The sequence below is a fragment of the Brassica napus genome, chromosome C4 (assembly GCF_020379485.1).
Source record: "Brassica napus cultivar Da-Ae chromosome C4, Da-Ae, whole genome shotgun sequence".
Lineage (NCBI taxonomy): Eukaryota > Viridiplantae > Streptophyta > Magnoliopsida > Brassicales > Brassicaceae > Brassica > Brassica napus.
The window spans coordinates 60,759,795-60,823,990 of record NC_063447.1 but is presented as its reverse complement, the minus strand read 5'-3'; the positions used below and the strand labels follow the sequence as shown (position 1 = coordinate 60,823,990).

The window sequence follows — 64,196 nt, the reverse complement described above, 5'->3', positions numbered from 1 at the left end:
GTTATAGTAGATTTTTTATAATTTTGATTTTTGCAGGTTTTTATATAATAATAACACTAATTTTTTTAACTAAACCGAAATAGAATTACTCTGTTTTAAAGCTAAATCATATAAATAAAATTAAAACCAGCGTAAACACATTAAATATATAATTTAATTACTTATAAATATATTATGTATACAAATTTAAATATAAAGTACATGCAATATTATAAATAAATAAATTATGTTCAGCGCTTATAATTTTTGGTAAATTATAGTTTTGTGAAACAACAAATAATTTTGCGATTGCAAATCATGGGTTAAACGCTAGTTATTCATAAGCGTATAATGTGTACAAGATAGAGTTTACATACAAGTGAAACTTAAACAAGCTAATAAGTAACTAAACCAACATATGAACAAAGCTGATAAGTTTTTTCAAAAAAAAAAAGCTAATAAGGAACTAAACCAACATATATATTATACAGAATTTATAACGGTCCATCACTTAGAGCACTTCTAATGAGAGATTCTATCCATTAGAGTTCTAAACATATGTGTATATATATATGTATATGTATGTATTATATATGCATATGTAATTGTGGAGTCCGTAATTTTATGAAAATCTCCACCAAAATTTTTTTAAAACAAATATTTAAAAAAATTTAGTTTAGGGTTTCCATAAAATTATGGATTTCACAATTGCATATACATATAATATATATATATATGTTTAGAATTTTAATGGATAGAATCCCTATGGAATTATCATCCTTTTAGCCTCGTGTCTAAAAAAATACTCTGCAAAACCCCCTTTTCGTAGATCCGAGAATTGCGTAACGCCGTGACGAGCAGAGGGATCCAGCTTCTGGTGACGCCTCGCTCGCCTGAGATTGGATTTGAAAACGGAGAATCTGTAGTCGTGCTCCTCGCGGGAAGCGTAGACCTTGCCGAACCTTTTCTTGAACAGAGAGAAGTGATCCTCGGAGGATAGGACATTGGGCTCGGCTCCTCCGTCAACCACTTGCTTGATCACAAGATCATCGCCTTCGTTTCCGTCAGAGGAAGCGGAGACGACGTTGAAAAGGAGAGCGAAGACGGAGAGAGAAAGCTTGAGACGATCCATTTGAGATTGAAGAAAAGAGAGAGGGAAGGAGATGGATTAATATAGATGAAAGATGATTAGGTGAGTGCCTTGTCGGAGCTCTGGATTGGAGCCATCATCCAAGGTGGTTTCCTCGCTTGGAGGGACGACGCGCTCGCGTGGAGGCCGTGGCGTGAGAAGATCGGATTGCATGTTCGAGTTGTGGTTCCGGGAGATGGAGGCTACCACAGATCCGTCGTCGCCGGCTTTTCTCCGGGGGGTGGAGGCTCCTTCAGCTCCGCCGACGCCGGTTCAAGTTCTCGGGAAGGGAGTCTTCCATAGATTTACCTTCGCCGGTTTGGTGACGGAGTGCGGATGCTTTCATAGATCCGCGCTTCCGATGAGAAACCCGAAGCTTTTGGGTCAAGGTTACTATTGTTCGTTTAGTGCGAAGCTAGAAGTGGTTACTGTCTAGGTGGTTCTGGGTCAGGGCGGAGGAGTTCTCGTTTTGATGATGAAGCTCTCCGCCGAGGTGAAGTCGGTCAAGTCAACAACTAGGTGGTTCTCGATGCGCGCGTCTAGGGTTTTAAGCGGTTCAAAGGCGGAGGTGATCTCGTGTTTCGATTGATCTCTTCCGCGTGTTGACAGTGCGGGTAGAACGATGATTTCTCTAGTGGTTGGAAGTTTGGTTGTGTCGGGGGAGATCTCGATGGTTTGAGAAAGACCTCCGACATGATGTAAAAGCAAGGAAAATAGGTGGTTTCAGCGGAGGCTCTGCGGGTATCTAAGCTCCGGCGAAATGAGCGGTCCAGCGATCTCTTCCAGTTTCTTCCGGAGTCGATGAAGGGCAAGTTGAGGCGGAGAAACGCATGCCGGTCTGAATGGTGTAGATCATCCCACGTGTCTCTTCCTCTGCTTCCTTGTTTCTCTCATGGGCCTTGATCGTCTGGTTTTGTAAGGTTGAGCCGAGGGGGCGTCTAAGTTGTTTGGGACTTCGGCCGTATGTTGTAGCCCGTTTATGCATGGGCCTTTGGTGTTTCTGTTGTATCTGGGTGTGGCCCATTTGCTTTTAATAATATAAATATGATGGAAAAAAAAAGAATCCTTTTTTTTTTTTTTTTGTCAACCTATTTATATATATATATTAAAACCAAATGATTACATAGTTTTGGTTGTTACATCTAGCTTTTTTGGCTAATTCATCTACCAACATCACACTACTTCTAGGTACATAAGTAAAGGTAAATCCATTTGTTTTTGAAGTATCTACAATGTCCTGTACCATAGAGATACTCTCTGTGTTACGGACCTTTACGATGGTTGCTGCAGTCGTGTACTGAGCCAACTCATCCATAAGTGATTTACAATCACTTCTAAACTGAACATTTGTGAAGGCTAGTGCTCGCATTTGTCGTACAGCCATGCGTAACGCTTCCGTTTCTGCTTCTCTCGGAGTATTTGTCGGGTTTGTAGATGAGGAGCGTTGTATTAGTTGATTGCCTTGTATACCGTGTAAGGACCAACCAACTCCTGCAACCTCCTTATCATCCTTCCAAGAGGCATCAACGCAACAAAAATATTGGGTACATGGTGGTACGGTCTCTTGATCTTGGGGATTTTGTCCTTTTCTTCTCATCTTCTCACCTTCTTCCTGATTGAATTTAATGTTCGCTTCTTCCCATTGTTCAAAGTATCTCACCGCATCGTAGATCACTTTAACAATGTGCTCCCGCTTCCGTTGAAATACTAGGTTGTTTCGCATCTTCCACAATCTCCATCCTATATAAAAGCTAAGGAGCTCTCTTTTATCTCTTTTAGCCAACGAAATAAGCACCCTTACATTTTGATGAGATTGGGGCTGCACTTCTTCTTCGTTGCCAAATCTTGTAGGAGCCAACGCCCATATTTCCTTTGCCACCCTGCACTAAAAAAGCATGTGATCTTGAGTTTCAGGATGCTCTCCACAAGTTTGACAAGCATGGTCTATTTTTATGTTTCTTTTTCTCAAATTCTCAGCCACAGGAAGCCCATCATGCATTATTCTCCACCAGAAGGTTTTAATCTTTGGCGGTATGGACAATGACCATATACTGGAACAACATTTTTTTAAGTCAACCGTTAGTTCCCTGTTCTCCTTCTGCCCTGGTCTTTGAATAGTGGATAACTGATTGCATAGATGGTAACCTGACTTAACACTATACTCGCCTGTACTTGTATAGTTCCAAACTGGAGTATCCTGACTCATTGTTGAACTTAATCATATGTTCAGAATATATCTTGCATCTTTCTGCCCCATTATGCTATTAACCAACTGCACATTCCATTCTCTTGCTCCTTGAAGCATCAAGTCTTGAACTTTAATATGCCGGAAGGAACTTTGACCATCTCCTTGAGCTGGAGTGGCTGGCTGAGAGTGGAGCCATCTATCTTCCCACACTCTTATTTTCTTTCCATCTCCCACTATCCATTTGATTCCTTCCTGGAGGATTACTCTTGATTGCAGTATGCTCCGCCATGCATAACTTGACGTGTTATAGATAGGAGCCTGCAAAAATTCAGTGTGCCTAAAATATTTAGCTTTCAACACTCTCGTCAATAAAGAGGATGGATTCCTTAGGATTCTCCAGCCTTGCTTGGCTAGCGGAGCTAAATTAAATATTTCCAAATCTCTGATCCCTAAGCCCCCCTCCTGTTTTGATGCAGTAATCTTCTTCCAACTAACCCAAGGTATTTTTTGCCTATCTTTCTGTCCCGACCACCAAAAGTTCCTCATACAAGCCGTAATTTCTTTTATTAACCCTTTTGGAAGAAGAAAACAGGTCATTGTGTAAGTTGGTAAAGCCGTTATTACTGCCTTCAGTAAGACTTCCCTCCCTGCCGGAGTGAGGAACCTATTATACCAACTATCAAGCTTATTTCTAATTCTTTGCTTAATGTACTCCAAGGCATCTTTTCTCTTACGACCTATTTTCTCAGGGAGGCCTAAGTATTTCCCAAAACCTCCTATCCTTGTTATACCTGTCATCTTAATGAGATTATCTTGAATATTTTGAGAAATACCTTTGGCAAAAGTTATAGCAGATTTGTTAAAATTGACAGCTTGTCCTGAGGCTCTCTGATACTCTCTAAGCGTGTTCATTAGGGTCTGGCATTCTTCCTCTGTTGCTCTACAAAATACTAAAGAGTCATCAGCAAAGAATAAGTGGGAGATTGATGGACCTCCTCTTGATGCTTTATATCCATGTAAAAGGTGCAATCTAATATTGTTCTTGATTAACGCAGATAATCCCCCAGTACATATAATGTAAAGATAAGGTGAAATAGGGTCACCTTGTCTTATTCCTCTAGTTGGCGTGATGGGCTTTGAGGGCTCTCCGTTCACAAGAACTGAAAATGTAACAGTTGACACGCATGTGTGGATCCATTTGCACCAAGTTTCGCAGAAGCCCATCTGCTTCATTACTGCAATAATAAATCCCCATTCAACTTTATCAAATGCTTTTGAGATGTCAAGCTTAAGGGCCATATATTTTGTTTTCAGATTTTTTGTATGCAGGGAATGCATCAGCTCATGTGCTATGAGCACGTTATCAGTGATCAATCTACCAGGGATAAAAGCCGATTGATTCTCCGTAATAACACTGTTTAACCAAGGTTTTAACCTCTCTGCCAAGATCTTTGATACGATTTTATATGCCACATTAGAAAGACTTATTGGCCTGTAGTCTTTCACAGTATTAGGAGAATCAATCTTTGGTATAAGGCATATATGAGTGTGGTTTATCCTCGGATCTAATTGACCTTGAGAAAAGAAATACTTAACATGAGAGATCACACCTTGTTTAATGGTTTCCCAATGATGTCTGAAGAATCCTGCATTCATTCCATCCGGCCCTGGTGATTTGTCGGGATTGATAGCGTGAGCAGCATCCTCTATCTCCTTGTCTGTAACTTCTTGGGTTAACTTGTCGTTGATCTCAGCTGTAATGGTGGTTGGAATTCCATTTAGCAGGTGTTGACTGATACTGATTCCTTCACTTCTATATAGGTCCTGAAAATATTTCTGAATTTGAGAATGAACATCCTTAATCTCTGTGTATATTTTACCTTCTTCATCAGAGATGTGAATGATCCTGTTGTAACTTCTTCTTTGCTTGGTTTTTGAGTGAAAGAACCTGGTATTGCGGTCACCTGCTTGAAGCCACTGGATTCTGCTCTTCGTTCTCCAGTATTCCTCTTCTAAACGGTACTGCAAGCTTAGCTCAGCCTTCAACATGTTAATGTAAGCATAATCAATATTTAAAGACTGATAAGCTTGTTCAATCTCATTCTTTAGCTGATTAATTTTCTTTTATGTGTTTCTTGGATTTTGGCTTCTCCATCTAGATAGAGCTTTTCTACAATTAACTAACACTTTGTAAAAAAGCTGAGGAGGCAAACTAACACATTCACTTTGCCACACTTCCTGAATTATCTTCTTAACCCCAGGTTCAAATCTCCACCTATTATCATATCTGAATTGTTTTTTCCTATTGCTTTTTATACTCTCAGTGTCAACAAGCAAAGGCTTGTGATCTGAACCTATCCAAGGAAGCAACTTAACATGGGCAGTAGGATATAAGTCTAACCATTCACAATTCGCCATAGCCCTATCTATCCTCGTCCTAATGTTGTATTTTGATCTATTCCTATGGAAGAAATCGGGTGTCCTACTCTATTTTATCTAAAGCTCACCGACATAATTGATTTTAGGTATAGTCCGATGAAACATTAATTTATAGTCGTCAAGTGAATATGTTAAATGGATAGGATATTCCATCAAATCATCAATTGCCTCGTACCACTTGGTAGGACAGCACACATTACATTTTGTCCGAAAAGATATATTCAACCATTATCCCACGTGGTAGGACATCATACATTAAACTTTAGAAACACGTTCAATATTTGAGAATGGATTTTTATTACTAAAACTCCCCAAATAAAACCGATAGCAAAACAACTGCTCAACTAAAAATTCGACAATTTTTATAATTTCCGTGACGAAGGAGAACAGACGCTAACAATTTGTAAGTTAAAGGTTTATAATATTAAAAACTAAATTAAATAATTTTTTTGTGATTCAAAAATAATTGAAAGATTTTATTACTGAAAATAATTAAATATTTTAAAACATTTATTATCACTTATGCATTTTTTTAAATTCTTATAATCAATTTATAAGTTTTAAACTACTTATACATAACTTTATCAGACTAATTTATAAAACTAAATTAATTTGATAAAAAAATATAAAATTAATTTATAAATATACATTAATTATCTTTAACACTACTTCAAACGTAATATAATTTAGAAATATTAAATTATTTAATATTTGACAATAGTAATATAAGAAAACTTGTGTATTATATCACTATTGCTAAATATCAAATCATTTAAGATTTTTAAGTTACATTAAGTTTTAAATAGTGTTTATGGCAATTAATTTATGAAATAAATCTTTCTATTAGAGTAGGACACCTGATTTCTTCTTGCATGTGCATTTATTCAGACCCGAAAACCCGACCCGAACTGACCTGAAAACCCGAATTGTAACTGACCTGAAAATTTGGTTCGGATCAGGTAAGGGTAATGCCATTTTACCTTATTAGGTCTTGTTGAGGAGGACCCACGGGTCTTAGACCCGAAATACCCGAAACTTATATATAATGGGTGTTTCACTATATTTTTGGTATTAAATATATTTTTTTAAGTTTTGAGTTTGGTTTGGGTTTACGGGTATAGTTTTGGGTTTCAAGTAAAATTTTAGATTTTTAAAAATATAATTCGGATAATCGGATACAATTTTGGGTATTTTCGTGCTTTTGGTCAGATTTTAGGGTGAAATTTTGGATATTTTGGATATTTTAAATATTTTCAGGTTTTTTTAATGTTTTTGGGTATTTTTCGGGCCGGATCCGACAACCCGAACTGAACCAGACCCGGATCCAAACAGAACCCGAGTTGACAAATTCTAATTATCCTATTGAATCCAACTATCTAAAATTTGAACCGACTTAGACCCGACGGGACTCAAACCGAACCCGAACTGGCAAATTCTACTTACCCTATTGGATCTAAATATCTAACCAATACGTTGTACTTCTACTATGTTGATCAATAAAACAATATCATGCTTAATAAAATAAATATCTTACAAAAATAATTCATTTTCCATATGACGTACAATGTAATCAATGTTCAAGATTTCGTTGATGATAGTTTGGCGTTTTATATGGAATTAATGAATAGTCCCTACCATTTTTTTTGAAAAGTTATTTGAAAAATCATTTAGGTTAGGTATGATTTGACTACTAAGGTGTTGACTGGTTTATTATTTATTATTTAACCGCTACGGTATTCGGTAGTTAACCAGTTATAAGTATCCCGCAAATGCACCAATTTCTAACTGCAGAACCAGTCGTACAAATCTCTTAAAACTGCTAGAAACCGCAACTACCCGTATCCGTAAACTCCCGCAACCGCAATCGCTGCCGCTGCGTTTGAACCAGTCAGATCCTAAATAGTGATTAGGCAGACGCTTAGGCACCACTTAAACTAATTTTTAGAATACTGAACATATATATTATACATGGTGCTGAACCAAAATATGATATACAAACTAAAATTATGGGATTATTATTTAAAATTCAATTATGAAAAATCAAAAACTCTTTAACTAATTTAGTTTCTATATAATTTAATTTAACTGATATAACTAAAAAATATTATCTTAAAATAATCCTAAAATCTTGAATATTTTAATAATATACCACAATTTTGATTTTAGTAACTAAAATGTTAACTATGTATTTTTCTTCATGTCATACTATTAATTAAAGATTAGTAAACAATGATGTAACATATTATATGAATATCAAAAATAAATGAAATAGTTATATATAAAGAATAGTCTACAACACTAATATGCATAAAACTATTTAGTAACATTAGTTACATTATATATAAGAAGAAATGGTAAACTACACAAAATGTGTTCAAAATATAAGATAAATGAAAATAAAACCCGGGCTGACACATGGGTTGGAGTCTAGCTGTAAAATTAAATTTAAGTAATTATACATAAAATAATAATTATACATTTATTTTTAAATATACTTCTAATTATTTAAATTGTAAAACTAAATATTTAAACTAACAATAACTAACTTTAATTTATCAATCAAAAATTTAAATTTAAAATAATAAAAATCAGATCAGTATATATTTTTATTTAATTTATTTAATATTTATTATTTGATTATATGATGGATCTGATTATAGTAGATACTTTTTGATTTGTGGTTATTTTATAATAATAACATTAAAACAAATTTAACTAAAACAACTGAATTATATAAAATAAAACTAAAGTCAATGTAAACACATTAAATAAATAAATAAAATAATTATAAGTATATTATGTACATAAAATATTAAAATAATTAATTATGTACAAAAATATAATTTTTGGTAAATGATTTTGTTTTTAAAATAAAAAATAATTCCGCTATTACAAATTACATGATAAATTTTAATTATTCATTAAATGTATAATTTGTAAGAGATAGAGTTTAAATACAAGTGAAACTTCAACAAAGCTAATAAGTAACTAAACCAACATTTGAACAAAGGTAATACAGTAAGTAACTAGACAAACATACAGTTAAAATTCTATAAATTAATAATGTTGAGACTATAGTATTTTATCAATTTATAAAGTTATTAATTTGTAATAAATTTCTTTTTAAAAAATTACCATATAGAAATTACTTAAATTTTAGAAAATCAGCTTTTCTATTGTTTTATTTTATTATATGGTGTATGAAATATGTTTCATAGAATTTAAATATTCTATTATATATAGTTTTACTAAATATTAATATATTGAAGTGTTAAGAAAAAACTGATGAATTATGTTGTGAATATAAAATAAATAATATGATATTTTTGTTTGTACATATATAAACTATATATATTATTAATAATTTATGATTTTAGTGAAACCATATATTTATATAGGATTTTCTAAAAAGATAGTATCTTATTATCTCATCGATTTGTGTCATATTTTAATTGTGTTCAACTCAAAACCAATTAAATTTATTAATTTATTGTCTTTCTTAATTTACTGAGTATTAATTTATACAGTTTCCATTGCATTATACAGAATTTATCATGGTCAAGCTCTTAACGAAATTGAGATATTTATTTTGATATATAAAATCACACAAAACATACGAATTATAAAAAGTACTTTACAATTATTGGGGTACATAGTGTTTTGGTTTTTTACCAAAACTCTGAGACAACTTGGTTGGAAATTTAACCTTATTTGACTTAACGTAAACATCAAGATCTTGATGATTTGCCAGGAAGTAGTCTTGGAAATTTTAGATCTGCATTTTCGGATATAAATGAGGAGCCAGCCTGGGTTTAACAGATGCGACTAGAGGCTTGGCCATAAACAAGTTGCTCTCAGCTGAGACGAGCTCTATTTGGCTTGTACCTGGAGGAAGAGTCCATTCGAACCCCTGGAGAAGCCTGGCTAATAACATAATGGTCATAGATGCCCCAATCTTAGTTCCTGGGCAGGCACGCCGGCCAGTGCTAAATATCACGAACCTCATATCCGGTTCCATCAGAGTCACTCCCACTGAGTCTCGTTCATAAAGATGTCTTTCTGGCTTGAATGCCTCAGGCTGGTCCCATATCTTAGGGTTCCGACCAAGTCCTAGACGGCTCACAAAAATTTGGCTGCCTGTCATTGCAATTAAACACATATCAAACGTCCAGGTCATATTATTTTATATTGTATCCTGGTAGAACACTTAATGTCATACGCAGGGGAGAAGCTACTTCATTATCTATGCAATTGCACCCACTATATATTGTTTTAATTGTTTTATAAAACGACAATTTGTAAGTTACTGAAACTCAGGCAAAATTCATCTATATACCTATTGTTTTTTTTAGTTTACCCTCTAGGTTCATGACGTTATTATTGTGTCCTGTTTTATATTTTTATTAAAACTAGGGGCGGAACCCCCCGCGCTTGCGCGGGGTCGTATATGTTGTTGGCTTGTTGCTTTATGGAGTAATTAATCTTGTAGGTGAAGTTCTTCTTAAACGTGTGTTGCTGCGTTGTGGATATTTGCATACGAAGAGAATTGTGGGTAAGGGAATAAGTAGGGAGGTGTAGGTGTGTTCTTGATTTACTTGAAGAAACCTTGTAAATGATGATCATTTGACCTGTGTGTGTCTTTTGATGTTTTTTTTGGTATTATTTGCCTCACCATCGTTGAACATATTAAGTGTATTTGCGTCACTATTTTTGGTTGGTTCTATTTTAGTGTCATTCAACTTTTAGTTGATGACCTTTTTATCGGGTTTAAGATTTGATACTATCACTGTATTTTTTGATTGGTGCATTAAGTGAAGTCTATGTTGATGCATCAAGGGACTAACTAAAGGTAGCCACATGTTAATTATACCAGACGAATATTAGTGATCATGTTAAGCCGTCAAACTTCCTTTAATTTAAATTAAAATAACACTGTTCTCAGATGGAGCTTGTTGCAGGAAATTTTAAAAAGAAAATAGGAAAAACACAAACGACGGAAAAGAGCAATTGCGTAGAGCTTGTAATGTAGGAAAAGAAATCTTAGTGGGAAAGACGAATTGTAGTACTTCCAACAATCACTCCAGGGGCGTTTGCGGCTCTTCTCCTCATCTCCAAAGTTGGGTGGTCTTGGTTGATCAACGTCCATCCCTTTTGTAGCCCATCCATCGGGTTGGTGTCAGAAGCAGGTGGTTGTGCAATCTGCCATGCCGCTTGTGGAGTTGTGTTGCTGCTTTCAACCTATAACTAATCAGTAGATGTGTTATTTCAATCACTGCTGTTGAAGATGTTTTCTTTACTAAGCTTAGTTTATCTCTGAATGAGTTTCACAGACACGTAGTGCACAAAAAGGAGTTTCACAGACACGTCCTCAGAAGTTGCAGACATCGTACGTGAAGGTGCCATGGTTGGGAGTGAAATTGTATGGTTTCACTTGAATCATGAAAGAAGCATTGCTTGCCAGCGAGTTCTTCTAGGCATCTAGGTAGCTCCAACACTCAACCGCTATTAGCCTGTCAAACGGTCATATTCAGACACTGTCATTAACAAACAGAGTTTGACACAGAATCTGTAATCCGAGGAACTGCTTGAACCACCACAGTTGATCCCATGTTGAATACACCTACCTACATCGACCATTTACCAAAGACATTAATCAAAGAATATCATTACATTCCCTAGACTCCAATTTGTATCTGTTATATTTTGAAACCACATACCTCCTTTCCTTTCTCAAGCTTTACGCCATGACCTTGTGGATCGTACACCTGCTCCTAGGTTCGATGAATAGCTGTGACAGCAAATGTCAGTAATTTATTTGGCTTAGAGAGCTAGGATATGTAACTTTCACCAAACTTACCGCAATGGATCCAATGTTGGTCGCACCATCAGCAGCAAGTGCCATAAAACCTTGTTTCCATATCCCTTCAAGTACGACCTGTTCTCAATTAGATTAGCAGCTGACGATCAATATCTGGAGATAAAAGAAAAGCCTACACATATTTGGTACGTTACAAATAAATAATTACCCTTTCATTTTCAACATAGAGATTTTTTTATAGTTCTTGTAGCACACTCATTCACAGGAAACAACCGCCCTGAGAAACAAAAGTGTTTTTAGAAAGATACTAATAGTTACAAAGGTCATGAGAGATTAGTGAGTAACCAAACCTGCAAAGTGTCTACAAACCAATGCATTCCAGTCAGCTGGAGAGTGTATATGATGATAGTCCCCTGGTCTTAGGTATATCACACAATAATAGAGCCCCTTCATCGGACTGCAACAAAACTCGATCATATAAGTTGAAATTTTCTTGACACTAAAGTCACGGCTTAGACGTGCTAGTATTTCACTGATCTAGCTGAGATGCTCTCCCGTAGTTTTGGATAAGCCAAAGAGATTCTCAACCAAGACTTGTCGATTTTATCTGCAACAGCTTCTTCCTCAGATTCATCCTTACCTTTAGGTACCATGGGAAGGAGAGTTTGTTCCGAGAAGACCTGATGCTGAGTAGGAATGTCCTTTGACTTGCTCGTTCATCCCTCTACTTTCTTTTAACTCCCCAAACCTCAGAACGGTGCCATCCACAGGACTAACCTGATTTTATTCTTGAAATCTTAAAAGCAAAACTAAGAAAGAAAGTCTGCAGAAAAGAAAGTAACAACGTTCAATAGTGTAAGATGAGGTAAGTTTCATCCAATTTAAAGGACAAACTTCAATTGTGAAGAATGGAGTTATCATATATGAAAAGTTGCAGATGTTTACACATGAGAAATCAAACCATATATGATTATACCTGCTTGAATTCTTTGGTGCTCTTTCTTCTTCTCTTTTGAGATGGACAGCACGTTTTTGATGTTCTTTTCCCGAGGGTAGACACATAGAACTCCATTCCCCTTTAGACCCATGATTTCTTTCATCTCTGTAGTTTCTTTCTCATTCATCTCCTAACAAAACATTACACAATGCATGCAATTTTCTATAAACCAGCCAAAACATTAGTGAAAGATTTTTTTTTTTATTAAAATGCTATACCTCCAAGAATTCAGTGGCGTCCTTTTTATTTCCCTTGAATGAAACTCTCAGCTTTTTCTTTAGAAGATTCAAAAGTTTTTGAAAGAAAATAGAAACATTAAAACAAATTTTTAGAAACAGAAAGGAAAATGTTGACTCAATAAACAAATACATGTACTTCTTAAGGCTCTCCATATTTTCTTCAACCACAGTAACACTATTTTTTTCCTGACTTACAATGTATCCACAATCTACTCTAGAAAGCTTTAATAGATGCCAAACTTAAATGAAAATGATGAAAAACAAAATATAAGGTAAGTTTCATACCGTAAGCCAACATATATGCAATCCAATACGTTGAATCAATCCAGATGGAGACTGTCGAGGGAGATGTATGAACCCTAGACATAAATCATGATAAAGATCAGCAATAAAGGAAGACGGGAATTGAGAAAGACGAATCTGCTGACGGCATGTTTTTGCGGTGGATTGTGGTGAGGGTTTAGTTGTGTTTGGCCCTAAATTTATAGGAGAGCTTTCATAGATACATGAAACGGCTGGATTCAGATTGAAATGAAAGGGTAGATGTAATAGAGAGATGTTTAGAAGGGATTTAATTTGGAACTGAAGGCAAAATTGTGTGTTGAATGTGGTTTTTCCTTAAAGAGTGAAGGAAATGTAACATTGATCTATTCGTGAGTGATATTTTTTTTATACGTTTGATGAAAGAAAGTGCAGGAAGATGAAGGGTTTGACGATGGATCTCAAAATAGGACCTTCGGTTTAGATCCAGGAAATAAATGACGTGGCAGAAAGTCAATCTCTGAATGGCCTGAATTTTCAATCCTACGTGGATGTGCTTAGAGAGCTTAATATCCTGCTTTTAGTATTGTTAGATAACCAGAAATAATATATTCTAGGTTTGCCCTTAGTCATATGATGTATGTAAATTTGCTAGGAGTTTATGATTGTATCCTTCTGTTTTATATTTTTATTAAAATATTTTCCCTGTAATTATTATATGTTTTTAGCTTTGCTATGTAAATATATCTTTGGACCTCTTTTTTTCTTGTTTTCTTGTGGGCCTTGGCGCATCACCTATTGTACCTATTGTCAGAGTGTTAGACCATCATTATCGCTAGGTTTTTAGGTGGGTTCTTAATTTAATTAGAATTAAAAATAAAAATTACCATAGAGCTCCCGTTGCAGAATCTGCTCGACGATTGCCATAGAGCTCCCGAGCTGCTTAATCTCGCCGATACTGCTCCCAGTGGAGATAGAACCGAAACAGGTGGTTCCGGAAAGGATTACAGAAACCCCGTTGGCTCATCGGAGTCTCCTTCTTCCGATTCAGGAGATCCTAAAGCCGATGAGGATTTTAGCAGTCGTCGCTCTGCTTTATTTTCTTCTGGTTTCTGCAAGTCCGATCGAGACATACGTTTACTAATTACCGAGTTTGCTTGTTTCCTGGTTACAGGGGACATGTTTCAAACAGAGCTTGAACTCGCCTAACATGAAGCTGTGGATCACTGGATCACTTCTAAACCAAGGTTTTTGAATTCGTCAAATCATTCACTTGATTTTGTAAGAGTGTAATGCGCGATGTTTCAATCTGATTTTGTATGTTTTATAACTACCAGGGGTCTAAAGTTAATTTTATGGATGTTGTTTATGCTTTGAAGAGGCAAGGTCGCACTCTCTATGGCGTCAGACGAGGCTGCTTCTTGAGCTTGACGCTGCTCCTAGCTTGAAGAGGCAAGGTCGCACTGTAATCACATTGCTTGTATTGAAAACTTGCAGATCATAGTCTATTCTTCTGCAAAAGCCTTTAGAGGAAGCAAAAATGACAGAAGCATTGCAGAATGACGATGCCTGTGTTGGGTCATTTCAGAGCTTCATGAGTGATTGATAGCTCGTGGTGGTTTAGTATTGTTGATGTCACTGGGATCACTCATGGGAAAGGTTTTCAGGTGAAAACTGATTTTAAAACTACGATCTTTTCTTTGTCTTAGATAGAACGTAAGTGTTAGAATAGTCAAGTAACAATGTGCTTTAGTGTCGAGAGTTAATGGATGTGTTGTTGATGTAATTTTCTTGGATGACAAGGTTTCAATGCATAGAATGAAAAAATTAAGAACCCAGAAAATAGAAGACTACCATTGGGGAGACCCAAAATTAAGACATGATTTAACTAAGGTTCTTAATTAGTTTTAATTACTAAAATAATGAATAAGAAACCCAAATGGGTTATGGGTTAATCATGCTCTTAGGATATCTCTATCAGGGGTTTTTAGTGAGTCTTTCATTATTATAAATATTGAAACAAAGGAAATAGCATGAAAGAGGGAAATTAAGGCTCTTCCACGTCCAGATAAATATATTCTCTAAGAAAATCTCCAACTCATTGCTATTTTAATTTTTATAATAACATTTAGATGTAAAATTGATCCAACTCATCTATATTTTTTATTCTAAAAATTCTATTTTTTCTATTAGTGAGGAATAAATAACAATTTCCTATCTTTTATTCTATAACTAGAAATTGTTAATTTAGAAGTATACGTTAGGGTAGACTTTATCGTTTTTGTATTTTATAGGTAAAAATAACATAACATATAGGAGATGGTCTAACAATTTTAAGAAACCCAATTAACAAATGGCAAGTGATGATTGGTTTAGTGGTTTTAAAATACCATAAATAATTGTATAATTGAAATATTAATTTATCTAATTTAAAAAAAAAAAAAAACTCAAGGAGTTTCTGAGCGATGTCACTTTCTATCCATGCATGCATGTCATCGACGTGAGAAATGTTATTTTCTTTGCTGTTGTTGTTATTGTTACCTTTGGGGATGAAATAACCAGCGAGAGTAGTATTTTCGATGGCTCCATGAGGAGGCATGAACGCATTAACTGGGTGAAGTCGGAAAGATTCTCGGCTACAAGCTTTGATGTAGTTGAGTTGTGGTATGTCTGATTCTTGCACAAGTCTGTCTTTACCAACTATTATGTCCAACTCCGTTATAGCTTTCTCAAGAATCTCTGGATGATTCAACATCTCGGCTATCGTCCACTCCACGTTATTCATCGTATTGTCGATTGCTGCAACATTGATGTTCTACATATAGCATAATACATGCATAAGAGATTAGTTAATTAATTAACTAAGCCAATTTTTTATTTCAAAAAATGCGAAGTGTGTGAACATCACTTACCTTGCATTGAGCCCTAATCTCATCAAGTGTGAATAAATACATTCCTTGGTTATTCTTAAGCGTGATAAGAGTATCGAGCCAATCATCTTCTGTCTCTTTTCCACCTTTATCCCTCCACAAATGCATTCTCTCGTGGATGATGGGATCATTGCACCTGTTGATAATATCGATCGCTCCTCTTAGCTTCGCCTCTTCTCCATCGATGTTCCATCCTCTAAGGCAAGATATATAATTCGATATGTTAAAGCTGAAAAAACAATCAATAGCTTGGTATATTGCGTCCATATGCTCTCTTTCTTTCCTCCCGAGACCGCCGTCCTCCGCCGGTTCTTCAAAATGCCTCTGGCCAAACATCATCCTCATCATCACCGCGTGGGAATAAGTTAAGGCGACGTCCCTCACGTTGACCGAGTTAATCGTTGACTGTAATCCGCATAGATTAAAGATATACGTCACGATATTATCGGCTTCTAGAGTTCTATCACCGAGCGTTTTGTTCAACGTTGACGGAGACATTAGTTTGGTGACCATCACTTTCTTCATCAGCTTCCGACTCTCTCCATATGGAGAGAAAATAATGTCCTTGTAGCCATGGCTTATGAGATTGCTTGAGTAGGAGTCAGCTCTGTCTGCGAGAGCCTCGTCTTTTTCCCTAAGCACTTCTCGGGCAATCTCGCTTGATGTTACGGTGATGACGTGGACGCCGGCGAAGCGGAAGCAAGCTATCTCCGTTTGCATGTCTTTCATGACGCGGTGGATCCACAGGTGAGTTGGCCGGTTCTTGACCATTTGCGACAAGTTGCCAATGATCGGCCACCCCGTTGGGCCTGGAGGAAGCTGATCACCTTTTGGTTTTCTCAAGTAACGTATGGCGAGAGACAAGACCAACGTAACCGAAAATAGAGCAAATATGAAACAATATGGACTGATAACATTCATGTTCATCTGGTTTAAAAAAAACTGGGAATGCCAAAGTGTACAGTTGCTCTGTATTAAATGTGTGCTACTAATATGAACGATCGATGATGAATATATACAATGTTCAAAAAATCGTGAGACTGTAACTATGCGCTTTATAAAGGACTAGCGAATAGACGGATTATATAGGGTCTAGGCGAAGTTTAGGCTTTAACGAATTATTGATTTGTTATATATATATATATATATATATATATATTACATTTATATAAAAATATTTTAGTTTTTAAGTTTGATTGTATTATTATTTTTATGAATTATCAAAATTAGATATACAAAAAAAGAAACTAAACAAATTAGTTAACCAAATTAAAAAAATTTAACCATTTTATTACCATTTGAACCGATTTGAATCGTATAAATCAAATTTTTAAAAATCATTTTGGTTAGGACCGAGTTACCGCCTAGGTGCCGTCTAGACCGATTTTTAGAACCATATATATATAATATATGTTTTTTAGCACAAAATGCATTTTTCAGGACCAACTGAATGAATCGACAATGTATATAAAGGAAAACGACAACAATAATTTTTTTTTTAAAACAAATTAGAAACATAATCCGCCCAAAATTACCAAGGTCTTAATTAGGGTAAATTTTTTTGGTTTTTTTACTAAATAAGTTTAAAATTCTGACCTTTTGCTATTCTATGTTATATTATTATTATCATCATCAGAATATTTATTTAATCGTACTATAAATTAAATGATAATCAGTCGACATGATTCAACTACTTGTAATCTTTTTTTAACTAGTAATTCATACAACATAAAGTTAAGAGTATGGTTAAATATCTCTATGAACAATAACTTTACGGCGCACGTTTTTCACAACATGGGTCTACAATGAATGGTTGGGGGTCTTAAAAAAAACACATCCATGATAGACAAATCTCCACTTTGATCAAAAAAAATTTGATCAAAAAAAAAAAAAAAAAAAGATAGACAAATCTCCACATCCCTTCAAACCCAGAAGGGCCGATTTTACTTGTAGATTTTCTGAACATCTAATAAATTTTGCATCCATCATTTAGTTAAAATTGTTAAATAGATTTTTGTTTTTGAATTCAGTGCAATTAAACTCCAATTTAGTGCAAGCTACTTTAAATTCTTGACCATTGGATAAAAATGTTAAATAGGTTTTTGTTTTTGAATTTATAGTGTTTTTTCTAAGCAAAACCTTAAAATTGTGCTCATGTTTTATTTAAAATTATTGTATACTTATTATTGTAAACGTTGATATAAGAACTGAAGTAGATAAAGATATAAAAACTGAAGTAGATATAGAGTATGATTGGATAGCACAAGTGATGAAAATATTTTAGCCATATCTCAGTTGTTTTCATTTCAGCTAGCAAATTCACCAGTTAAGTAAAAACAAATTAAAAAGTTTTTTTTTACTCTATTTTTGTTTAATTTATTGTACATTTTCTTCATCCAGATTTATAAAAAAAAAGAGTGGCACAGAGTTTAACTTTTCATTTATTTTAACTATGAGTTTTCAAAAAAAAACTATGAGTTTTCCTGTGCCGTATGCATAAATAATATTTTTTTAAATAATAATTTTTTTTATTTTAAAAGAAAATTTAATTTATATACAAACATTATTATTTTTATAGTTTAACTGCAACAGTTTAAAAAAAATTATAAACGTAATTTTGCAATCTTATTCCTTTTGGTTTGGTTTAACAATTTCAATTTTATTAAAAATAAAGTTAAATTTTTTTTATAAAATAATATTAAATTATATTTAAATATTATTTATTTTTAAATATATCTATTGTCATCTAGTTTTAAAATATATGTATATATATTATGGATTTGTTTGTTTTAGGTATAACAAACTGAGAAAATCAATTTGTCAATTAACGTGATGAACAAATATTTTTTTAATCATTTAACTATCAAAAGAATTTTGGCTCAAGAATATTTGATTAGTGTTGATTTAGTTTTGAATTTGATTATATACACTTGCCATTAATTTTGGTAAAAAGTATATATTTGTACAAATATGATATATAAGTTGAAGTAAAATTTATATTTGTAGTTATATTTAGCTTATTTTTATTAATGTGATATATATATACATATATAATAATTTATTAGTGATATATGAGTTATTATTATATTTAATAGTCTTGCCAAAAATAATGATTTATATAGAAATTTTACATTAATAATGATATAGATGTTAATAGTCATTACCATATTTAAAAAGCTTTATCAAAAAGTATAAAATTTTATAAGAAAAATTGTATATGTCACGTTTAGTTTAGTGTTATGTCATATTTTTCCAAATAATGTTTAGGAGATTTAATTTTTACTTGCGGAAGATCCGTCAAAAGTTCTTTGAGGGTATCATGTTTTTGATGGAAACTAAGAATAAGAGAGATTCTCTACAAAATCTCCAAGTTGAATTTGGTTATGATTTTCTTATTACTGTTGAGCCTATTGGCCTTAGTGGCAGTTTAGCCATTTTTGGTTTATCTGAGTTTAATGTTCAAATTTTATCTTCCAATAATAGAGTCATTGATGTATCAGCAACAAGTGATGGCAATAAAGTTTTTTTATCTCTTTCGTTTACGGAGATCCTGTCATTAATCAAAGACATCATGCTTGGGAGCAATTAGCTAGAATCAGTACTTCACGCTCAAATGTGTGGTTCATGGTTGATGACTTGAAATCAATGGCAACCATGAGAAATCAGGAGGTCGTCTCCGAAGTGAGAATTCTTTTTTAGACTATCGACTCATGCAGCAAAACTGTGGGATGATTGAGCTTCCTTACTCGGGAGACTTTATGTCTTGGGTAGGAAGAAGGCATAACTATCTTATTAAATGTAGACTTGACCGAGCGATGGGGAATCCAGAATGGTTCAGCTTATATTCAAACTCATCGAGTCAATATCTCCGCTTCATGGGTTCGGATCACCGACCTATTATCACTCATCTGTCCAACCGCAAGAGAAACGAAAAAGTTTCGCTTTGATAGGCGTTGGATATCCAAATCTGGTTTTGAAAACATAGTACAAGAAGGTTGGATAGATATTGAGAGCAATGACAATATATCTCTCCATGATCGTATTAAGTGATGTCGATCAACCAATGCTCGATGGCGCAGAGAGGAGAACTATAATACACAAAAAATCTTGGAAGAACTTAAAGATAAGTTAGACAGAAGTCAAGTGGACCAGTCCCTCTCAGCGGCTGAAGTCTCCTCAATAAAGGCGGCCGTAATACGAAATTCTACCATGCTACAACCAAACAACGACGTGCAAGGAACCATATCAGTGGCTTGAATGATAGCAGAGGAGTTTGGTGCGAGAAAGAGAGAAAAGTAAAAACAATCGCCGTGGAGTATTTTACTGATCTTTTCTCATCCTCTACGACTGCTGATGTTGAAGTGTCTCTAAACTACCTGGAAAGTACTATCTCTCTAAAAAATGAATGAGAGCCTATGCGGAGATATAACTCCAGCCGAAATTAAAAAAAAAACAGTTTTTTCTATCCATCCAGAGAAAGCTCCAGGACCGGACGGAATAACAGCCCTCTTTTATCAGAAATATTGGAGAACCATCGGCCCTCAGGTGATCAAAATGGTACAAGATTTCTTAAATTTTGACTCTTTTGATCCTCGGCTCAACGAGACAAATATTTGCCTAATCCCAAAAAACGAGCGGCCAAGAGATATGACTAATTTCCGGCCAATTAGCCTCTGTAATGTGTGCTATAAGATTATATCTAAAATACTATGTCAGAGGCTACGAAGATATCTGCCGAACATTATCTCTGAAACTCAATATGCCTTTGTGGCAGGACGTGCCATCACGGATAACATCCTTCTAGCTCAAAAAGCCTTTCACGCCCTGAGAACTAATAATAAATGTAAGAATGAGTCCATGGCCATTAAAACAGACATGAGCAAAGCTTACGATAGAGTGGAATGAGACTTCTTAGAAGCTATGATCAGGAAAATGAGATTCAGAGAAAAATGGATCCTTTGGATAATGAGATGTGTCAGATCAGTCTCCTATAGTGTACTGATAAATGGAAATCCCACAGGCCACATAATTCCCTCTAGAGGATTACGGCAGGGTGATCCACTCTCACCATATCTTTTCATTCTCTGCACAGAAGTTCTTATAGCGAATATAAGAACAACGGAAAATTTAGGACAGATTACTGGCCTCAAGGTGGCTCAAGTAAGTCCTCTGATATCTCATCTCTTCTTTGCAGATGACGGCCTCTTCTTCTGTAAAGCAGTCCCAGAGCAATGCAACAGCCTACTAAACGCTCTAAACGCTTATGGGATTGACTCTGGACAAAGAATTAATTTTGAGAAATCAGCTATCACTTTCGGTAAAAAAGTGCCTCAAGAAAATATAGAAAATTTGCAGAATATTTTAGGCATCACAACTGAAAGTGGCAATGGAAAATATTTAGGCATCCCGGAGCAATTCCAAGGCTCTAAGACCCAGGCCTTTGCCTATGTCCAAAACAATCTTCACCAGAAAGTTAATGGATGGACGGTAAAATACCTCTCCAGAGCCGGCAAAGAAGTTATGATCAAATCTGTAGCAGCAGCCATTCCGACATTCCCAATGTCGTGCTATCTCCTCCCTAAAGGATTATGTAAAAAGATATCTAGTGCGACATTTAATTTTTGGTGGGGCTCTGGCCCTAACTCAAAAAGTATGCATTGGATAGCATGGGACAAACTTTGCATCTCTAAGAAGGAAGGAGGGATTGGGTTCCGATCACTCGAAAAATTTAATATAGCTTTATTAGCTAAACAACTTTGGCGATTGGAACAAAACCCAAATTCTTTGCTTACAAGAGTTCTTAAAGGAAGGTACTTTCGAAATTCACATCCGTTCAAAGCACCAAAAGCCTCAAGACCATCCTATGGTTGGAGAAGCATTATGGCTGCAAAAGATCTTATCACTAAAGGTCTTAGACGTACAATAGGAACAGGGGAAGATACACTTGTTTGGCAAGACCCATGGATACCTGATGAGACCGCCAGGCCTCCTAAGATAAAGCAGGACTATGATCTGAACCTTAGAGTGTCTGACCTAATCGATCATGTGAAAAAAGAGCGGGACACCACTAAACACAGGAATTTGCTCCACCCCAACGACATACCGTTGGTTCGAAGTTTAAATCTCAGTCGGAATCCCATTCGGGATGGATATTGCTGGAACCTAACCGTTTCTGGGAAATATTCGGTCAAGTCAGGCTACATGCTTGCAATCAAAACCAGATGAGGATACTGAATTTAGGAGTCAACTACCTTCCCTCAACCCACTCAAGGAAAAAGTTTGGAAAGTCAAAACCGGAAAAAAAATCTGATTTTTTGTGGCAGATTTTATCAGGGGCAATTTCAGTCAATGAAAGACTTTTCAAAAGACATATTGGGAACGATCCTAGCTGCCCCAGATGTGGCTATGCTGAGGAAACGATTATTCACACGATTTTTACATGCCCTCCCACTATGCAATGCTGGGCCCTCTCAACGATTCCATCGGCTCCGGGAGTTTTTCCATCAGAAAATGTTTATACCAATATGGATTACCTCCTCTAAGGATCCAATACGGGTGGAATTATGGAGGATTTAACCATGGTTTTTCCTTGGATTATTTGGTATATATGGAAACCCAGAACGAAAAGTTGTTTAATGGACGTGATTTCTCACCTATGGACACGATTGACCTGGCGATACGAGAATGTAATGCATGGTTTTTGGCCAATGAAGAGATCGACCCAGGTGAAAGCACCATGGAATGCAATACAAGAACCCCTACTGAGGTACCTACATTCATATGTAGGGTGGACGGATCATGGAAAAATGATGAAACCACGAGTGGAGTAGGATGGATCCTACAGCTATAAGACGGATCAATAGATATCCTCGTCTCCAAGGCTGCCATAAACAAGTCTCGCCACATCACACTGAACTAAAAAGTTTGGTATGGGCTCTGAAATGTTTATCTCGCTACCAGCGTTACTGCAATTATTTTGTTATTCATTCCCAAGAGTTAGTCAAAATGATCGCCACACCTGAAGACTGGCCAGCCTTTGCAGCTGAACTTAATGAGTTTAAAACTCTATGGGCGTCCTACCAAGACGGACAAGTGGTCTATAAGGACAAATCCAGTAATACTAAAGCAGACTTCCTGGCAAGACAAGCTCGAACAAGGAAGCATGTTTTCTCATATGTTAACGCGTGTGTGCCACACTGGATTGACATCCGCAACTCGACTTTCGCTGATTCGTCCTAAGATTTATCTTTGTATCTCATTGTGATAAAAAAAATTCACTTGCAATTTTTTCACTTAATACTATATTTTATTTCTGCTCATTTACTCTAGCTTTACCAATCACTAGGTAATAACATGTGCCTTGCGTGGAATGTGATTATTAGTTTCGTTATTTTTAATAAAAGCACATTAAATCTGTTTAATCTGGATATCGGTTCGGTTTTAAGTTATTTTTTTGTTTTTAATCTCTTAAAATATAACTATTATTTTAAATTAATATTTATTTTGATTTATTCGGTTATAATGTTTGATTTTTTAGTTTTTTTAGTAAAAACCAAAAATTACTATTATTTGTTTATTTTCATGTTATGAATTTTAGATATTCCTCATGTCGAATCAATGGTTTCATATCATAGTTTGTAAACGAATAATAGTTCAAGAAAAAGAAAAGAAAATTATTAAGATAAATCATTTCACTACAATTTGGTCAGTAGTGAAAGATTAAGAAAAAAATATTTCAACTTCTAAAAAAAAAATAGATACTTCAGTTGTGATAAATACTTAGTCACAAGGTGCTCACATCAAGGTGCACATGTATGTGTATGTAAAAGTATATAAAAATAGTTGACAAATATATAAAGATATTGTTAATTAATGTTAAATGACATTTTTGTTCAAAATATTACATGAAAGAGAAAATTAAAATTAATTAAAAATTAAAAAGACCTTAACATAAGTGAATCTTTTTCATATAAAGAAAAATAAACTGTATCCGTAAATAGAGGTGGACACATATCGAATATCCGGGTATTTGGAGGCATTTACGTCGATTCAGTCTTTAGCCACCTGGATAGTCGGTGACTCTGATATCCGAAATGATTTAGAATTTTAAAGAATATCCTATTTGATCCGTAGATAAAATAAAAATTTAAAAATAATTGAAAATTTTAATAATAAAATTTTACTACAAAAATAAAATATTATTTAACTTTTTAAATTTTAATACCTAATCTAATAAATTTAATTTATAAAAATATTGTAAAAAATATATAAACTATAATATATATAAAACATATATGTATATATATATATATATATAATTCTGTACATATATGTATATATTTGCATATAACAAATCGAATTAGATATTTGTTCCTAAAAATATAGGTATTTGTGATTTGTTTTTTTTAATTGTATTTTAGTATTTGATTTGCTTCGTAGACTTACAGATATCCATATTTTTTTTTCAAATCAAAGAGGATAACAAATCAAATTCAAATTTATAAATATTTTGCCCAACTTTATCCGTAAACAATAAAAATTATATATATATATATATTTTAGCTTTTGATTCGTTATTTGTTTTGATTCGAACCGAAAAATCTAAACTTTTATTAGAACTATGCATGAGAATTTTATACTAAAAATACAAAATATATAGTGTGAACACATTTATGAATATAGTATGAACGCATTAGCATATTTATTATCAAATCATTGTGAAGTTATCATGTATCTATTACAGTATGAATGCATTTATTACGACGTTTCTTCTTTAAGGTATAAGGGATGCCCATAATAAAACTGAACATATAGATTTTGTTTTGTCAACAACTGAACATAAATGAGTATTTCAATATCCAAAATATCTATCATAATAAAACAAATGTAGGACCTTATTTTAGACGCTAGGGCTGTCGCATCCAGGACATTGCCTAGATATTTATTTACTTTGACAATAAAATATTATGAAACTATAGATTGGTAAATAGAGCATGATTAATCCGGTGTTCTTATAATGGGGTTCTTAGCAGAAATTAAGAAACTGTTTTTTAACTTTTAACTAAAAAAACTAAGAACCGGTTCTTAAATAAGGACTATAAGAACCGGTTCTTAGTTTTTTTAGTTAAAAGTTAAGAAACAGTTTCTTAACTTCCGATAAAAACTCTACTCTAAAAACCCAGGATTAATTATGGTCTATATATTTACTCTATCTATTGGTTCCTCACGAGATGAATGCAAGGAATAATGCGTGTGGAAATCGATTCATATAGATGCACGGCCTTGGTCGAACCACACACGAACATTTGTAGCTTGTAAGCCAGTTCTGGATAATAACAACAATAATGTGAAACGAAATAATTTTGTTTGTATTTTTGGTGAATTTTGTTTGTATTTTTGGTGAATTTTGATACTTGTCAGGAAATCTTGGTACCTGGGTAGGTGAAAAACCTGACGTCATAGGAATTAATAACACGTTCCTTTTTTGTGAAGTAAAATAATACTCCTTCTGTTTCACAATACAAGATGTTTTGCTTTGATGCACAAAAATTAAAAAATTTAACTTTTTCTAAAAAATGACTTTAAAAATATAATTTAGAAATCATTCAGCCAATTATAAAAATGATATAATTGGTTACACAGTTTTCAATAAAGTTAAAAGTAATATAAAATATTGTAACATCGTCTATTTTGAAACAACAAACATCTTCTAAAACATCATCTATTGTGAAACAAATGGAGTATTTTTGAGTTCGTCGAGATTTTTAATAGACCATCTCTAACTTCACTTTATAATAAAGTTTAGAATAAAAATATTATAATTATATTCTATTTTTAATTATATAATAGAATAAAAATAAATTTATTTTATAAATATTATAATCTATTTATTTTTTATTCATTATTTTATTTATTTATACTTTAAAATATAATAACATTAAACAAGAATATAGTTCTATTATAGAATTAAAAAAAATAGATAGAGCCACTAAAAATAATCTTATGAACAGAAGTTTATGTCTGGAAGTGTCAATGCTGGTAATTTGGTAAATAATGGCTAGAACGAGATGATCTTTTACAGCTTAAGAACATTTTCACTGAGAGAGCTTGACAAGAAATTCTCAAAACACTGTAATAAAAGAGAGCTTAACAAGAAATTCTCAAAACACTGTAATAAAATATTAAAATTTATTAGGTTAAGTTTTTCATAATTATGAAATGCAGACTAAAGCATTTTAAAATAACTATTTTTATGTGAATTTTCATTATCATGAGATATATATACAATTAAATATTAACGTTTATTTATACTTTTTGAACTGAATGTTCATGTATACTTTTTTTTTCTTTTTTTCTTTTTTTCAGAACCACTGTAAGTCTATTCAAGAAAAGAAACACCACTTCAAGAGAAAAACTTAACTACGTTTCTTATTAAAAAAAAACTTGACTTTTCATAAACAATATTGTGGAAAATTTTCAAGTTTACCCCATGTTTTGTAATACAGTTCTTGTTTACTTTCATTACCAACACATTTTCACAAATATCTTCTTCACTAAAGAAGCAAAAAATCATTTCAACTTTGCTTTATAGATCTATAAATATGAATAATAATTTAAATAAAAGATAATAAAGTAAAAAAATATTGTTTTTATAGTTTTTGAATTATAAATTTCAAATTCAAACTTTTTATTAAAAATTCAATTTATCTTTTAATTTTTTTTCGATTTTTTATATTTTTCAAATTTTGTTTTTGAAATTTGTCGATTTTTTCTATTTTTAAAAAAATATTTTTGAAACTATTTTAAATATTCATTTATATATTTGTTAAAATTTTAAACCATATCCCTCAAATCTAAATTTTAAGTGTATATTATTTAACCATTCGATTATAAATATCTATTTTTTACCTCTTTAAATTAAAAATACATGTCATTAATGTAAACGTGGAAAATTGTATAAGGAATGCGATTGTTTAAACAATTTCTTCTAGAAACTAAAAATCATCTCACGTGGGAGAAACGATCTTATTAATTATTATCTTGTCATATTATTCCAAACAATTTCTTCTAGAAACTAAAAATCATCTCACGTGGGAGAAACGATCTTATTAATTATTATCTTGTCATATTATTCCATACCTACCCTAGATATGCAGAAAGCAGAAATCGTTTTCAATAGATTTGTGAACACTAAATTGTTCCAATGATAAAGGAAAAACAAAACAGTTCAGATTTAAAGCCTCAAAACAGAATTGGCAACTCTAAGACCACCCATAATGGAGGTGTTGAAAGTCGATTTCAACCGTTGAATAACTTGTAAGGAGGGTGTTGAAATATTGGATTCAATATCCGTTCAAAAATTTCAACATATTTGATAAAATTTTATGTGGACCAGTTTTGCCACTTTGGCGTAAATTGATATTCTATAGAAATGTTGTGTAGATTTATTTTATTTTATTTTCACCCAATAACTAAAACTCATTTATTATATAATATTTTTATTTTAAATAATAAAAATTATATCAAAATTTATAACTTTTTAGAATCTATAAATAGAGACTATTTTCATTTCATTTGGACATAGAAAAAACGTTATTTTTTCCTATAATTAACTATTTTAGTGTTTTAAATATTTTTTGTTAAAGAAATCCTAATAATAACCTTTTTAAATTAAAAATTCTTCTTATTAAAAGTTACATTATTTTAGCTTTTAAGTTAATTAGAATCAAAAATATTATTAATATATAGTAATTAAATTATAAATATAAAAGTATAAATTAAAAATAGTGAGGTATAGTGTTAAATTTTTATAAACAAACTATTGTAGAAGTTAAAAATGAAGAAAGTGATGGATGAAAGAAAAAATGATGATAAATGTTAAAAAGAGAAAAATACGATGTTGAAATTAAAATGGACGTTGAAACTATTGTAACTATTGTACATGTATGGTCTAAGCAAAATGACTAAAAGTCTAAAACTAACGTACATTGTATTAAAGGAACACGCCTATATTATCGGTCATCAGCGATATTTCTAAATGATTTAAAAAAAAAAAATTGGTCGTCTAGGCACTTGCCTAAACACTATTTCCTTATTCAATGCATAAATATTGAATATCGATTAAAAAACTTTTTTTTTTTTGAGAAAAACGATTAGAAAACTATTGAATAAAGATTTCTTACAAATTGCAAAAAAGTAATATGAATTATGTCACTCCTTTTAAAGAAAGCACGTAAATGAAGAGAAATGATTTAACCAAATATAATACAAAACGATACATTAGATCGTTACACAATTCACGCACTAACTAATAACTAAAATAATAGACGTTGATGCAGCAATTTGAATTTGTTTTATTTCTTCATCATTCGCATATCTATAAAACATGGTATGAAAGTATGTATTAACTAATTTACGAAGCGTGCGAGCACCTTATCCTATTGATTAAAGTTTAAAAGTTTCTACATCCAGGTCTGAGAGGTTTGAATTCCAAACTATGCAATCTTTTGCAAATTATAGGATGCGAAGCTTTCGGAGGTTCCAGAAAACTGTAAGTAGAACCGTCAATGGTTTCAAGTCAAGTGTTTCGGGTAAAGCTTCATCGTGGAATCATTATTCGTGTAGCTATTCATCAATATCGCATATGTTGTGTGTTACCTAGCGTTAAAAACAAGCTAATTTACGAAGTATGTATTAACTAATTTACGGAGTACAAATCTGACATGTTTAAAACAAAAAAAAATAGAAGTAAAATTGAACTACAACTTTTTCCTTTTCAAATAAATGTGAACTTTATGTTTGGGACATCTTTCACACGAAAAATTAAAGGGTTGAGGCAATAAATCTCAAACTCTTTCTATAAACTGAAACCTTTCAGCGATATTTCATGAAGCCCACAATTATTTCACCATTAATATGTTTATATTATATAAGAACAAAACTCGAATTTGTTGAATTAAAAATTATGTGCCATGATAATAGTGTCAACTAAATTTGTTGAATTTGTTGAACAAAACTAGACGTATTGATTGAACCAAATTTTTTTATCACATCATTTTTGAGTATTCTATTTTCGATAGAAGTTCTAAAGAAAATAAAGAGAAAGATGGTCTATTAGATTATGATAAATGGTATTAAATAAAGTTATTGATTAATCACATTGCATTGTCTTGTCTTATTCTACTTGAAGCCACCACTGAAGCTGATGGAATCATCCTCTGCTCTTCTCTTTTATTTTTTCTATTATTTAGAAATTTTAAACAGCCATATACTCCCTTCGTATCAGTTTAATTGATGTTTAGAAAGAAAAAATTTGTTTCAAAATAATTGATGTTCTCATTATTCTAGGTAGAATTTAATATCATTTGAACTTTATGACCAACTACAAAATATTGAATTTTTTTCTTATTGGTTAAATTAATTTCATTTAATGATATTTTTATATAACCAAGATAAATTATATAGAATTTTGTGTTTTCTTAATCCATGTACAAAATCCTTAAAAACCACTTAAAGTGATACAGAGAGTATTATTTTTGAGGTATTTTAATATATTGTCAAACGAACCAAATTTTCCAAAAATATATTTACAGTTCTTTAAGAATAAACTATATGGTTTTAGCGATATATATTTTTCGAAATTCATATCTTTATAAACTCTGTAAAAAAATTAAATAGTTTTATATAGGTATTCAGTGTAAATTTGTTCCCTATCTTTAAATTATATGCCTGGTATTTTGGATGCTAGTTCATTTAAATAACAAAACTATCAGATCTATATTTCAAAGTACAAGAAGAAACAATCGCACATGGTTGTAAACCTGTAATTTGTCAAGTAGTTTGATCTATTTATATATTTGGTACTATAGTACATAAAATAAATTTAGATGTGTGTGTAACGTGGTGCATATATTAGTAAATTGCCCAAAAGAATGTGCATAATCTATTTATGTGCACATTTCAAAGATAATGTATATATTTTCCATTAAGAATGTAATCTTCATGTTCTATTTTAATATACTATTCGTTTCACTTAACAAATGCGTATATATTACTTCACTCAGTTCGTACAGCACTAATATAACACATATAGTTCATGTTTCAATTTCTACATATTTTTTTAGGAAAACAAAATAAGTCTGTGTTATGAAAAGAACTGGAATTTTATTGTATCGCGGGAATTTGAATAAAAGCAAAATTTATACCCGTAGAATTTTTTAGGGAAAATTGGAAAAATGGGACACTCTCAACTTTTATTTGTCCTTTTAGTACTTCTGACATTTTTGGCAATTCTAGACATGTTTTACCCTTCTTTTATAGGAAAAGTAGTAAACTGAATTTTAAAAATGTAAAAAAATATTAAAACTATTGAAAACATAAGTATGACAATATATATGCTTAATTTTTTTTTTTTGAAAAAAGTTGAATCATATTTTATTTTATTTTCTAGCTACAGTTAGAAAACACATTCTAGTAATCTACTTAATTTAGAAATCGGATACTAAGTTTTATACATAGATATATCCAGGGTATATAGCGTAAACTAATATTTCTTATATATTCTAACGAAACTATAATCTGTTACGTTATAATCAAGAAAATTGTCTTCAATCTACCTACAGCTTGATAACGACATATAGCTACAACGCAATGATATACCTTATCTATATTATTTGTCATAATATGTTCTGCCTTTTACCTTATGTGACGCTTAATGAAGAATGTGTTTCTCATCTACTCTACTATGTTCTGCGTAAGGTAGGCTACATATTCTAAACAAATCCGAAAAATATGGAAACTTCCATATTTGGTTAAAGATGTTTCCTAAATCTAAACTAAATCTACCCTAAATCTCTCATAGAATATTTTCTCCCACGTTTTTCTCCTACTCCCACGATCTTTCTCCGATCTTTTCCTCTTCGTACTGGTGTAAATCAAAAGGAACAATTTGAACAAGGAGCCGTGTTGTTGAGGCTGATAGCGTTAAAAAACAAAAACAAAAGAGACTCTGCTGGGGATCGATCCCATAATCTCTGGTTGTGTGATATATCGTAGACCAGTGCCTTATCCATTGGGCCACAAAGTCTAATTGTTTGTTGTGTGATATATTTAGCTTATAGACCTTTTAAACCCAATTAAAGAACATAGAGAAGAAATGAACCAAAATCTAGTTTGAACAATTCAAAGGTGTATGAATTCCCAAAACTTAATTTCTCAAAAGTCAAAACTGAACTGAAACAAATCTAGACTGAACACAGTTGAACGATACATCATACAGAAAAAAAAAGTTGAAACTTTGTAACAGAAGAAAGATTCATATTCAGGAAAACAAATAGAAAATCACCAGAAACTTAGGTACATCCTCAGAAACTCCTAAAGTTAAAGAGACAACTTATTGGCACTTATTGACCCTACGGAAGATGATAAAGTATTGTCTTTTGAGAAAATAAGAGAAATGTGCGATGCAAACATTCGTTATAAACCTTGTTTAATCCTCAAACAATGCCTTCTGCAGTTTTCTCTGCCTGTAGCTTCTTAGGACGGGTACCTTCGGCTTTATCTTCCTCATAAGCTGCAACATGAACTCCAAGAGCCGCACAACCCGACAGGTCAAGGTTCTGTGACCAAGCAGCGTCCCATTCCACAGCCTTCGCTGTACTACATGGTACACTTGGACCTCCTGGCACAGTAGCTCTAGCAGCGCTCTGCTCATTATATGTACATATCAGAGCAAAGATCAAAGACAGTTCAGGCAAAGAATGAAGTAGAACCTTAGGGAAGAATTTTCAAAAGATGGCTCTGTTTGAAAACCTTCGGTAGATAAGGATTCTTCTCATCATCATAAGCAATGCGTAACACCCATTTCTCGATCCTTTCGATGTCAGGCCTGATCTGCAATGTGGTTTAGACCAGATCTTACATCAAACTGTGAAGGGACCGTCCGACGAAACCTGTAGTGAGAGAAGAATACCGTCCGACGAAACCGTAGAGAGAGAAGAGGACCGTCTGACAAACCAAAGAACAAATCCCCAATTCGCTGAATTGTATCTGAGAACAAAGAGAAGAAAGATAAAAACGAGATTAGAGACAAAAAAATTGATGATTTACGATGAAAAAAATAAGGATTCTCCGCTTACCCTAAATTGACATTGAAAGGGTTGAAGGCTTGAAGGTACACGGCAGAGAAGAAGAGAAGTGAAAAAATATTAGGGTAAACAAGTTTTTAATCCTTTTGTGGTTTTTTTTTTTTATATTAAAATTTAAATCAATTACAAATTAATTTAAATTTTAATTAAGGTTAATTTGGTTAATTATAAGGGTATAATGGTATTAAAGAGAATATAAATCTTATTTACCTAAATAATCCTCTACAAGTCTTATTGGAACAAATCTAAGATTAAAGTGTCTCATTTTTCTAATTTTCCCTTTATTAACACTGATAGGAAGAGTTTATTATAGAGAGAAGAGAAGGTTGAGGTGTGTTTTACAATGAACGAAAACGTTCGTATATATAGAAAGAAATTTACTGTGCAAATAGTGCAGCGGGCCCTAAATCTTTATATTTTCAACAATTGCGGTGGCTGTGTTATTTGACTTTCATAACACTCCCCCTTGGGGACCGGTGACACTATCCGCTCCCGCTTAACGTCTTTGTTGCCTCGTTAAAAACCTTTCCAGGAAAACCCAATGGGAAAAACCATAGTAAGGTAAAAAGAGTACAACTACGTAAGCTCTCCCTCGAATGAACAGTCATAGATCCTTCTGATGGCGCATTCCAATGTTATGGATGTGTTTTCTGAATACCGAGGTAGGGAGTGATTTTGTGAAGAGGTCGGCTGCATTGTCGCATGATCGAACATATCTTACTTCAATCTCTTTCTTCTTCACGAGCTCTTGAGTGTATGAGAAGAACTTCGGATGAATATGCTTCGTTCTATCGCTTTTGATATATCCGTCCTTTGTTTGAGCAACACATGCTGCATTATCTTCATATAAAATAGTTGGTTCTATATTTTCGTCAATTCCACTGCTTGAACGGATGTGTCGGCTTATTGATCTTAGCCATACACATTCTCTACTTGCTTCATGGAGTGCAATGATCTCAGCATGATTTGAAAAAGTAGCCACTAGCGTTTGTTTCTGAGAACGCCAAGATATAGCAGTGCCTCCGATCGTAAAAACGTATCTTGTTTGCGATCGGGCTTTGTGTGGATCTGAAAGATATCCTGCATCTGCAAAACCAACCATTTGACCTTTTGAACTTTTAGGATAAAACAAGCCTAAATCAATAGTCCCTTGGAGATAACGAAAAACATGCTTAATCCCATTCCAATGTCTTCGAGTTGGGGATGAGCTGAATCTTGCCAAAAGATTCACAGCAAATGATATATCAGGCCGTGTACAATTTGCAAGGTACATCAGTGCTCCAATTGCACTTAGATACGGTACTTCCGGACCAAGTATCTCTTCTTTCTCCTCAGGTGGTCGAAATGGATCACTTTCAATATTAAGTGACCTAACGACCATCGGGGTGCTAAGAGGAGTTGATTTATCCATGTTAAATCGTTTCAACACTCTTTTAGTGTATGTGGATTGATGCACAAATATACCATTTTGTGAATGTTCTATTTGTAGGCCAAGACAATACTGTGTCTGTCCAAGATCTTTCATCTCAAATTCTCCTTTGAGATAGTCTGATGCCTTTTGTATTTCCTTTTGAGTTCCGATAATGTTAAGATCATCAACATATACCGCGATTATTACAAATCCGGATATTGTTTTCTTGATGAAAACACATGGGCATATAGGATCATTCACATATCCTTCTTTTATTAAATGATCACTGAGACGATTATACCACATACGTCCAGATTGCTTTAACCCATATAATGATCTTTGCAATTTTATTGCACATAACTCTTTAGGTTTGGAACTTAATGCTTCTGGCATTTTAAATCCATCAGGAACTTTCATGTAGATATCAGTATCTAATGATCCATATAGATAAGCTGTAACAACATCCATGAGACGCATCTCTAGATTTTTATCAGCTGCTAGACTCATCAGGAATCTAAATGTAATGGCATCCATAACTGGAGAATACGTTTCTTCATAATCGATTCCAGGTCTTTGAGAAAAACCTTGAGCCACTAGACGAGCTTTGTATCTCGTAATCTCATTTTTCTCATTTCGCTTTCGAACGAAAACCCATTTGTACCCAACTGGTCTCACATCTGCAGGTGTGAGCACAATAGATCCAAATACTTTTCGTTTATTAAGCGAATCAAGTTCAGCTTGTATTGCATTTTTCCATTGTTCCCAATCATGTCTTTTTTGACATTCATAGACAGATTTTGGTTATGGATCATCGATTTCTTCATTTATTTCACTTGACACAATATATGAGAAAGCATCATCAAGGTCATTTTGTTCATTTCTATTCCATATCCTTTTATTATGGATGTAATTAATAGAAATCTCATGATTATCTTTCGATTCATGATGCTCTGATTCATGATGCTCTGATTCATCAGAATCCTTATCATTTATTTCTTCCAAAATATTTTCTGCTATTTTGGGTGCATCATATATTTCAGTTTTCTTATGTTTCCTAGGATTCTTATCCTTAGAACCAACAGGTCTACCACGCTTCAGGCGTGTTTTTGGCTCTTGTGTGTCATCCTCCTTTTCTTGTTCATTTGGCATTTTGATACGAGCAGGAGCATTTGCAGCTGGTATATGAGATTTAGTTACCGTCTTGGTATCTACAAATGCATCAGGTAGCTGGTTAGCTATACTCTGTAAATGCATAATTCGTCGAACTTCTAGTTCTGACTCTTTAGTGGGAGGATCAAGATATAACAATGATGGTACATTCCATTTTATATCACTTCCAACATTTTTGTTTTCTCCCCCTAGAACTGGGAATACATTTTCGTCAAAATGACAATCAGCAAAACGTGGTGTAAAGACGTCACCAGTCTGTGGTTCTAGGTATCTTATAATTGATGGGGAATCAAAACCAACATATATTCCCAATCTTCTTTGTGGTCCCATCTTTGTACGTTGTGGTGGTGCAACAGGCACATATACCGCACAACCAAATATTCTAAAGTGGGAAATGTTTGGTTCTCGACCAAACGCTAACTGTAGTGGGGAATACTTATGGTATGCACTCGGTCTGATCCGAATGAGTGCTTCTGCATGCAAAATGGCATGTCCCCATACAGAGGTTGGAAGTTTTGATCTCATGATCAATGGTCTTGCAATCAATTGCAGACGCTTAATTAAAGATTCAGCCAAACCATTTTGCGTATGAACATGAGCAACCGAATGTTCAACTTCAATTCCCATTACCATACAATAGTCATTGAATGCTTGGGATGTGAATTCACCAGCGTTGTCTAGTCTAACTCTTTTAATAGTATAATCAGGAAACTGTGCTCGCAGTTTGATTATCTGAGTTAGAAATCTCGCAAATGCCACATTTCGAGATGATAATAGACAAACGTGTGACCATCTACTGGATGCGTCAATTAATACCATAAAATAGTGGAATGGTCCACAAGGTGGGTGTATAGGTCCACATATATCGCCTTGAATTCTTTCAAGGAACTTTGGTGATTCTTTATCGATTTTGGTTGGCGATGGCCTTACGATCAATTTTCCTAGAGAACATGCAACACATGTCATTTTATTCCCTTGAGAAATCTCCTGGATTTTCAGTGGATGACCATGTGAACTTTCTATGATTTTACGCATCATTGTAGTTCCTGGGTGGCCAAGGCGATCATGCCATAACGTGAACTCTTCTGGGTTCCGTTCTACTACAAGATTTGATTCGATCTCATCGATATAAGTATGATGTAACCCCGAAGGAAGCTCTGGAAACTTTTCCAATATGTGTTTTCTGCCACATTTCTCAGAAGTTACATACATGTATTTCTTTCCATCCTCAGTTGCAGACTGAGTATCATATCCGTGAAGATATATGTCTTTGAAACTCAACAAATTCCTTTTAGAACTTGGAGAATATAGAGCATTATTTATGGAAAATTTTGTTCCATTCGGCAAAGTAAAGTTTGCTTTACCAGTTCCTTCAATCACGTCTGCAGGACCTGATATTGTATTGACGACAATTCTTGTCGGTTTTATATCAGAGAAATATCTCTTTTGTCTCAGAATAGTGTGGGTTGTTCCACTATCTGGTATGCATATTTCACGAATCCGTTTCTTGGATTTTGCTCCATTAGCATTATGATCCATTTCTGAAATTGTCATAAATATAAAAGAAAACATAAAATTCATTCATATAAGAAAAAAAAAACACAATAATTATACATTAAGGTGACGTTAAAAACATCATTATTTGTTTAACAGGAAATGTAATAATTATACATGACAATATTGAAAACTATTCAATAGTCTTATTATAAGCATTTTGGCTCTCTTCAGGTGTAATCTAGTCCAGCTCATTAGCGAAGTCGGAGGCATCGAGGTACGATGTCTCTTCAAAGTTTTCAGTGAGGTTCACTTCTTTAGCTTTGCCTTTCGTTGCCTCTTGATATAACTTACAAAGATGTGAAGGAGTACGACAGGTACGGGACCAATGTCCTTTACAACACATCTGTAACACACTGTCTCACGCTTCTGGGTGGTATCCTCTTGAGTTTCTTTACCCTTGGAAACTTGCCCGCGTCTAACCCACTTGTTAGATCCCCTCCATTTGGGATTGTAAGTTTTTCCACGTTTGTTGTTGAAACGGCGGCCATGACCTCGATTGGCCTGGTTTCTCCTTTCCGAATTTTCTATCGCCGTAACATTCACTTCAGGGAATGCTTTGGCTCCCGTAGGTCGGGAATTGTGGTTTTTGATTAAGAGCTCATTTTTCTTTTCAGCTAACATGAGCGCAACCATCAATTCAGAAAATCTTGTGTACCCGCATTTTCTGTAAATTTCGGGCAAGAAGTGAAGCTGTTTGTGAAAAGTGATATATGTTTTATTCATCATTTCTGCCTCAGAGACAGGATTACCACAATACTTCAGGAGTGCAACTATTCGCAGGACAGCGGAATTGTAATCCTCAACCTTCTGAAAATCTTGGAACCTCAGATTTTTCCACTCTTCTAGAGCGTGAGGAATGTTGATTTGTCTCTGGTTATCGAACCTTTCTTTTAAAGTTTGCCACAGTTCAGCTGGGTCCTCGACGTTTGCATAGTCGTGCGTTAGATTTTCATCTAAATGCTTCTTCAGGAAGATTATCGCTTCGGCTATATGCTCGGGTGGTGATTTGTTACCGATTACAATTGTTTCGGTTATCTTTTTCATCACCAGATATGGTTTCACGTTTGTGACCCATCCGATGTAATTTTCGCCAGTTATTTTTAGGGCCGGGAACTGGAGTTTCTCGATGTTTGCCATTTGTATTTCTAAAACACAAAATAATAATTTTATTAGAACTTCATAATTTAAAAACCGATTACATTAATCATGCAAGCAATTACAAGGAGAAGTGATGTAAAGAAAATTAAACCGATATTCATCTTAAATTCACTCGGAGTAAATTCTCCAACGAATAAACCATAAATAGAAACACAAATAAAAATGACACATAAAAACAAAAGTGCGCGAATCATCTTTCTTGAAATGAAAAATCGGAGGAGAGCGATTTGAAATTTTTTTTTCTTTGAGAGAAGATGAAATGTTTTGGATGATGAAATGGAGTGAAAATGAGTTGTATTTATAGATGAAAATTACTGTTCATGACCGTTGGAGAAAGGGGAAATTTTTGAAAATTTTTCTTTGTGACCGTTGGTGTTAAATCGAGTGCACCAAAAATCAGTCTGAAAATATCGTATTAAACAGTCAATTAAATCTATAAAATTTAATAAAAGTAAAAATTATGGCAATGAAATATTTATGTTATGACAACAAATCATGCGACGGCTCAGCCGATCAATGCAGAGTAATAAATAAATTATACGGCGGCTCGGCCGACCAATTAATAACAAACAGGATATAAGGCGGCTCGTCCGACCAATAAATAATAAACAGAATATAAGGCGGCTCGGCCGACCAATAAATAATAAACAGAATATAAGGCGGCTCGGCCGACCAATAAATAAATTAAATTACTAGTAAATAATATAGGCGGTATTCCGACCATTATAACATGATATAAATAATAGTAGAGGCGGTATACCGACCATTATAACAGGGTATAAATGATACAAAAAATTTTTACCGAATCGCAGAGTGATCGTGCTGATAACGTGTTATGAAAAGAACTGGAATTTTATTGTATCGCAGGAATTTGAATAAGAGCAAAATTTATATCCGTAGAATTTTTTAACACTGATAGGAAGAGTTTATTATAGAGAGAAGAGAAGGTTGAGGTGTGTTTTACAATGAACGAAAACGTTCGTATATATAGAAAGAAATTTACTGTGCAAATAGTGCAGCGGGTTCTACATCTTTATATTTTCAACAATTGCGGTGGCTGTCTTATTTGACTTTCACCACAGTTTGGTTATTCTCAGAGCAATTATTGATTTAGATTAAACCATTTGGATTTGTAACTCACCTCCATGGAATGATGGAAGTAACTGCCTATCTAATAAAAAACACGGGCTGCGTGATAGAGGCAGAAACATGCGGAAGTGTCGCATTGATTTATTCAGTTCCGTGAGTAAAAGTAAGTTAATATGGTTTTCTTTCAACTGAATAACAGTAAAAGACTTTTTTTTTAATTGAATCAACAGAAAAAAGATAAGAACGTGAAAAATGTCTCAAAGAGTTGCGTAATTGCGCTCCGTTCCTCCGTGACCGGTCCATTTTGTCAACATCATGTTTTACTATTTTGTTGAATTTTTTTTCATTTGATCCTATAAATGACGTAATGTCTGAGGTGGACACATATTATTTTAATATGAGATATAAAATTTGATTAGTAACATTCTTCTCTAGTATCTAAACTTGTCTACTTCATAATTTTTTACAAATTTTTTTTTCACAAAGTTAACTATTAACAATTTTCAAAAAACACTATTAACAATACAACAAACGTCAGACTGAATTTGTGTTTGTATTCTGAAATTTGGAGTTCAAGGTTAAAAATATATAAATGTGATTACATGCTTGTCGTAGTTTAAAAAAAATTATTTATATCTTGATACAATTCCAGCAATTTTGAAAGATTTTGATTTAGTCATTAATAGATTAGTATTATTCCTTTTTCTTGCATAATACATTTTTATGATATCAGGATTGCTAGTAAGAGACTCAGCAGGTACTCGTATTATCACTACAAGAAAGCATTTTTTTTACTATGGCAGTATTCGTTGTAAATTCGTCGTAAACGGGGTATTACGACGAATTAACGTCGAAAGACGTTTCGTTGTTAAACGTCCGTCGTAACGGAGGTTTCGTCGTAAACGACTCGTTACGTTTACGACGAAATATATTCCTCGTAAAGCGCAGAGAAAGGATTTGTCGTAAACGACACGTAAGCTTTCGTCGTAAAGCCCACGTAATTATTTCGATGTAAAGCACACGTAAATACTTTCGTTGTAAATCACTCGTAAACATTTCGATATAAAACCCTCGTAAATATTTCGATGTTAATCACTCGTAAACGTTCGATGTAAACTCCATGTAATATTTACGAGGAGTTTACATCGTTTCTTATTATATTATTATTAATTAGTATATAATAAATTTTAATTCATATTTAATATTCAGAATTTAAAACAATTTAAATTTTAAAACGAAATATGAAATTGAAAAACATATTTTAAAAGGTCATACAATAATAATTATACATGAAAATATTGAAAACTATTCAATAAGGTGACGTTAAAAACATCATTATTTGTTTAACAGGAAATGTAATAATTATACATGACAATATTGAAAACTATTCAATAGTCTTATTATAAGCATTTTGGCTCTCTTCAGGAGTAATCTAGTCCAGCTCATTAGCGAAGTCGGAGGCATCGAGGTACGATGTCCCTTCAAAGTTTTCAGTGAGGTTCACTTCTTTAGCTTTGCCTTTCGTTGCCTCTTGATATAACTTACAAAGATGTGAAGGAGTACAACAGGTACGGGACCAATGTCCTTTACAACAACATCTGTAACACACTGTCTCATGCTTCTGGGTGGTATCCTCTTGAGTTTCTTTACCCTTGGAAACTTGCCCGCGTCTAACCCACTTGTTAGATCCCCTCCATTTGGGATTGTAAGTTTTTCCACGTTTGTTGTTGAAACGGCGGCCATGACCTCGATTGGCCTGGTTTCTCCTTTCCGAATTTTCTATCGCCGTAACATTCACTTCAGGGAATGCTTTGGCTCCCGTAGGTCGGAAATTGTGGTTTTTGATTAAGAGCTCATTTTTCTTTTCAGCTAACATGAGCGCAACCATCAATTCAGAAAATCTTGTGTACCCGCATTTTCTGTAAATTTCGGGCAAGAAGTGAAGCTGTTTGTGAAAAGTGATATATGTTTTATTCATCATTTCTGCCTCAGAGACAGGATTACCACAATACTTCAGGAGTGCAACTATCCGCAGGACAGCAGAATTGTAATCCTCAACCTTCTGAAAATCTTGGAACCTCAGATTTTTCCACTCTTCTAGAGCGTGAGGAAGGTTGATTTGTCTCTGGTTATCGAACCTTTCTTTTAAAGTTTGCCACAGTTCAGCTGGGTCCTCGACGTTTGCATAGTCATGCGTTAGATTTTCATCTAAATGCTTCTTCAGGAAGATTATCGCTTCGGCTATATGCTCGGGTGGTGATTTGTTACCGATTACAATTGTTTCGGTTATCTTTTTCATCACCAGATATGGTTTCACGTTTGTGACTCATCCGATGTAATTTTCGCCAGTTATTTTTAGGGCCGGGAACTGGAGTTTCTCGATGTTTGCCATTTGTATTTCTAAAACACAAAATAATAATTTTATTAGAACTTCATAATTTAAAAACCGATTACATTAATCATGCAAGCAATTACAAGGAGAAGTGATGTAAAGAAAATTAAACCGATATTCATCTTAAATTCACTCGGAGTAAATTTTCCAACGAATAAACCATAAATAGAAACACAAATAAAAATGGCACATAAAAACAAAAGTGCGCGAATCATCTTTCTTGAAATGAAAAATCGGAGGAGAGCGATTTGAAATTTTTTTTTCTTTGAGAGAAGATGAAATGTTTTGGATGATGAAATGGAGTGAAAATGAGTTGTATTTATAGATGAAAATTACTGTTCATGACCGTTGGAGAAAGGGGAAATTTTTGAAAAATTTTCTTTGTGACCGTTGGTGTTAAATCGAGTGCACCAAAAATCAGTCTGAAAATATCGTATTAAACAGTCAATCAAATCTATAAAATTTCATAAAAGTAAAAATTATGGCAATGAAATATTTATGTTATGACAACAAATCATGCGACGGCTCAGCCGATCAATGCAGAGTAATAAATAAATTATACGGCGGCTCGGCCGACCAATTAATAACAAACAGGATATAAGGCGGCTCGGCCGACCAATAAATAATAAACAGAATATAAGGCGGCTCGGCCGACCAATAAATAATAAACAGAATATAAGGCGGCTCGGCCGACCAATAAATAAATTAAATTACTAGTAAATAATATAGGCGGTATTCCGGCCATTATAACATGATATAAATAATAGTAGAGGCGGTATACCGACCATTATAACAGGGTATAAATGATACAAAAAATTTTTACCGAATCGCAGAGTGATCGATAACGTGTTATGAAAAGAACTGGAATTTTATTGTATCGCAGAAATTTGAATAGGAGCAAAATTTATACCCGTAGAATTTTTTAACACTGATAGGAAGAGTTTATTATAGAGAGAAGAGAAGGTTGAGGTGTGTTTTACAATGAACGAAAACGTTTGTATATATAGAAAGAAATTTACTGTGCAAATAGTGTAGCGGGTCCTACATCTTTATATTTTCAACAATTGCGGTGGCTGTTTTATTTGACTTTCACAACAGTTTGGTTATTCTCAGAGCAATTATTGATTTAGATTAAACCATTTGGATTTGTAACTCACCTCCATGGAATGATGGAAGTAACTGCCTATCTAATAAAAAACATGGGCTGCGTGATAGAGGCAGAAACATGCGGAAGTGTCGCATTGATTTATTCAGTTCCGTGAGTAAAAGTAAGTTAATATGGTTTTCTTTCAACTGAATAACAGTAAAAGACTTTTTTTTTAATTGAATCAACAGAAAAAAGATTTTTTTTTTTTTTTGATCAAACAACAGAAAAAAGATCTCCTAGACTATAATTGCGAAGTGATTTTGCCACATGTCTTCTCTGCAATCAATTTCACAAAACAAATATGACATGGCTATTGAAATTGATGACATGACTTCCGAAAAAATATGACATGGATAATTTCATTTATTGTTGATTTATATTTTTGGAAAACTTATTAAAATATAGTAATAATTCATATATTACATTTAATATTGATATTTTTTCTTGGTAAACTTTTTTTAAATATGATAATAGCTCATATATCATCTATAAAATAAATATATTCATATATAACATTTCAAATTTCGAAATGTTATTATTTTTGTATCCCCTAGACTATATTTGCGAAGTGATTTTGCCACATGTCCTCTCTACAATCAATTTCACAAAAAAAATATGACATGGCTACTGAAATTGATGACATGGCTTACGAAAAAATATGACATGGATAATTTCATTTATTGTTGATTTATATTTTTGGCAAACTTATTAGAATATGGTAATAATTCATATATTACATTTAATATTGATATTTCTTTTTGGTAAACTTTTTTTAAATATGGTAATAGCTCATATATCATCTATAAAATAAATATATTCATATATAACATTTCAAATTTCGAAATGTTATTATTTTTGTATAATTATACAATTTGTATTACTAAAGCTTTCAAAAATTTCTGGAATTTTTTGAAAAATTAAATATCTAACCGTTAAAGCATTAGTTTCTTATATATCTACAAATTTTATAAATATTGTTTAGGCTAAAATTTTGATAATTATACAATTTTTATTAGTTTTATGCAAATTGATTTAATATATATCAAATCTATATTAAATATTAGTAAGAGAATAGTAAAATATATAATATTTAATAAATTTATTTTTAAATATACGTTAGATTTAAAAAAATTTTTACTGCACATGGTGCAGGAAAACACCTAGTAAGAACGTGAAAAATGTCTCAAAGAGTTGCGTAATTGCGCTCCGTTCCTCTGTGACCGGTCCATTTTGTCAACATCATGTTTTACTATTTTGTTGAATTTTTTTTCATTTGATCCTATAAATGACGTAATGTCTGAGGTGGACACATATTATTTTAATATGAGATATAAAATTTGATTAGTAACATTCTTCTCTAGTATCTAAACTTGTCTACTTCATAATTTTTTACAAATTTTTTTTTCACAAAGTTAACTATTAACAATTTTCAAAAAACACTATTAACAATACAACAAACGTCAGACTGAATTTGTGTTTGTATTCTGAAATTTGGAGTTCAAGGTTAAAAATATATAAATGTGATTACATGCTTGTCGTAGTTTAAAAAAAATTATTTATATCTTGATACAATTCCAGCAATTTTGAAAGATTTTGATTTAGTCATTAATAGATTAGTATTATTCCTTTTTCTTGCATAATACATTTTTATGATATCAGGATTGCTAGTAAGAGACTCAGCAGGTACTCGTATTATCACTACAAGAAAGCATTTTTTTTACTATGGCAGTATTCGTTGTAAATTCGTCGTAAACGGGGTATTACGACGAATTAACGTCGAAAGACGTTTCGTTGTTAAACGTCCGTCGTAACGGAGGTTTCGTCGTAAACGACTCGTTACGTTAACGACGAAATATATTCCTCGTAAAGCGCAGAGAAATGATTTGTCGTAAACGACACGTAGGCTTTCGTCGTAAAACCCACGTAATTATTTCGATGTAAAGCACACGTAAATACTTTCGTTGTAAATCACTCGTAAACATTTCGATATAAAACCCTCGTAAATATTTCGATGTTAATCACTCGTAAACATTCGATGTAAACTCCATGTAATATTTACGAGGAGTTTACATCGTTTCTTATTATATTATTATTAATTAGTATATAATAAATTTTAATTTATATTTAATATTCAGAATTTAAAACAATTTAAATTTTAAAACGAAATATGAAATTGAAAAACATATTTTAAAAAGTCATACAATAATAATTAAATTCATAATACAAACAGAAAAAATAAAAAAAAACTACATATTCTCGAAGTAGTTGGTGGGGTTGCTCGGCTGTTGACGGGTTGGATCGGACTCTTGGGGATCTCGTGGTGGCATTCCAAGAGCGGCTCGTCTCTCACTCAACATTCTCTGCATAACCGGGTTTCCCACGTCCATCACGTCTAGCAAATCCTCAAGAGAGTCTAAACGAACCTGCTGGCTATCCATTTGAGCCTTCATCTGAGCAGTCTCTTCATCCCATCTCGAAGTGTATGACGAAGTTGCCCTTGCAACTTCGTTAACTGAGCCTATACCGACTATCCGTCCCTTCTTTTTAGGAGCCACCTATAAAATCAAAACATATATTAATATAGTTAATTATGTTAAAATATTTAAAATAATGTAAACAAAAATTTTAAGTTGTACCTCTTCGAAGATTCTGTCGACCTCTTCGGTGGACAATGTGACTGGTAATCCATCGGGAGACTCCTGGGTTAGTTGTGTCTCCCGTTCTTCAATCTGACCAGCCACGGTTTGGAAGAGTTTCTCAGATGCAGGATCCGCAAAAACTCCGTCGGATGTGGCGTGAGTCATCCTGAATAGGTCAGACAGAGAAGGTAAGACTCCCGTCTTCTCGAACTACAAAAAAAAAATTAAATTAAATATTATAAATTATATTAATTGAATATTTTAAAATATATATTTAAAACAAAACTTACAGCTTCTAGACGGACTCCTGCATGAGGTTTTTGTCCGGTTCTGTGAAGCATGGGCAAATGACCATCTTTATCCTTCGTCCTTCGAGAAGCCGAACACGAATTGACCTTTTTGATCGAAGAGAGGTGCTCCCAATAGGCGATGAGGCCATCCCATACATCCGTCGTGAGCTAAGGGGGCTTTCCCTCATACCCGTAGATCTTCCACTTGTCCTTCCAATCAGAGACTGTGTTGCAGAGGCGTATTTTTGCCTTTGCAACGAATTCTGCCTTCACCCTCTCGGTGATTCCCAAAGACCAATGCCACTTTTGCTGAAACATAAAAATTTTGAAAAAATTACAATTAATAATAAATATTAATATATATATATATATATATATATATATATATATTTAAAAGTGCAAATTTAATTAAATTAAAAAATCTTACCGCAAAGCATTTAAACCACGTGATCTTAACGTGATTTGGTGTCTTGCTCCAGTTCGGGTATGCCCCGTCGTAGTAACCCTTAATCATCACCGAAACGCTCCGGCTAACACGGTTGTTAGCCCCAAACCTGAAAAAAAACAATTTAACCGTTAGAAAATAAAAATTAATTAAATTTTAATGTAATAAAAATTAATAACTTACCAATAAGTTCCTCGGGTCTATCGGGGTCTAGAACATCCAAACCCTTCCGTCCAGGCTGGACAAGCAAATCATCCACCGTATATCTCGCGAAGGGAGCATATGAAGGCACACGCAAATCCGGATGAACTGCACTTTCTGGGACAGGCTGAGGTGCAGCCGCTGGAGGAGGAGGTGGAGGCATCTGCGGTGGAAGAGGAGGACTCGAAAAAAACTCTCTGAGAAGTCTGAGAGTCTGGAACTGCATCGGAAGACGATGGACCAGAAGAAGATGTACTGGAACCATCGCCAAACAACTGAGCATAAGTAGGTGCGGCTGGTTTCCTTCTAAGAGCCATCTAAAAAAAATTTAAATAAATTTAATCAATTATGACGACATAATTAAAAAATTATTCTGTTACCTAACTAATCACCTAAACTATAGTATTCCGTCATCTAACTAATCACCTAAACTAATTATCTAACTAATCACCTAAACTAATTACCTAACTAATTAATAACCTAAACTAACTTAAAAAAAATAAAAAGGAGGAAAGAGAGTGTACCTTAGAGGGAGAGGAGAGGAGTTTGGGAGGAATGAACGAGGTAGCCTCGTCTCGGCGTCTCAATATGTAGAAAAGGATTCGTCGTAAACGCGACGTAATATTACGACGAAGTTACCAGACCCGCATTTTTTCATTTCCGACGAAGTTACCAGGCCCGCGTTTTTTGATTTACGACGAAATTACGTCGAAACGTCGGTTTACGACGAATTTACCAGGCCCGCGTTTACGACGAAGTTACCAGGCCCGCATTTTTCCATTTACGACGAAATTACGTGGAATAGATAACCATTTACGACGATTTTACAACGCTTAACCCTAAACACCGAGAATGAAATTCCTAAACCCCAAAGTCACATATCATCTAACATCATATCTCTTCTCTACTACTTTGTGCTATTTCTCCAACTTAAACTCTAAAACCCTAAAACTCCAAATAATTTTTTAAAAACTAAAGAAATACATATTATATAAAACAACATTTGTTACACATACATTAGGATGATAAAAAAACAATATTTCTTTAAACATACGTTACAATAGAGAAATACAACATTTGTTACATATATTACATCACTCTAAATCGTTTTCGTTCTCATCACTATCATTACAATCATCATCGTCGCTTCTCTCGAACTCGTCTTCACGTGCTTCATCTGTCGCATATTCGGGAATATCTTCATATTGAAAGTTTTGCGGGTCGATCAAAAGGATTTCATCAGTTGGTTGTTCTGGTACCTCAACTTCATTGATAGCGTCTTCTTCTTGCAAGGGCGGTTCTTCTCCAGTGACAATACGTCCACGAGGAATAATTTTGATAGCAGCTAACCAGTTTATCCCGGAAGTTCGAAGCCGAGGATAAGGAAGGAAGCTAACTTGCTCGGCTTGTGAAGCTAAAATGAAAGGCTCAAATTTGTTGCATCTTCTCCCAAAATTGACAGCCACAACACCAAATTTGTTATACCGAATCACTCGGTTCACAACAGGATCGAACCATTCACATTTGAAGAGGACGCATTTTAGCTTCAATAACCCCGGAAATTCCACTTCAATAATCTTCTGCAAGATCCCGTAAAAGTCCGTTTCACCTTTCACACATATTCCGTAGTTACTCGTTGCCCGATGTCTCCCATACTCGTATGTGTGAAAGGTAAATCCTCGTGTGAAATACATAGGTGATGTGGTGACCTTTGCAACTGGACCTTGAACCAATTCGTGAAACCATACGGGATAATAAGGATCGTCATAATCAACCTGCAAAAAGCAGTTATTCTTAATTAATATTGAAGTATCAAAACACTTACTTAATTAATCAATGTATGAGATATATTACGTACCTGTGATTTTAGCCACTTGACAAAGTGCTTATCTTTACGTGTGTCCACATCAGTTGCAGATATTCCTGGTATTGCTTCTTCAACTTGAGATACAAACATGCTGCAAATTAAACAAATAATCAAGTCATACATAATTAACTTCAATTCATATAATTAACATTCACAAAAATATTTACCTTTCAAAGTAACGGGTCACTGCATCCTCGTAGTTAAGCAGAATATAAGTGTGGGCACTATGTTTATCCTCTTCACATGACCACCATACTTCTTTCGTTTTACCACCAAACCGTGCAATTTCGCAGAAAATGTCAGGAACACCATCAATTGGATATGATGTCGGTACTCCACCATCATCATATCTTCTAGGAACTCTTTTTTCTCGTACGAACAGTTGGAGCAAAGTAGTATGATGTGAAGTTTGATGTTTCGGCTGTCAAACTCCCCGCAACTATTGAACCTTCCACCTTTGCAAGATTTCTTGCTTTCCCCTTCAAATGTTTCATCTATCGCTCATACGGATACATCCATCCGTTGTGAACAGGTCCACGAAGCAATGCTTCATACGGTAGGTGGACAACTAGATGCTCCATGACGTTAAAAAATGAAGGAGGAAATATCTTCTCCAGGTTGCACAATATGATCGGAATGTTATGATGAAGTTGTTCGATGACTTCTTCCTTGAACGTACGTGTGCTAAGATCTCTGAAAAAAGCGCCGATGGCTGTATATTGTAAAAGTAATCAAATTAATAACATTTCATAACATATGTATATATATTATAAAATTATAATTACCTGCAAGTGCTTCATGGACATTTGCTGGAAGGAGCTCGACAAAAGAAAATGGAAGTAGTCGTTGCATAAACACATGACAATCATGACTCTTCATTCCGGAGAACTTTTGACCTCGTTCAACACATCTTGACAGATTTGAAACATAACCATCAGGAAACTTAACTTCTGATGCAACCCAGTCAAAGAAGGTTGTTTTGGCTTCTGATGACAACCGGAAGATGGGAACAGGAACGTTTCCATTGCTCTTGATATGTAACTCACTTCTTGAGCAAATATCAGGTAAGTCCATCCTTGACTTTTTGTTATCTTTTGTCTTCCCAGGGACGTTAAGTAATGTATTCATGATGTTCTCAAAAAAGTTCTTCTCAATATGCATGACATCCAGATTGTGGCGTAAGAGAAGATCCTTCCAATATGGTAGCTCCCGAAATATACTCTTCTTATGCCAATTGTGAGACACACCATACCCATCAGACATATTTCCAGGAACATGCCAATTTCCTCCAACTTTAACTGTTTCCTAAGCTCCGTAATAATCAATGTCTGCTTCGATCTGCTGGCTGGTGAGATATGGAGGAGGACCGTCTCTGACAATTTTTTTGGGCCGAAACAATGTCTTATTTCTTTTGTACGGATGGGCAAGTGGAAGAAAGCGACGATGGCTATCAAACCAACAACTCTTCCTACCATTCTTCAGTTGAAAAGCATCCGTCAATCCAAGACAATATGGACAAGATAATCTTTCATGTGTTGTCCAGCCAGACAACATCCCATAAGCAGGGAAATCACTTATCGTCCACAGCAGAACTGCTCGCATCGTAAAATTGTTTTTCAAGGAACAATCGTACGTCCTCACCCCTTCTGACCACAATTACTTTAGCTCTTCTATCAACGATTGAAGAAAAACATCAAGAGACCATTTTTGCAGAATCGACACTCTTCTAACTTGTCATCTTCTTTCCAGTAGATCATGCAGTTGTCGATGCAAACATCAATCATCTCCGAAGGTAACCCAAGACTATAAACCAATTTCTGAATCTCATAATAAGATTCAGCAAACACGTTGTCTTCTGGCAAATACTCTTTAAACAACTCCGCCCATGCATCCATGCAATTCTCAGGTAAATTATGATCCGTTTTAATATTCATCATCCTAGCTGCTAGAGACAATTTAGAGAGACCTTCTCTACAACCAGTGTAGATTGGTTGATTTGCAGCATCTAGCATTTCATAAAACCTTTTTGCATCCAAATTAGGTTCTTCTACATTTTCAGTTCCATCAGCTATTGTTGTAGTTGTTTCTAAAAATGCATCACTAATCATATCTTGAACCCTATCATGATCTACCGTCTGCTCATGATCTTGATGATAATTATATTCATTATGCAAATGATTCGGTTCTTCACTATGATGACCATCCTCAAAATTATTATTACTACTACTAGCTTCATTTCCCCCTTAACCCTCTCCATGTTGATACCAAATGTAGTACTGTGGTGTAAATCCTCTGTTTACTAAATGCTTCCATACAGTTTCACTACGTGCAAATTTTGAATTCTTGTATTTCCGACAGGGACAGAACATCTTACCGCTTTCCTGTGTGATCGGTGTACAGCCCGCCTGGTGCATGAATGTCTCTAGCCCGCTCAGAAATGCATTCGTCACCCTCCCGTCGAAATCTTTGTGCAAATACATCCAACTTCGTAACTCGTAAATACAATCGCCACCGGCCATTTTTTTCTTAGATTTTTTTTTGAAATCTTTTTTTTCGGATTTTTTTTTCCGTTTGTGTGTTGTGAGGAAGAGAGTTGTGGGAAATGACATATATATAGAGAAATTTTCGAGTTGGGTAGTTGAAATATAACAACGATTTTACAAAGAATATTTTACATGGATTTTACATGGTTTTAACATAATATTTACAACGACTTTACGACGAAATTAGGTAAGTTAAAGCACATTGAATACACGTTTTCACCTAAATATAACGGTAACATGTTTCGTTGTAATGTCGATGTATTGATTACGACGTATTTCTCATTCCACGTATATTTGTCGTAAACTTACATGGAGTTTACGACGAACACTATTCGTCGTAAATTTACATGGCGTTTACGACGAAAGTTGGATTCCTCGTAACTGCGTTGTAAACACCATGTAAATTTACGACGATATATTTTCGTCGTAAATGTTCGTTGTTATGGGCACGTTTTCTTGTAGTGTATATAAAATATATGAAGGGGTTTATTTATTGCGTAACTTTGGCTAATGTTGAAATGATGAATGATCCTTTCTATCTTACTGTAATTTGCTGTTGACTTACGTTAATAGTTTAGTAAACCAATATACTAAATGCTTGCATATGATCAATATTATCTTGGTGCATGGAGAATATTAGTAACGTCCAAGCTGTGTATCAGCACTTAAGCGTTTGTGAAGCATTTTCCTGTGCTTTGACGCTTAGAGGTGAGTAAAGCCACCCAAGCTCAGTGTTCAAGGTATGACGAAGTTTGTTAGATAATTTGTTTTTCTTTCTTTGTCGACAAGTGCTACAATATAAAATTAGAACGTGTAGGTCATATATGTTCTGTCCGGGTTCGTTTAGGCTACTCAATGAACGAATAAAATAAAGATTTTGCGTAAATTGCAAAAGGATATACCGTCGTTGGGTAGGTGAGGTGTTTTCTCATTTCAACACGTGAGCTTTGGTAAGTAAAGTAGGGTAAACATCCAGTGAAAAAAAAAGTAGGCTAAACATTTGATTGTAAATATTAGCTGGTTTATTTTGGTTATAGTATTTGGTTCGGTTAAGAAGAAGAAAAACGTAATCTATAAATATATATGTAAACGCAATCATTAGTCTAAAAACTACAACACTCAAAAGTTGTAACAACCAAAAATGGAAGATGCCATCATCGGCGTGGTGACTATCGCTGCAGTTCTCCTCTTCTTCCTCTTCCAAAGAACCAAAACCAAACGGTACAAGCTACCTCCGGGCCCAAAGGCACTTCCGGTAATCGGAAACCTCCACCAGCTTCAGAACCTTAACCCACAACAGTTCTTCTATGGATGGGCCAAAAAATACGGACCAATCTTTTCATACAAGATAGGAAGTAAAACAATGGTGGTGATATCTTCTGCTGAACTAACCAAAGAGCTTCTCAAGACGCAAGACGTCAACTTTTCGGACCGGCCTCTCCACCGTGGCCAGGAGTTCATGTCCTATGGCCGACGTGACATGGCATTTCATCATTACACACCGTATTACCGGGACATAAGGAAGATGGGGATGAACCACTTGTTCTCACCCACACGTGTGGCCACCTTTAAGCACGTGAGGGAGGAGGAGGCTAGGAGGATGATGGATAAGGTCGGTATGGCCGCTGATAACTCCAAAGCGGTCGATATAAGCGAGCTTATGTTGACATTCACCAACTCCGTTGTATGTAGACAAGCGTTCGGTAAGAAGTACAATGAAGATGGGGAAGAGATGAAAAGGTTCATCAAGATTCTTTATGGGAGTCAAAGCGTTTTCGGGAAGATTTTTTTCTCTGATTTTTTCCCTTTTACTGGCTACGTTCTTGACGATTTGACAAGGATCACCGCTTATATGAAAGAATGTTTCGAAAGACAAGACACTTACCTGCAAGAGATTGTCGATGAAACACTTGATCCCTATAGTGTCAAGCCTGAAACCGAGAGCATGATTGACCTCTTGATGGAGATCTACAGAGATCAACCTTTCGCCTCCAAGTTCACTCTAGAGAATGTCAAAGCCGTGGTCCTGGTACAAATTAAAAAAAAAAAAAACTCTTTTCATATAGGTTTCTTGCGTCACAAGCAATCATTTTCTTGTGTGTTTTTTTTTTTTTTTTTGTTGCTATCTGTTTTGGCTTGTGGTTCAAAAGGATATTGTAGTTGCGGGAACGGACACGGCAGCTGCGGCGGTTGTGTGGGGAATGACTTATCTAATGAAGTACCCTCATGTGATGAAGAAAGCTCAAGCAGAAGTGAGAGAGTATATGAGAGAGAGGGGGTTAACGTTCGTCACTGAAGACGACGTCAAGAACCTTCCTTACTTCAGAGCCTTAGTTAAAGAGACGCTAAGGATCGAACCGGTGATTCCTCTCCTTGTCCCTCGCCGTTGCAGTCAAAACACCAAGATCGCTGGCTACGACATACCCGCGGGGACCACGGTAAACGTCAATGCATGGGCCGTGTCACGTGACGAGAAGGAGTGGGGACCAAACGCTGACGAGTTCAGGCCCGAGAGGTTTTTTGAGAAGGACGTTGACTTCAAAGGCACGGACTACGAGTTTATACCGTTCGGGTCGGGCCGGAGAATGTGCCCGGGAATGCGTCTTGGTTCAGCTATGCTTGAGGTTCCTTATGCGAATCTTCTCTATAAATTCGACTTCAAACTTCCTAATGGAATGAAACCAGATGAGATCAACATGGATGTCATGACTGGGCTCGCTATGCACAAGGCCGAGCATCTCATGCTTGTCCCCGAGAAAGTGAACGTGTGACAATTTGTAAGGTCAAATAAATCTGTCATCTTTTTTTTTTTCAAATAAAACTATCATCACTATGTTATATCTTTGTAAGGTCGAACATATCATCCGTATGCTACATATATCATCAATTTATTTGCTACTAAATATGAAGTTGTATCGCTGTTACAAAATAAACTGTAGAAGCCGGAAAACCGGATTGACATAAACGATAGAATAAAATCGTTGTTAAGGAAATAAACGAATGTAAAAGACGAATACAAGAACGATAAGAAATCGTATTCGCAAAGAGACATGGAGTCGAGATATGATCTCTTTCCTTAACTCAAAATATTCGCTCTGTTAGTGAGACGAGACTGTACGAATATAGAGTCCCAGAATACAACCATGGCAGACGAATCACGCCTCACTCGTGATCGCCCTATCGAACTATAAACTCTACGAAACACTCTCTAGACTTACGTTGAGGGATTTGGTGATTTTTTGTTGAGTAAAAACTTAAAGAAAAATGAAGGAGGACCCAAGATCCAAGCCCAAGCCCAAGCCCAAGCCCAAGCCCACGCCCACGCCCAAGCCCAAGCCCACGCCGAGCCGAGCCGAGCCGGACGGCGGCGGCGGCGCGCGCGTGGGGAGCTCTCTCTTCCTCTGAGCTGTTTAACCTCTCATGTCATGAAGACATATATATACTCCTCAAAATCAACTCTCCCAACCAATGTGGGATGTTGTTAACTTCATTTCATTAAAGTCAACAAGGCTTTTTATAAGAACCCATAGGCCCATTTCGTTTTCACATTTTGCCATATATTATTTGAGCCATTAGGCTAATAATTAGGCCCAACAATCCCCCACATGAATAGAAATGACTCTTCTAAAACATATGCAGACTCGATAGACTCTAAAAACTATACTTATTCTAATCTTTACTATACTAGACAAACTTATCGAGAGTGTTTGCAAAAAATTCACTGTGTTTGAGTTGGTGGCATTTTTAAGCCTTGAACCACTCATAGTTAATATCTGTCGGGTTTACTTTACCAGAAGGTGAACATGATGTCTTGAACCAACCGGTGTTTTATGTAGACCGAGACAACAGGCATAACGCAGCTTCATTTTCTCGTAGAACTTAGTTCTCTATTGTGTTCATTGTGGCCCTGAACTTTCCTGGTTTTCATGAGTGAACTTAGAGAATATAGCCTTGCATTCATTCTCCTAGAAACGGCCCCATTTCACACTCATTAGGTGATTGACCATGAAAAGTATTGAGTAATACTTCGCTTAGAAGCTATGGAATCATTAAAAGCTTATGCTTATCCTTTACACATTTGTTAGCACTTTTCTCATCTTAGGAGCTGGGAAGAGACTACCTTGTCTCAAGTGCTTTGGTTAGATTCTGCTTGATTTTGTTTTCCCTTTGAACCTACGTCTTGGGATCTCCAGTCATGATAGGTAGGGTTGCAATCACGCATCCTCATTCGTTATAGGCTTTAAACCCATTCCTTTTGATGATTTAGCAACAACATCTCGTGGCAAACCTTTAGTAAATGGATCCGCTAGGTTGTCAGCCGATTTGATGTAGTCTACTGTGATTACACCAGTTGAGATAAGTTGTCTAATGGTTTTATGTCGTCTTCTGATGTGACGAGATTTACCATTGTAGAGATTATTTTGAGCCCGAGCTATTGCTGATTGACTATCACAATGTATGCGTATGGCTGGCACAGGTTTCTCCCACATAGGAATATCTTCCAAAAAAATTCTAAGCCATTCAGCTTCTTCTGCTGCTTTGTCTAAGGCTATGAACTCAGATTCCATGGTAGATCTGGCTAACACTGTTTGTTTGGTAGATTTCCATGATATTGCTGCTCCTCCTAGTGTAAAGACATATCCGCTCGTGGATTTTGAGTTTTTGGAATCTGATATCCAGTTAGCATCACTGTATCCTTCTAAAACTGCTGGTTCTTTACCATAGTGAAGCCCAAAATCTTTGGTGTAGCGCAAGTAATTGAGTACCCTCGTTATAGCTTTCCAGTGTGTATGACCTGGATTACTTGTATATCGACTAAGTACGTTTACTGCATGCGCTAGATCTGGTCTAGTACAATTGGTCAAGTACATGAGACTTCCAATCACACGTGCATACTCGTTTTGTGAAACCGCTTCACCTGAATTCTTTGTCAAGTGCATTTGGGGATCTAACGGAGTTTTTGCCGTACTCTTAGAGTACTTTTCAAATCTCTCTAATATTGTTTCAGCATAATGAGATTGGGTTAAGATAACTCCGTTTGAATTTCTTGTGACTTTAACCCCGAGAATTACATCTACTAATCCCAAGTCTTTCATCTCAAATGTCCCTTTGAGCATGTTCTTTGTTTGATTGATAATGTCTTTATTGCTTCCAATAATGAGCATATCATCTACATATAGACATAGCAAAACATACGCATTTTTGGTAGTTTTGTAGTATATGCATTTGTCACATTCATTTATTTTGAAACCATTTGACATCATTGTATTGTCAAATTTTTCGTGCCATTGTTTAGGAGCTTGTTTAAGCCCATAAAGTGACTTTACAAGTCGACATACTTTGTCTTCCTGTCCGGGAATGACAAAACCTTCAGGTTGTTTCATGTAAATTTCCTCTTCTAAATCACCATTTAAAAAAACAGTTTTTACATCCATTTGATGGATTTCTAGGTCTCTTAAGGCTGCGATTGCTATCATCAGTCTTATTGATGTTATTCTCGTCACTGGAGAATATGTATCAAAATAGTCAAGGCCTTCCTTTTGTCGGAATCCTTGAACTACAAGCCTGGACTTGTATTTTCCACCAGGTTTTCGTGTCATTATCCATTTATTCCCTAATGCTTTGCAGCCAGGTGGTAAATCTGTTATGTAATAAGTATAATTTTGCATGATCGAATCAAATTCACTCCTGACCGCTTCGTTCCAGAATGGAGCTTCTGGTGAAGCCATGGCTTCTGCCAAAGTTTTTGGAACATTTTCTACTAAAAATGCCATTAGGAAATCTTCTCCAAAAGATTTTTCTTTTCGAGCTCTTTTGCTCCTTCGAGGTTCATCTTTTTCTTCATTTTCTGAAATATCATTTATAGAAATCTCGACGTTTGTCTCAGTTTCTGAGTTTTTGTCATTGTCTCTTTCTTCTCGAGTTCGTTTTGAACCTTGTTTTTCCTTATATGGAAAAATATTTTCGAAGAAAGATGCATTGCTTGATTCCATGACTGTATTTTCATGAATGTCTGATATTTCAGATTTATGTACCAGAAATCGATAAGCATTACTGTTATGTGCATATCCGATGAAGATGCAATCCACTGTTTTAGGTCCAACAGTGACCTTCTTTGGTGGTGGTACTGCAACTTTTGCTAGGCACCCCCACACTTTAATTAGTGGTAAGCAATGCTTCCCCCCACATGTTCTGGGGTAACCCAGATTCCTGCAACATTGCATTCATCATCTCTTTTAGAGTTCGATTTTTGCGTTCAGCAACTCCGTTAGATTCTGGTGAGTAAGGAGCTGTAGTTTGATGGATTATTCCATGTTCTTTACAGAATGCATTGAATGGACCATCATACTCGCCTCCTCTGTCGCTTCTAACTACTTTAATAGTTGTTTTAAGCTGATTTTACCTCGAGTTTAAATTCTTTAAATTTTTCTAAGGTTTCGTCTTTGCTATGTAATAAATATACATAACAATATTTTGTGCAGTCATCTATGAAGGTCACAAAGTACTTTTTACCACCTCTAGTTTGTAAGTATTTTAAATCACATAAATCTGTGTGAATTAAATCTAGAGGTTTATTAGTTCTTTCAACACGAGGTGATGGCGTTTTCGTGAGCTTAGCCTGTACGCATACTTCACATTTTTGTTTACTTGTTTTGCATTTAGGAATTAGATTTAAATTCATTAATCTTTGTATAGATTTGTAGTTTACATGGCCTAATCTTTCATGCCATATATTAAAAGACTCAACCAAATAAGCAACTGGCTCTTTCTTATTCATTGAAACTTTTGAAGCTACAACTTTCGGAGGGACTGTCATTACATTCAACTTGACAAGTCCACCCTTAACATACCCTCTTCCCAAATACATCCCATTTTTCCTAATCACGAGCTTGTCCGCCTCAAAATTTGTGGCGAATCCATTCTTGCTGAGCAAGGTTCCCGAGACCAGGTTCTTCCTCATGTCAGGCACATGCTTCACATTCGTCAGAGTGACCTCATGTCCAGATGTCATCTTCAAAATCACATTGCCGCGTCCTTCAATCTTGGAGACTGCAGTGTTTCCCATCTTGAGCTTCTCCTCAGTCATGCTTTTCTGATAGGTGCTGAACATCGCCCTATCGGTGCAAATGTGGGTGGTTGCACCAGTGTCATACCACCATTCCTTGGGGTTGTTGCTTTCAATCATGTTGGCTTCAGTCACCACAGCAACGAGATCCTCCTCTGTGAGATTTGCCTGAGCCTTCTCATCCTTGATCTTTTTGCGACACTCAACAGTCTTGTGCCCCACTTTGTGGCAGTGGTGACATTTCCCCCTGAACTTCTCCACATTCGCATTCGCATTGATTTCAATGCTTTTGTTCTTGAAGTTTTTTCCAGAAGCCTTCAGGGCTGCAGCAGTTTTGGAAGGCTTGGCAGGAGAATGGGTGTGTGCCTTTCCTTTGCCTTTGTGCTCAGCCATGTTGACACTGTGCTCCTTAGCAGTGACCTTGTCAGCAATTCGGTTTCTGGATTCCATCTGAAGCCTCATGATGAGCTCCTCGAGCCCCATCTTCTTCTTCTTGTGCTTCAAGTAGTTCTTGAAATCCGCATAGCTTGGAGGAAGCTTTTCAATGAAGCTGAGAGTTGTGAATGTCTCGCAGATGGACATTCCTTCAGCAGCGATTTCATGGCAAATGAGCTGAAGCGCTTCCACCTGATCCATGATGGGTTTTGAATCCACCATTTTGAAGTCGTGGAACTTTGAGACCACATACTTCTGGCAGCCAGCGTCCTCACCTCTGTACTTCTTGTCCAGTGATCTCCATAGCTCTTTCGCCGTGGGGATCTCACAGTAGACACAGTACAATGGGTCAATGAGACGACCCAAAATGTAACCTTTACAGATGAAGTCGGAATGCACCCATATGTCAACTGTTGCAAGACTGTGGACATCATCAATCCCGTACGGAATCAGGGGCTTGTCCTCCTGGATGAACTTTTCCAGTTTCATCGTTGTCAGGAAGAACATCATCTTCTTCTGCCACGTTTTGAAGCCTTTGCCATCAAACTTGTCTGGCATCAGCCCTTGAGTGAACAAGCTAGGTACAACCGGAGGAGTTTGAACTACCACCGGACCACTTGCAGTTGCTGATCCTGAACCCGTCTGATAAAGACCAGCACCGAATAGGCTACGGCGAGTGGTTTCATCAGCAGCATTTCCCGCAGGGAGGATAGTGCTCGTTGTTGCTGCAGCGGTTGTCACGCCAGTTGCATCAGTTGCTGCAGCGTTGAGTGGAGTCTGAATGACATCCGTGGTGTCAATGGGGGTGTTGTTATCGTTTGTCATTTTTCTGTAGAGAAAACATGAAAAAACGGATTAGTACTCCATTCAACAAATAACATATTATTTTAAAGAAAATAATAGTCTAAAATCGATGTTCATTTTTGGTATTTGAACCAAATCATATCGATATAAGTCTGGAAAAAACGTTTTGCAAACTCGCTTAAAAGCGTTCGCAGAAACCATTTTTATAGACTTAGAATGTTTCACAAACTCGCTTAAGAAAACGGTTACTGAAACGATTCATGTATATAACGTTTGAAGAATGTATCAACGTTTTGCGAAAATGCTAGAAAGCAATCCGCAAAGCGTAATGAAATAACCAGAAACGTTTCGCGGAAGTGCTCTAAGGCAAATCGCAAACACATTTAGGCAGAAACGTTTCGCGGATAAGCGTATAGCTAATCGCAAACATCGTTGTGAGATAAGAACAAAATGTTTCGCGGAAATGCTAGAAAGCAAATCGCAAACACGGTTCCAAAACCCGTTTCTATTAATCGTTTATCAACCCGATTAAAGCTTTAAACATAAAGCGATTTTGAGTTAAGATTGTAGAAGCCGGAAAACCGGACTGACATAAACGATAGAATAAAAGCGATGTTAAGGAAATAAACGAATGTAAAAGACGAATACAAGAACGATAAGAAATCGTATTCGCAAAGAGACATGGAGTCGAGATATGATCTCTTTCCTTAACTCAAAATATTCGCTCCGTTAGTGAGACAGAACTGTACGAATATAGAGTCCCAGGATACAACCATGGCAGACGAATCACGCCTCACTCGTGATCGCCCTATCGAACTATAAACTCTACGAAACACTCTCTAGACTTACGTTGAGGGATCTGGTGATTTTTTGTTGCGTAAAAACTTAAAGAAAAATGAAGAAGGAGACGAGTTTTTAAAGAAGAGAAGACGAGCCATTTTCCGTAACTAATGCCGCACGTGCGCACGTTGGCAGAAATCTCGCGAGGATCTCGGAGGCGAGGCGTTACGAAACTTTCTCCGCAAGATCTTTTCTCGTTTAAACTTATCGTCAAGAAGAGAGACAGCGTGTTGTTTTTAAACGAACTACGTGTTGTTTAAAATAAAATGCATGTCGTTTTTCGGGAATTAAATTGCAAAACGTTGAGCTTAACTTGGTCCAAAGAGAATATTATTATCGGACCGGAAGACCAAGACCAAGACCAAGACCAAGACCAAGACCACGCCGAGCCGGCCGGACGGCGGCGGCGGCGCGCGCGTGGGGAGCTCTCTCTTCCTCTGAGCTGCTTAACCTCTCATGTCATGAAGACATATATATACTCCTCAAAATCAACTCTCCCAACCAATGTGTGATGTTAACTTCATTTCATTAAAGCCAACAAGGCTTTTTATAAGAACCCATAGGCCTATTTCGTTTTCACATTTTGGCATATATTATTTGAGCCGCTAATAATTAGGTCCAACATAAACCCCATCCAGTACATCATTAAACGAAAAGAAAAAATAGGGGCCCCAGTCATTGACACGAAATCAAGCCATCGAGACAAGGAAACGAAATCCTAAACATTTGCCAATTCCCCAATCCATATCAGGAAATCTTATAATTTTAATAACAAGACTTTTGACTATGAATAGAAGTTTCTGTCGGGAAAAGTCTGCTTTTTCTTTCTCGAGTGTTCCCCACCCTCTTCAGTGCGGGTAGACTGGCAGTGGCTCCTCTAGGTCGGCCTCCTACATATAGTTTTGATTTTTTCTATGAGATACAAGGAAAAATAATTTTGATCCAATCAGTAAATAAATCTTAGAAATAATTAAGAAAAATGGGTAGTTTGAAATAGGAAATATATATTCAAACCTTCCAGTCCTAGATGCCACACTTCTGATACAGGCCAACTCGGCTATGGAAACTTTTGGAAAATAATCGTATCTTTAAAGTAATTGTATTCAAGGCTGTAAACATTGGTTTGGTCCGTTTGCTTCAACGCAAGTATTCCACACATATCTTATTTTATTAAATGGAAATGTTTAGCCAGTGAAAAGCCCTTTCTCAAAAAAAAAAAAAAAAAAGTTTAGCCAGTGAAATTTGTTAAAGCGTTGTAGACCACTGGCTTTTCTTTATTTATTTGTTTTTTGAAAAAATTCACCGGAAGTTGCATATGACACTTGTTAATTTTCGACAAGAAAAAAAATCGAAACATGACATTTCATATATATAAAGAAATCATGTACGTAAACTTTTGTTTTCTCTGATAATGTTCTCCGCATATGAAACAAGAAGATGATCGTGATCCTCTAATCGTTCTTTTCTGTTATGTTTCAGATGTGCCTGGACATTGCGGAAGAAGAGACCTAAAAATAAATAATTACACGAAGACATATCTGAAGGCAACAAAAAAAAAAACAGAAATCAAGATAAGAAGACAATGCAGGGAGACTAGGGAAGGAAGGATGTTTTCTTGTTTGTTTTGTTTTAAAACCTTCCTTCCATATCTCTCTGTGCATTAACGCCTTACGTTCTTGTTCCTCCTTTCTTGTTTTGGACAAGAGTTCATTGATTGTATAATGGGGAACTGCTGTGGAACGGGAGGAACGTTGATAGGCAATGATAAGAACAAGAAAGGTTTCAAAATTGCAAACCCTTTCTCAATCGATTACGGTCGCCGTCACGATGGAGATAAGCTTGTTGTCCTCAAGGAACCAACGGGTCCTGATATCAAGCTGAGATACAACCTAGGTCGTGAGCTAGGTCGAGGTGAGTTTGGTGTCACGTATCTATGCACAGACAACGAGACAGGAGAGGTTTTTGCATGCAAATCCATATTAAAGAAGAAGCTCAGAACGGCGGTGGATATAGACGACGTTAGGAGGGAAGCTGAGATCATGAGGGTTATGCCTGAGCATCCAAATATCGTCACGTTGAAAGAGACTTATGAGGATGATAAGGCTGTGCATTTGGTTATGGAGCTTTGTGGTGGCGGTGAGCTTTTTGATAGGATTGTGGCTAGAGGGCATTACACGGAGAGAGCTGCAGCTTCGGTTATTAAGACAATTATGGAAGTTGTTCAGGTTGGTTTGATTTGATGTCTGAATCTTATTTGATATTGTGGCTGCTTGGACATTGTTGATCATTGCTTGGGAGTCACTCAAAGTGCAATTCTTAGACATTAATTATTGATATGTGCCATTGCTTGGAAGGCACTCAAACTTTTTGGAGATCTTGGCTGATGATTACAATAGATGCTGAGACTAATGTGTTTTGTTTCCATGGTGTGTTACAGATGTGTCATAAGCATGGAGTAATGCATAGAGACCTAAAACCTGAGAACTTCTTGTTTGCAAACAAAAAGGAAACTGCACCTTTGAAAGCGATTGATTTTGGTCTCTCTATTTTCTTTAAACCGGGTAATGTATCATCTTCGTTGCTTGGTCAAAGAATCATAGGCATTATTTAACTCATAAGTATTTTTCTTTGCAGGCGAGAAATTTAACGAAATTGTTGGTAGTCCATACTACATGGCTCCTGAGGTACTAAAGCAGAGTTATGGACCAGAGATTGATATCTGGAGCGCAGGTGTAATCCTTTACATATTGCTATGTGGTGTACCACCTTTTTGGGCAGGTTTGGTCTTATTAAAACACTTGTTACGTTTCATGTTTTGTAGAATGATACAAAAAAATGTAATGACGCTTGTTGTATCTTGTTTGTTTGTAGAAACCGATCATGGAGTAGCAAAAGCAATTCTTAAATCTGTGATTGATTTCAGAAGAGACCCCTTGCCTAAAGTTTCTTCAAATGCAAAAGATCTTATCAAGAGGATGCTTCATCCTGACCCAAAGCGTCGTCTTACAGCTCAACAAGTGCTTGGTAACATCTTGTTTTGAAAATGTAATTGTTTCTCGTTCTCATAACAATGTTAAGGCTCAATATTTCATCTTGGTTTACAGATCATCCATGGATTCAAGATGGTAAGAATGCTTCCAATGTATCATTGGGTGAAAGTGTAAGAGCAAAGCTCAAGCAATTCACAGTTATGAACAAGCTCAAGAAAAGGGCACTCAGGGTATGTACTAATAATCTATTTTCTTGAAAGAGCTTAAGATAGTTTTGTAACGTTCCATCTTTAGGTTATTGCTGAGCATCTATCGGTTGAAGAAGCATCAGGAATAATAGAAAGATTCCAAGTAATGGACACTAGCAACAGAGGAAAGATTACCATTCAAGAGCTAAGACTTGGCTTGCGAAAGCTCGGGATTGTTGTTCCTCAAGATGACATTCAAATCTTGATGGGCGCGGTAAGCTATTGAGCAAGTACTTTCAATACCAACTCGAAAGTTTTGAATATTTAGATGATGTTTGTTATTATGCAGGGAGATGTTGATAAAGATGGATATATAGACGTTAATGAGTTTGTTGCCATATCGGTACACATCAGGAAGATGGGAAACGACGAGCACTTAAAGAAAGCTTTTAAGTTCTTTGATCTTGATAAGAGTGGTTATATTGAAATAGATGAGTTACGAGATGCTTTGGCAGATGAGTTTGATACTACTAGTGAAGAAGTTGTCGAAGCCATTATCTATGATGTTGATACCAATAAGGTTATTAGACCCCATCTGAGAGTAAATCTTTTTTGTAGAAATAATATGAAACTTGAAGGTTTATGAACGGTAACTTGTGCAGGACGGAAGGATAAGCTATGAAGAGTTTGCAACGATGATGAAAACGGGAACGGATTGGAGAAAAGCTTCTAGGCAGTACTCGAGGGATCGGTTCAAGAATCTTAGTCACAAACTGATGCAAGATGGGTCTTTGCAGTCTCATGGAGATACAAAATAGAGCTTGAATCCCAAGCAGGGATACTTATTCTCACTCTCAGAAGATTGTCTTGAATCTGCTCACGAGTACTCTGAATATAATATACAAAATTACAAATATACAAATAATGCAATTATATAGGTTTTCTTTTCTTTTTTTAAAACAACGTACACCTTTTCTGGGGGTTTAACCGACATATTGTTTACTATGATATAATACAATCCATACGAACCAGTATGGTTGGATTACATATCAAAGTTAATGCAAAGACTCCCGGATAACTTTTTCATTAACTTGTTGCTTAGCCTTTGGCAAGAGGTTATATGATATAGTTAACAGTGAGACTAAGCAAGCCTCTGTTATGTTAATCATAAACTCAATGATCAATTTTAACAATCCAATGAAAATAACAACTAAATCGAAGAATAACATTTCTCACATTGTAAAAAAAATGTAAAGTAGAATAGAATATGATATATTATTGTGTTGTGTTTAATAAGAGAATACAATACGCATATATATAGTGGTAACATTAACATAATGTTAACACTAGATAATGATAATTTTCCTAAACACTTAATGTAAATATGCTAGAATATATTGAGAGTAACTTGTTCTTCAAGTCTTTCCTTTTAGTCTTGAAGGTTTTCATGGGTTTCACAGACTTCACAGTCCTGGTCCGTAAGATACATATCTTACGGCCCACGTATCTCTAATACTCCCCCGCACGACAAACGTGGGATGCAACACGCAAATCTGCAATCACAAAGCAGACCACGTATGTCGTGGACACTATGTCGAGGGAAACAAATCAGTAGATTCCTTCGGGAATAAACTTCAACTTAGACAAGGAGGGATGAAAACTTCAGCTCTTCTTTGGGCTTGACAATGGAAATACATCCTGTGGGCGCAACTGCAACTCCACGAACAATCGTCCTTAACTCGAACGGTCCATAACTTGGACTAAACAACTTGACCTAAAGCGTTCTACTAGAACTCCCCCGTAATGGTTAAACTATAACCGAGAAAACAATACGACATA

At 35.1% G+C, this 64,196-nt stretch overlaps 3 protein-coding genes and 4 long non-coding RNA genes across 9 annotated transcripts; 4 read left to right on the top strand and 3 right to left on the bottom strand.

The window, feature by feature from the left end:
- The first annotated feature begins 3,489 nt into the window (after nt 1-3,489).
- On the top strand, nt 3,490-10,086 carry LOC111205539. Its single transcript, XR_002658183.2, has 4 exons — nt 3,490-4,723; nt 4,805-5,351; nt 5,456-5,557; nt 9,487-10,086. It is a non-coding gene; the product is annotated as an uncharacterized LOC111205539 (long non-coding RNA).
- Nucleotides 10,087-10,627: 541 nt separating this feature from the next.
- Nucleotides 10,628-13,514, bottom strand: LOC125585689. 3 transcript variants are annotated; one of them, XR_007322681.1, is made up of 9 exons: nt 13,075-13,513; nt 12,769-12,825; nt 12,530-12,680; nt 12,194-12,376; nt 11,904-12,010; nt 11,762-11,830; nt 11,593-11,670; nt 11,453-11,523; nt 10,628-11,359 (listed from the first exon to the last, which is right to left on the bottom strand). It is a non-coding gene; the product is annotated as an uncharacterized LOC125585689 (long non-coding RNA). The 3 variants fall into 3 exon arrangements; XR_007322682.1 differs by having other exon boundaries at nt 11,904-12,330; nt 13,075-13,514; XR_007322680.1 differs by having other exon boundaries at nt 11,904-12,376.
- Nucleotides 13,515-13,649: 135 nt separating this feature from the next.
- LOC111205538 lies at nt 13,650-14,888 on the top strand. Its single transcript, XR_002658182.2, has 2 exons — nt 13,650-14,297; nt 14,388-14,888. It is a non-coding gene; the product is annotated as an uncharacterized LOC111205538 (long non-coding RNA).
- A 383-nt stretch (nt 14,889-15,271) lies between these two features.
- Nucleotides 15,272-16,901, bottom strand: LOC106391752 (dihomomethionine N-hydroxylase-like). The gene is made up of 3 exons (XM_048756095.1): nt 15,963-16,901; nt 15,592-15,865; nt 15,272-15,282 (listed from the first exon to the last, which is right to left on the bottom strand). Exons 1-3 carry the CDS (start codon nt 16,899-16,901, stop codon nt 15,272-15,274), a joined length of 1,224 nt encoding a protein of 407 aa, XP_048612052.1.
- Nucleotides 16,902-31,257: 14,356 nt separating this feature from the next.
- Nucleotides 31,258-32,317, bottom strand: LOC125585688. Its single transcript, XR_007322679.1, has 2 exons — nt 31,751-32,317; nt 31,258-31,684 (listed from the first exon to the last, which is right to left on the bottom strand). It is a non-coding gene; the product is annotated as an uncharacterized LOC125585688 (long non-coding RNA).
- An 18,711-nt stretch (nt 32,318-51,028) lies between these two features.
- On the top strand, nt 51,029-52,937 carry LOC106391682 (cytochrome P450 83A1-like). Its single transcript, XM_013832383.3, has 2 exons — nt 51,029-52,063; nt 52,185-52,937. The coding sequence occupies exons 1-2, from the start codon at nt 51,176-51,178 to the stop codon at nt 52,803-52,805; spliced, it is 1,509 nt and encodes a 502-aa protein (XP_013687837.1). The 5' UTR covers nt 51,029-51,175; the 3' UTR covers nt 52,806-52,937.
- Nucleotides 52,938-60,340: 7,403 nt separating this feature from the next.
- On the top strand, nt 60,341-63,667 carry LOC106395311 (calcium-dependent protein kinase 14-like). Its single transcript, XM_013835812.3, has 8 exons — nt 60,341-61,404; nt 61,617-61,740; nt 61,814-61,957; nt 62,051-62,203; nt 62,284-62,399; nt 62,464-62,631; nt 62,707-62,937; nt 63,020-63,667. Exons 1-8 carry the CDS (start codon nt 60,901-60,903, stop codon nt 63,173-63,175), a joined length of 1,596 nt encoding a protein of 531 aa, XP_013691266.1. The 5' UTR covers nt 60,341-60,900; the 3' UTR covers nt 63,176-63,667.
- Nucleotides 63,668-64,196: the final 529 nt, after the last annotated feature.

What these genes read in the sequence shown, in the direction of transcription:
- LOC106391752 (XM_048756095.1), bottom strand. Translation starts at nt 16,901, where the DNA reads ATGAATGTTATCAGTCCATATTGTTTCATATTTGCTCTATTTTCGGTT. An exon ending in AGATTAGGGCTCAATGCAAG is followed by an intron (nt 15,866 to 15,962) that starts GTAAGTGATGTT and finishes TGCTATATGTAG; the next exon opens with AACATCAATGTTGCAGCAAT.
- LOC106391682 (XM_013832383.3), top strand. Translation starts at nt 51,176, where the DNA reads ATGGAAGATGCCATCATCGGCGTGGTGACTATCGCTGCAGTTCTCCTC. An exon ending in ATGTCAAAGCCGTGGTCCTG is followed by an intron (nt 52,064 to 52,184) that starts GTACAAATTAAA and finishes GTGGTTCAAAAG; the next exon opens with GATATTGTAGTTGCGGGAAC.
- LOC106395311 (XM_013835812.3), top strand. Translation starts at nt 60,901, where the DNA reads ATGGGGAACTGCTGTGGAACGGGAGGAACGTTGATAGGCAATGATAAG. An exon ending in CTCTATTTTCTTTAAACCGG is followed by an intron (nt 61,741 to 61,813) that starts GTAATGTATCAT and finishes TTTTCTTTGCAG; the next exon opens with GCGAGAAATTTAACGAAATT. An exon ending in TACAGCTCAACAAGTGCTTG is followed by an intron (nt 62,204 to 62,283) that starts GTAACATCTTGT and finishes CTTGGTTTACAG; the next exon opens with ATCATCCATGGATTCAAGAT.